The sequence below is a fragment of the Salvia hispanica genome, chromosome 1, assembly GCF_029641045.1.
Source record: "Salvia hispanica isolate PSC_SH4W2 chromosome 1, Shi_PSC_v1, whole genome shotgun sequence".
Taxonomy (NCBI): domain Eukaryota; kingdom Viridiplantae; phylum Streptophyta; class Magnoliopsida; order Lamiales; family Lamiaceae; genus Salvia; species Salvia hispanica.
In genome coordinates, this window is record NC_142692.1 from 62,144,896 (window position 1) to 62,215,218 (window position 70,323).

The window sequence follows — 70,323 nt, forward strand, 5'->3', positions numbered from 1 at the left end:
ATACCTGGATCTGTACACTTTGACGGCATCCTCCTCTTTTGTATCACGGCGGATACATTTTCTCCTATAACAATCTTCCCATCAGGTTTGGTTTTTCCTGCTATGAATTCCTTGATGAACTTGCTGAAGGTGGGTATTTTCAGAGCCTGCAAAAAGGGTAGGTTAATCTCCAGCTTACTAAATATTTCCACAAGGTCCTCAGTATCATCTTTCTTTTTCTTGGCTTCTCCTCGATATGGGAATGGTTTGGGTCGCTTTACTGCATTCGTGGAACTCCCTGCTGGGGCTGCACCTGTCTCCCTGCTTCCCTCTTTAAGTTCCAACTCAGGTTCTGGATCAAGGAAAAATGGGTCACTTAGTCGAGGCATAGATCCCCTTAAATCTCCCTCCTGGAGGTCATCCTGTATAGGAATTTCTCTGAGTCCAGGATCATCTCCTCGAGACTTCTGATTCCCCTTTTCTCCGTTCATCTGTGAGGGTGTCTCCTCGTTTATCACTTGCTTCGGTCCTTCATAGCCTTTCCCCGATCTCAAGGTAATTTGACTAATATTTGCTCGGTCTGGTGGTTTGACAGTGGCAGGCAATTTCCCTTCATTTCCCCGCATTTCGTTCAGCGACGTGGCCAACTGGGACATCTGCTTTGCCAACATGTCCATGGCAGACTTCTGCTCCTGCTGGGCATCTTGAATTTTGTGCACCACGTCATTATTAGCCTGCATGTTATTCTGCATGTGTTGTTGGAAATTTACCAGGTCATGCACCATGTCATCAAGATTCCGCTGTGGTCGGAAACCTTGAATTGAACTGGGATTAAATCCTTGATTTTGATTGGTTCCAACCACCTGGTTCTGGCGAAAATTTCCCTGACCTCCTTGATTATTGTTGTACTGGGTTGCTGGACCTGGGTGACTCTGTTGGAAATTTTGATTGTTTCCTGAATTGTTCCTCTGATGCGGTGGCACATAAGAATTCCCTTGGTTGCTCTGGTTCCTGTTGTTCCAGTTATGCTGATCCCCTTGGTTACGGAAATTCCAGTTGTTCAACCCCTCTTGCTGCTTCCCTGCCCAGTTAGAATTATGCTGTGGTCCTTCCTGATTCCGGCTGGGCCATGTCTGCTGGTTCTCCGCTGGACCTGGGTGTTGTGACTGTGGTTGTTGGTTCCCTTCAGCCCATCTGAAACAAGGATTGTCCCTCCATGGTGCCTCCTTAATCTTCCACTGGTTCCAGTTGGTATTTTGATTACTTTGATTCCAATTCCCCATTGCATTCACTTGAGCTTGGAAATCTCCATCGAGTGAGGGATTATTGTAAAATTGAAGCTGATGTTCCTCTTGACCTGGGTTTTTTTCCTTATCAGTCGACCCAGGGGTATTTTTCTTTTCAATGGCATTTAGCAGTGCCTTCTCCAGTCGATCTATTCTGTCTCTAACCTCTTCTCCTTCTCGTTCCTTAACTGTGTTCGCGGAGCTTCTCCTCATGATAGCACGCGGGCAGTCATACGCCTTCTTCGCGTCGATTAATCTTCCCAGAATCTCGCGTGCCTCGCTTGCCTTATTCTTGGTGAAATTCCCCCCGCTCGAGGAATTCATTAAGTCCTTGGACTCAGGATTTGCCCCTTCGTAGAATAGATAAAATGTTTCAGCCTCCGTCATCCTGTGATTTGGGCAAGCGTCAAGCAGGCCTTTAAACCGAGACCAATATTGGCTTAAAGATTCATCGTAGTCCTGCTTACACTCTTGAATTTCTTTTTTCAAAGCGTTTGTCTTATTGGACGGAAAGAAATAGTCCAGGAACTCCAATTTGAAATCCCTCCATGTGGTGATCGAGTCAGGTGGAAGCCTCAGCAACCAAGTGTTTGCCTCTCCTTTCAATGCAAATGGAATCGCTCGCAGGCGATAGTCCTCCTCGGTAGTTTCGTTAGGCCTTTTCTGGATGCTACATAGCTTACTAAACTCGTTCAAAAACTCATAAGGACACTCATTCCTCCGTCCAGAGAATGTAGGTAAAACGCCCAGCACATTCGTCTTGATCTCAATAGACCGCTGACGTTGATTTGACACTATGGCATGAGCTGGCTCTCCGTCGAGATGTGCAGTTAGCGAACCAATCTCTGGGTCTAGGTCCACTAAGTTTGCCATTACAGACTCCTCTTCCTCCCTTTCCGAATGCTCAGTTTCTGACGACGACCGTGAATCCTCTTTCCCCGATGAATTCCACTCTTCTTCACTCCCTGATTCAAACGGAAATGGATCTACAGTTGACAACCCCGATCTGGTAGTTATGGCGGATGTTGATTCCTTAACTTGCCACTTCAACTGCACGTTCCTTGACCAAGATGGGTTGCTCCAGATTCCTGACCTTGAGCCCTTGCTCATAAACTGCCAAAAGCGAAATTCAAAAGATTAAAACTATTTACACCAAATCTCTAAACACATAAACAAACTACGCCATCCATCCCCGGCAACGGCGCCATTTGAAGAGTTGATTTTCTTGCTTGCTGTATCCTATCAATTTCTAATTACACACTTCCTAGATCCAGTAAATCAACTAGATCACAAGGTCTAGAGACTCACAAGACTGGAAGTCTGGTCGTTGGTACGCAAGCAAACCTTCAAAACCCTCAACCACAGATACTAAACTAGCACAGGGAAGTAGGGATCGATCCCACAGAGATGGACTCGTAAAATACATGCGTAGAGAATTGGAAACTATTTTTGGGTTGGCTGCTGCCACGCATATTTTGGGTTGAGGAATTTAACTAAGTGAATTTGGAAATAAAGTATGCTATGCTAACTGCTAGATCTAGGCAAAAAATGAATTATGTATAAGAACTAAATCAAATCAACTACTAGATCTGGGACTTCTACGAACATCTCTAGACCAAGGAGATTAAAACAAGTGGGGACCAAACTCTGAAAAAGGTAAGTACGGACAGAATCGAATCTGCAGCCTAACTAACTAAAGCATCAACTGAAAATGACTTCATCTTCTTCAACGAACACAAATAAATGCAGAGATCGAGAAAAACAAACTCAGATGTAGATTGGAAACATAATTTTAACGGTAAACGAAACAACGACGGAAATCACACTACTAGACGAAGCAAACCAAGCAGAACAAAATCCCCATAATCTCATGCACAAATTTCACCTCCCCTGTTCAGATCCACACTTCGGATGCTAAATCCACTCCGGATCCAAGCATCCGAACAAAAATCCAACCGAACACAACTTCAATACCACGATTCTCGAATCTCCTAAAATATTCAGCAATAAATTCAAGAGAACATCTCAAATAAACAAACCAAAATAGCAAGCGTCATAATAATCAACACGAAATCCAACTTCATCAAGGCAAATCAAACGTAAACAGAACGGTTAAACTAATCCAGCAACAAAAACAGCAAGCTCGACTTCCAAAAGTGAAGTTCGAGACGGAACAGAGTAGTAAACAGAAATTAAGAGAACAATTGTTTCTTCGCCCTCAAGGGACGGTGATGCACTGATACGAGACTCCTGAAAACGAAAACCACCCCAAATTTCCCATATCCCTAGTGTGTGTGCTAAGAGCGTGACTGTGTGTGGAGTGTAACCGATCTGCCATTCTTGTTGCGCACTCCTTTATTTATAAGCTTCGAGGTGGGGCCCAGCGAGGTATTGATTGACTTGATTGCCCTCAGCTTTTGGCTTCCTTCCTCTAGCTTTTCCTCGTGATTCCGTTCCTGCTCCTCGCTAGATATCCTCCTCCAGCATCTCCTGGATCTAGCGCTACACACACACCTGGCTTAACAAAACTTGTTAGATCCAGCAGAAATGTGATGTTTTTCACTACATAACCAATGCATGAAATTAGCCTTATCACCCAGCCCAAAAATTTTATTACTACGTCCGATTTTTAAAACTAATACTTCATTCATCCGCAATATAGTAGTCACAATTTTAAATAAAATGTGAGTAAAAAGAGTTATTGGGAGGTGTAACCTTATTACCATTTATGGTAAAAGTGAACCGGGACTCTTATTCGCGGACGGACTAAAATAGAAAAACGGACTCCTATTCGCAAACGGAGAGAGTATCTTTTAAAAATGATATAAATTTTAATATATAAATAATAAGTACTAAAAGTAAGATAGAAAGCAATAATTAATGAAATATAGTCACTAATGAGGAATGTATCAAACTTCATTAGAGAAAAAAAAAATTATAATAGAAATATTCTAATTCTAAGATACTGGACCAAAATAAAAATAATTAATAAGATAATAAAATGATGATTGTCTCTACTTATCTGCACTTTCATAAACATCTTTTTAAGGAATTCAACCTCCATATTTACAAACAACTAGTAGTACATATTTCTATATCTATCAATACAATTCATAGTGATTTTTTCCCAAGGAGACAAAAATAAAAACTAGAAATGGTTGCAAATAATTTTCAACAGCATTCCCAAATACACTGTTCTGATGACAAACAAACAACAAACAACAAACAACAAACAACAAAATTACCTAGATTCCCTTAATCAATAATGTTACACTGTAACAAATGCCACAAGAATATGCTAATGTTAGTCCATGACAGTTCACAGACATAGGTCTATCTATATACAAGGCTTCTAGCATAAAGAATAGGTTCAACTCCAGACCTATAAATTTGGTGAAATTAATAATCAGAATGGGCTGACACTGCGGGCTAATCGCAGCATGAACTCGGGTACAAGCCGCCTCTTTGGAGGTGCTGTGGTATCCCTTGCCAAAGCTTCGGGGTCTCCGGAATGAATCATGGCCACCAAATCTTCAAACATATCATCTCTGCCACCTCTCATAGGATCCTGATTTTTTTGCACAATAATCAATCCAACATGAACAAAAACCCCGATTAATAAATAGAGTAGATAGAAAATTTCACAGGCATAGGCTGCATTTTTTGTTTTCTCAGTAAACTTGTTAGCCTCATCATACCTGAAGGAACACATCTGTGTGCGTCTTGCCTTCGTACAAGATCGACTCAGCTTGCACTCCCAAGCCTCGGAGGGTCTCAGCGAAGCTTGTGCTGTTAAAATCAGCCAGCAAGTGGAGAAAATTGAGCAAAATCTTACTTGAGAGGGAAAGTTATCTTTTTTAAAGCGATGAAAGTACTTAATTTAGACAGTGAACTATAATCACGGAATTGATGATCAGACCTGGAAACGGAGGGGATGGAATAGTCTGCAGTTCCATGGAAAAGGATTGTAGGAGGTAACAGAGAAACAGCATTTCTGTTGTTAGGATCCTGAGCCATTACTTCTGGAGAATATTTTTTTAGTGATTCCTCCCCCTCCATTATGCTGAGGGAAAGAGAGAGGGAGAGAGTGAAAGAGTAAGATATTTTCTGTTAGATATTGATCACTCAGAGCAGAAAATGTGCAACTGTCCATACCTCAGGAAAATTGAGCGGTACAAACCTCGATTATGGAAATGATCTACAAGGTTCAACAAATTGTACCTGTCCATGAATGTTTAAGGAAGTTAAATTTTGTTAGACCATATCATACTTAGTCTTCGTAATAAGACGAATGTTAACAATAATCCAAGAAGTTCTCTAGCAATAAGCAATCTTCTGGAATGACAGTTTGTGTGCATGCTCACCCTCCAGATAAACCGAAATAGGCTTTGATCTGAGACACGCTCCATGAAGTCTTTTCGCCACTGGCCTCTTTGATTGCCTGCTCTAGTAGAGCACAAGCAGCAATGTGTGCACCGGCTGACTGTCCCATTACATATACTCTAACAAATAAATAAAACAACAATAGGATATTATGAGATATGTAAATGCAAAAGCTTATTAAAGAAAAATTAAGCAACAAAATAAGCAAAATACCTGTTAGGGTCCCCTCCATATTCAGCAATATTGTTGCATATAAATGAGATACCTTGAGCAGCATCTTTAACCATATCACCAATAGTTGCCTGAGGAAAGTTCCTGCAACACTCAGATTGAACTACTTTTGGTTTTTTCTCCTATAAAGATTGGCATTTTATTGCATGTCATTCGCAGTTCGAAGTTGCTGGAACTACTTCATGAATTCTGACAAATTGTAAAGCTTATTTCTCAAGTTTGCCAAAAATTAATGACACTTCCTAACAATCTACAACTGTCCAACTAAATTATATATCAAATAGTGATGGAACATATATTGATGCTACCTGTAATCTATGCAAGCAACCATAATATCTCTGTCTGATAACTGTTGTCCTAGAAGAGAACCCCACGCTTTATAGCTGCATCAACATTTACAGTTGTCAATAATTGTTCGTAAGAGGTCAAAAGATATCATGCTTGTACCTTTATGCTGCCTCTTTATGTGAGTATTTAAAAATTCTTTTTCTTTCAGAATTTTTTAGTTTAGAAATGTAAAATATTGCTCAAAAGAGTACTAGAACTAAACATTAATATGTTCTCGAAAGGAAATAAGCATAAAAAGCATACCCAATAATCCAGGCTCCACCAGTTACAAATGCAATGACTGGCTTTGGTCCATCACTATTTTTCGGTAAATACAGATCAAGCCTACACCAAACAAATTTAGTCATGTACGAAACTCAGAACAACATCAATAAGCTTCCTACCACTGATCTTAGTGAAAGCTCACCTATTTCTGCGAAGGTCGCCATAAAATATACCTCTACGTACTCTATCAGAGACGAAGTAATAATATCCCACTGCAGTAGATCAATAAGGCCATGTTTAAACAACATCCATGCTCTATAGAATGCCAAAGTCGAGGAAATCAGAGCATACTATAAACACGATTTTAGATAGTCTACATGGAATATATGTTGACACACAAACCTTGAAGAAATCCAGGAAAAAGAAGGAAAGAATAACAGCCAAGGGCAAGAAATCTGGTGATCAATCTGAAGCCTACCCTGAGAAAAACAAAATCTCAGAATTTGTTTGGAAGCTAAGCTCAAAATTATCCGTGATTGATTGAAAGAGAAGAAAAGGATACATCTATTTTTGGAAATTAGTATATAATCCCTAATTCCTTATACCTTTCCAATAATTACAGCATTCAAATCTTCATTTCAAGCACAACAATTCAAATTATGAAGCGGCAATCAACAGAAAATCGATGCTCAAAATCTACAATTCGCAACCTCAAAAACCTAATCAAATCAATATAATTACCCAATATATCGCAGCAACTGAAATCCAATTCGAGTAACCAGATATGTATCAGAGGCATCTCTCCCGGCGTCCTGGCGGAGAGAGCGGCAGCCGCCGCCCCCTTCCAGAGTCAAAAGGGAGTTATCACTGGCGGCGCGGCGGCGTCTCTTCTGGTGCTGATAGGAATTGGAAGTCGCCGCCTCCGTATAGCTGGAAGTCCTCGGAATGAGGGGGCTCCCTTCGTCCTTCTTCTTCTCCTCCTCCGGCGGCATCAAAATCCTCGACACCGCCGCCCCCAAATCGAGTTCCGATCCGATCAGCATTGCCGCGGAGGCTGCCAAAGACGACGCCGTGTCCGGTGCAGCCTTGATCATCCGAGAATATGGCGGCGCGCCGTTCGGGATTGATACGGGAAGCAGATGTGGCTTCATGATTATGCGTATATACGTATATCTATACGTAGAAAACAGGTTTGAGAAATTATACAGTTGGGATTGGCGAATCCCAACTAATTGTTTGAGGTTTGGGTAGTGATCATTGATCGGAAATGAATCGCAAATGCAGAGGTTACAGTTGTGAAGAGAAGAGATGAATGGATCGTAGTAGGAGTACAATTTTGAATTTCTGGGGAGGAATGGGGCGGGACCCACTGTTGTGGCTTCACGTGGCTTGTTTTGATAGGCTATGTTCGGTATCTTCGATGGAGTTATCAGATTTTTGTCCTTTCTAAATTTTTCTATATTCTTCTTTCGCTTATAAAACGCATTCCCCTTTTGTTGTTGACTACTTGTTGTCGTTTTGGATAATTTATGTTAGAGCATCCACATTGATGCCTAATCTCACACCCGAAGATCGGATTCAGGCATTATCGGGCATTTATTCGGGTATTATCGGACATCCATTGCACACGTCGGACGCGTCCGAGGACGACCGAACGTTCAGTCGCGACCGATCTCTCGTTCGATCCATCCGTCATGAGATTGGGCAACGCCCGAGCCGGATCTCGGAATTTTTTTTAAAAAAAAATTCGATTTTTGTATAATATAATCCTTCACACTAAATGAGCAAGTTTTGCATTACTTGAGTAAACCTTTTATAGATATGTTTTTTAACTCCAATTTTCATTATGACTTTGATGTGGGATAAATGGTACTCCCTCCGTTCCCTCATAGTTGAGGCGGAACTTTTCGGTACGGAGTTTAAGAAATGAATGTTGAGTGTGTTAAATAAATAGATAAAAAAGTAAGAAAGAGAAAAAGGTAGAGAGAATAAAGTAAAAAATGAATAAATTAGATAGAATAAAGTAAGAGAGGGTAAAGTAAGAAAGAGGAAAAAGTTACTATAAATGGAAATGACTCAACTATGAGGGAACTTCCTGAAATGGAAAAATGACTCAACTATGAAGGAACAGAGGGAGTAGTTTTATAGATAGATTTTCAACTCCAAATTTCTTTGTAATTTCGATGTGGGACAATTAGTTTTACACTTAAAAGAGAGTTTTTTGTTGCTTTATGTAAAAATTTGTTTAATTTCAATACATAATCTATGTTTAGCCTAATGGTAAATATATCTTGGAAAATTATAGAAGTTGTGTGTTCAAGCCCCAAACTCAACATATTTTTATTTATTTATTTTGACCTTTATTATACTTTTCTCATTTTATTCGATTAATGTAAGTGTTTATTTTGACCTTTATTATACTTTTCTCTTTTTATTTGATTAATGTAAGTTTTTTATTTAAATTTATTGTGTTCTATAATAGTGTATTTATATTTTGCTATTTTTTATTTGATTAAAATTAAATATGAAATTTATAAAAAAAAAATTTAAAATTAAGTAATGCATTATTTTCATTTAATTTAATATTTAATTTTTCTATTTGTAATATGTCAAAACATAAAAAAAATAATATTACATTTGAAATGAAAAATGCATAAGAGATAGGGCATCCACTAAGATTCCACCATTGCAGAAAGATAGAGCATGCTGATGTGGCAACCACTAGGGCTTTTACTAGAACATCCATTATGGATGCTCTTATGATCATTAGAAATACGAAAAAAAAAAAAACACAAACCGAAGTATTAGTAAAGAAACCAACTAGTATAAGTCAAATTGAGAAAAAAAATTCTGTTTACAAAACAAATTAGGTATCGGCTAGTGATTTTTGCCTTTAGGTAGATGTACTGTTCTCAAAAATAAAATGATTTCTTTCCAGCATATAGAAAATTAAAACTCCTAGGCATTAGATGCATGAATGACTAAAGATAAATTTTAAGAAAGATAATCCAATAATGTATTGAAATATGTGATGGTAGTTAGGCCAATTAAAATGCCAAAAGATTTCAGCCTTAATTTGCAAATCTGATTGAGTAGAATTATATGGACTTGTAATCAAGTATATGTAATGGTAGTTAGGCCAATTAAAATGCCAAAAGATTTCAGCCTTAATTTGCAAATTTGATCGAGTAGAATTAGTCGGATTTCGCCAAAGGCAGATTCGGTACACATGTGGTCAAATAAAAAAAATGCCAAAAGCTTTAGTAACCAAAAGGGCAATAATCATGCTATCAATTGTTATCAGCAAGTTCTATTAAAGCAACACAGAAACAATTTCAAAACAGCAGAGTCTGAATAGAGGTTAGATATGGTAAAATGTTGAAGAAAAAAATTGTTTAAAGAATATATTCAAGTTAGGACAAAAACAGATTTTTTTAATTCACAAAACAATATCCTTTTTATGTGTGCAAACAATCTATTATTTGAGGCAAGAATGAGACCTATTCACCTCCAAGATATAATGAGTCGAGGAAAACTAATTAGTGTCGACTCGACTCGAGTAAGTCAAAACTCAATACTCCGTTATAAATTATAGAGTACTATGACTATATTTATTGCCTATGCCTAATACACAGTATTTTTTTATATGTGCGACCATAACCACATGTTAAAGACCTCTACAAATCAGTAATCGCAATACAATAGTATTACTTTATCTGCCTAGCACATGGTCCTTTTTAAAGATATATTAATAATTAGAGTGAGTTAGTGTGTGAATCGATTAAACCATAAACACTAGTATATTAGTAATTTCCACATGCAGCCATGTTTGAATGCACACTTGTTTGGATTTAGAAATAATTGGGCCAAGACAATTTTTAAGTGGGCCACTTTTAGTATAGCATTGCGCTTAGCCAAATTACTATTATTCAGGCCAGAAGTCTGTTACTACATCATAATCAATTTACTCAGCTTTGCCAAAATAAAAGTAGCTGTCCTCTAAGTCTCTTGATTAGTTATGTCTTGTGAAAACCTTGTTGTCAAATTACATTTCATTTTTATGCTTGATGCATACCACCAAGAGGTTCACCATGAGACAATTTTTGACCAAATACCAAGATTTATTTAGCAATTTATCCTAAAATATAGTACTCTTATGTGACATTTATACATATTGAATTTATTGTTTGATTGGATGGTTTAAAATTCTCTACCAAACTGTAATTTCTAATATAGTTAACTTTCTGTATTATGAGTGAAAGGGTATATTATATGCTTGTGTAGTATATATACAACAAAACTGTTGTTTTATCAAGAGCTTTGCCGTATGAAGCAAACAAAATATACGACCATTGTAGATATCTATCAAATCATAGCATTTTATGTTTGTAAAATACTGATTTGAGTTAAACCAACGACAATCTAATTTGAAAAGTTACATAATTTCCAAGAATCTTAATAGAATAGTTAAAGAAGTATATGCTCTAATTGGATCCAAAATCCAAGGAATTAGGCATGATAAAAGAATAAAGATGCTCCTAATCCATTTTAAGATGAGTTGCTTCTGGTATTAAAGTGGGATATTCTCAAATGAAATAAACATTTGCGATTAATAATAACATAGGTAATAGATTTGCATATATGGAACCTCAATCTAGAATCCTATGCTCTTTATCAGATCAGAATTATAGCAATTATATTAAAAGCTTGATGAATACACAATCTTCATTTTGACATTATCATGACTTCAAAAGAGTATATAACATGGCATCGTGGGACAAAAATTCGAATAAATAGTTAATAACCAAACTTCAGGCGAATATACATATTAGTGGATTTTAGGATAATTGGGAATTGTTTTATGAAATGTAGGAAAAGGGGTGTATTCAAATTAATGTGTAAAAATATGTGAAAAAGGAAAATTAATCTCATCCATTGATTAGGTGTGATCTGATGGTTGATATGGAAGCCACGTGGAATTTAAAAATTAATAAAATAATCGAAAAGGGTAAAAATGGTAAAGCACAATTATACATGATTTCGATACATGATGTAGTTATATTTGTACATTATGTTCTATTAGTACATGATGTTAATGTATGAAAATTGTATTTTAATGTACAGGTCTCAAGCTTTAATGTACAACATACCCATGATAATGTACCAGGGTATGAATTCGTGGATGGAAGCTATACTATATAACATCTACGAAATTCACAAATGCATACTCCGACGGAAAGTGATGTACGAAATATCAGTGATAGTGCATGATATACCCATGATAATGTACGATATACCAATGATAATGTACCGATGTATGAATTCGCAGATGGAAGCTATACTATATAGCATCCACAAATTCACAAATGCATACCCCGACGGCGAGTGATGTACGAAATACCAGTGATAATACACGATATAACCATGATAATGCACTATATACCCATGATAATGTACCGGGGTATGAATTCACGGTCACGATATACCCATGATAATGTACCGGGGTATGAATTCACGGATGGAAGCTATACTATATAGCATCCACAAATTCATAAATTCATACCCCGACGGAAAGTGATGTACGAAATACCAGTGATAATGTACGATATACCAATGATAATGTACAATATACCCATGATAATGTACCAGGGTATGAATTCGCGGATGGAAGTTATACTATATAGCATCTACAAATTCACAAATCCATACCCCGTCGGAGAGTGATGTATGAAATACCAGTGATAATGCACGATATACCAATGATAATGTACGATATACCCATGATAATGTAGCATCGTATTACACATCGGGCCCAAAGTTAACATCATTCACCAAGGGTTTAGTAGTCCATGGGGCTAGGGTGTAGTACCATCATATTAACATAACGTTCACTAACCGGTGGAAGTTAGATCCAGTCCCCTAGGGTTAACTCATTCATAGGGCTAGGGTATAGTATCCACAAGATTACCCTAGTGAACGTTGTGTTACTGAGTCGGTACTACACCCTAACCTCATGGATTACTAAACCCTTGGGGAATGGATATAACTTTCGTCACTTAGTAAAAAAATTATAATCTACATTACGTAGAAGGGGCATATACATTAAAACACATTAATGTACATTATTAACACATTAATATACAAATTAAGTTAATGTACTAACCCATATAAATGATGTAACAATAATATACCCAAATTGCCCTTTAATGTACGAAATTGGTATAATAATGTACGGCGATGCTTTTAATCAAAGCCATTAGATTAATAGATCCAAGGGCTTATATTAATCCTATGTTTTATACTAGGGGGTGATAAGGAGGGTAATGCACCCCTGTAGGAAAATGTATAAGGGGATAACTAATAAGCCAAATTAAGTTCTTCTTTTTCAAAATTTTTGTTATTCTATTTATGGGAATATTCGATTTCGTTTTATTACTATTGATAGTCTTTAAAAATAACTTTGACGAAATTGTTGAATTCAAGGGTTGGAGCTGTTAATTTCATATCAAATCTTCAATAAAATCAGAGCAAGGTTGCCTTTTTACTTTGTGTAAGCACCTTTACTTAGGAATCGAAATTGCGTCAGACTATCTAAGAATTGCCAAACCGCCCAAAAAAATTTGGAAAATTATAATATGAATTTTCAACAAAAGTTGAAAGAAAATGTGTTGTAGCTGTAATATAATAGAAATCTGATATTACAGTTAAACTAATACAAATCGAATGTATCAAATGATATGATGACATGATTCGATTCGATGCCCTCGTGATAAAATAATCCAATCTGTTTAAGTAAAACATGGCAAAATTTGAAGATGGGAAAATGAATCTATGCACTGAGCTAGAAAAATGTTCTTTCGCTAGAATTTCAAGAATTGTGCTGGTTTTATACCCATGTCAAATGTTCTATTTTTCCTTTGAAAATACTAATTCAACTAAAGTATGATATAATTCCCCAAAAAGCGTGGTTCGATTATATTGGAAACTTCCTTAACAGCATCCACTAAAGCAACCGTAATCATTTTATTATTTTTATATTAAAAAACATATATTCCTAATTCCCTATTTGAAACTACAACTTGTGTTGGTCCATTTCATCATGCCAACAAGTACAACATGAATGATTTTATGAAATTTCATGCAAAAACAAGGAGCTTTGTTACATAATCAAAATATAATTATGGAAAGGAATTGAACAATACAACTTACAACTTTCACCACCAATAATCACTAGTTGTAATAGCATGAGCATCTCACTCAATATACTATTCACAACTGATTTTGGACTTAACACAAAAAATATACTACACTCTACCAACAACCACCATTTCTTGTTGCTCCTAACTTAATTTTAAGTATCAAAATTTGAACTTTTCAAAGTTGGGAGAATTCGAATTACTACACCTTTTTTGTCCTCAAATCTAGTGGATTTTCTGGCTGCTCTAATTATAGCCAGCTCTTTATATGATTAGCGAAACCACCTCTTGATTTTCATGACCAGAAAGCACAAAAAACGAACTTTCTCAACAAACCAACTCATCCCATGCAAAAATGGACTAAAACACACACACACATTTTCACACAATCTTTGCAACAACCTTTTCAAAGCAGGCACAACAGCAGCATGCTGTTCGAGCGCTGCAACACCTTATCACAAGACGATTCTCCGGTGAGATCAGACCATTCGTTATACCCTTCCAAGTGGGACGAGCATAGGATAAAAACACGTGTATCGGATAGAAACAGAATGTGCTGTCTCCATGGCCATGAATAAAGATTCCTTTTTTTCCTCTCCATATATAATGGGATCTCAGACCCTTCCACTACTTCACTCACTAGTTGAAACAGCATAGGCCTGCATTGTCCAAAAATGGTGAAGTTCTCAAAGCAGTTTGAGGGGCAGTTGGTTCCTGAATGGAAAGAAGCCTTTGTGGATTACTGGCATCTAAAGAAGGCTGTCAAGAAAATACAAATTTTCTATAACCAAAACACCAACAGCAAGAAACACAACACTTCCTTTTCTAATCTCATCATATCTTCTTTGAGAAGGCATACTTTTCTTGACAGCAAGCAGAGAGAGCCAAGGGTCATTCAAGTACTTTTCCTGTGCCTTCTTGATCTCAGAGTTGATATTTTGATTCATTTCGAAGCTTTTTATCTGATAAATCACTGTGTTTTTAGGTACACCGCAAGCTTGCAGGCTCGGCTAGTAAGACAGACGTGTACGAGACTGAGCTGCTGGAGCAGGTTGCTGACACGGATGCTGCAGTCGACTTCTTTGCTTGTTTGGATCTCCAACTCAACAAAGTGAACCAGTTTTACAGAGCAAAGGAGAAGGAGTTTCTCGAGAGGGGTGAGTCGTTGTTGAAGCAAATGGAGATTCTCACTGAGCTTAAGGCCGCTGTGAAGAAGCACCAACGGGCTAAAGGGCCTTCCGCTCAGGACTTGAAGGAGGAGGAGTCAATTTCAGGCACTATATCATGTGGTATGCACCAGATTTTCCTCTGCCTTTTGCATTATATATGCATATAATTGCATTTTCTCATTCATTAGTTCTAGTGATTTAGTCATGATTGTAAACAATATCTTGATTTTTGTTTCTATCTGTTTGGTAATAGATGATGAGTGCATGAAGTATGCTGCAACTACCGAGCCGGGGTTGGAGAATATAACCGGTGAGTTTGACAAAGATGATGTGAAATCTTCTGAATCTCCCAAGTCTGGTGAACTTGAAAGATCAATGAGAATGAAGCAAGGGGACGGGAAACTCAAGTCCGTCTCCAACTGCGTGATCAACTGCCAAGGGAAGAACTTGAGAATCTGCATTCCTGTTACGAATCCAGCCCGTACATTCTCAGCTATCAGCTACTTGTTGTGGGATGATTTGGTGAACCAGTCGTCAAAGAAAAGTGGTCCGGAGAGAAACAAGCTGCATATCAACAAGAAAAAGCTTCATCATGCAGAAAAGATGATTAGGGGCGCCTTCGTTGAGCTCTACAAAGGATTAGGCTACCTCAAAACTTATAGGTGTGTTTTTAATCCTCTGCAAGTTTCTACCTTGCTATAACTTATAGCTTCTTATGCTCTTAGAAACTGAATTATGTTCCTTAAATTGATTCAGGAACTTGAACATGCTAGCATTTGTGAAGATTTTGAAGAAATTCGACAAAGTAAGTAATACGCGGCCAATCTTCATCTTTTTTATCTCTTATTTGTTGGGATGCTCTCATCTTGACAGAAGACAGTTCCATGTTGCTTTCTCAGGTGACAAACAAACAAGTCCTTCCCATTTACTTAAGAGTGGTGGAGGGCTCCTTCTTCAACAGTTCAGACAAGGTGATCCACACGCCTAAAAAGTTGCATTCTTTTTTTTTTTGTAGGAGTGTGTAAAATAATGAAGGAGAGCAATAGTCTAGCAATAATAAACATTGTAATTGGAGGATGATTGGATGTGGGGTCTGTGGCTTTTCTTCTGTAGGTTGCAATTGCATAGATTTCCAATCATGGATCATAGATTTTCTTGTCTCAGACTATAGAAATTTCATTACTGTTACAGGCACTGAAATTAGCAGATGAGGTTGAGGAGCTTTTTGTCAAGCATTTTGCTGAAGAGGATAAAAGGAAGGCCATGAAATATCTTAGGCCGACTCAGCGTACAGAATCGCACACTGTCACGTTTTTTATTGGTGATTTTCCTACAATGGATCAAGCTTCCAAAATTTGTGTCCCATAAATAAATAATATTTCAAAATAAAGTTCAAAATAAAGGAGAGACTGATCCCTTGTTTTTGTCTTATCAACGGTCAGGATTGTTCGCTGGGGGCTTCGTAGCACTCTTTGTAGGATATGTTATCATGGCTCATATTACAGGAATGTATAGATCTAAGTCAGACACGGTGTACATGGAAACAGTCTATCCCGTGCTCAGGCAAGTGCACGCCTCGTTTCTGCAGATTGCATCTCAGGTTTGAGACCATTATGTCTGACAAGCAATTTTTTGGTTCCAATTTTGCAGCATATTCGGTATGCTGTTTCTGCACCTCTTCCTGTTCGGATGCAACATTTTTGTATGGAGAAAGACGCGTATAAACTACAGCTTCATCTTCGAACTCTGCCCCACAAAGGAGCTCAAGTACAGAGATGTGTTCCTGATTTGCACCTCATCGATGGCCGCTGTAGTTGGAGTCTTGTTTGTCCATTTATCACTCGTGGCAAAGGGATACTCCTACGCTCAAGTCCAAGCCATCCCCGGCCTTCTCCTGCTGGTAGATTTCGACTGCATAACAACATCCTAAAACAAAAATAAGATCATTTTTCTAGCATGAGTGTTTAAGTTGTTAACTAATCACTTCTCTTGCAGGCTTTCATTATAGTCCTGATCTGTCCGTTCAACGTGATATACAAGTCAAGTCGCTACCGTTTGCTCTCTGTGATAAGAAACATCGCGTTATCGCCTCTTTATAAGGTCTTGATGCTAGATTTCTTCATGGCTGATCAACTTTGTAGCCAGGTAAACAGTTTAGCTCATTCAGCAATGCAGATGAGTTAATCTTGAAATTTTCGACAGCTAATTCGTCTGTTTTCTTCTTGTGGATCAGGTCCCGACACTCAGAAACATTGAGTACATAGCATGTTACTACATAACCGGGAGCTACAAAACTCAAGACTACAACTACTGCACTAGCACAACATACTACAAAGACTTGGCTTATGCAGTTTCTTTCCTGCCTTATTACTGTAGAGCCCTGCAGGTCTTATGATCATTCTTATCAGTTGAATAATTGAATCTTTTCGAAATTCTTACTAACGCCTAAACGACGTGCAGTGTGCCCGACGTTGGTTTGATGAGGGGCACAAGAGCCATCTTGTCAACCTAGGCAAATATGTGTCTGCAATGCTGGCTGCAGGAGCCAAAATGGCGTACGAGAAGGAGAAGACAGCCGGATGGCTCTGCCTCGTTGTGATCATGTCCAGCGCTGCAACCGTGTATCAGCTGTACTGGGACTTTGTCAAGGACTGGGGCCTCCTCCAGTTCAACTCCAAGAATCCGTGGCTGAGAGATGAGCTCGTGCTTCGCCACAAGTTCATTTACTATTTCTCTTTGGTTAGTACACAATCATCTACTGTTATCTTCAAAATGGGATGTAAAGTTTCCTAATGAATTTCCAAATTGCCATGATTGAGAAGGATATCTTGAGTGGTGCAGGGGTTGAACCTAGTGCTCAGGCTAGCTTGGCTGCAGACTGTTTTTCACTACAACTTTGAAAAGGTTGATTACAGAGTTACCATGTTGTTCTTAGCAGCACTTGAAGTTGTAAGAAGAGGGCAATGGAACTTTTACAGGTGAAAAAGAAGATTCAAGATTTTGATGGTGAATGAGTTGACATCTTGTTAGAGACTAAATTTTTATTTTTTGACATTTTGGTTTGTTGATTAGGTTGGAGAATGAGCATCTGAATAATGCAGGCAAATTTAGAGCTGTGAAGATAGTGCCACTGCCTTTTCATGAGGTGGATGATCAAGATTGAGGTAGAAGAAATTATGGTAGATACAATGATAGTGCCCTTTTGTACAAGTTGATGCTGAAGCAGTCAACATTTTTTCTATACAAATAAATACTGTACATACTTGTGTATATATAAAAAAAGTACTTCCCATTGATCATTACTGGATACTTTGTTTAAAGTGAAAGCAATCACGCTCAATGAAGCTCACGAATAAAGAATTCAGATCAATGTAGTTAATATGCATTAATTTTATAAATAGTAGTGCTAGTAAACTATATTGTTTGTATCAAACTGGTCAAGAAAAATTAGATTTATGTAAATTTATATAATTTTTTATTATTTACATAATTTAAATTTTGTTCAATTTTAATTAGTAATTTTTTATTTCCTTTAACAAATTAAATGTCAAATACTAATATATACTCCCTTCGTCTCATTCAAGATGATCATCTTTGTCTTTTTGTTTGTCTCAATCAAGATGATCACTTTCCAATTTTGGAAATAACCTCATCTCTCCTCATTAAAATATTCAATTACTTTTTTTTACCATAAATGATAAGTAGACCACACATTTCACCAACTAATTCTACTAACATTTTATTATAAAATTAATATATATAAGTGGGACTCATAATCCACTAACTAATTCAACCCATTTTTATTTATATTTGTTAAAACACGTGCCCACACTAAATGTGACACTTAACGTGGAACCAAGGTAGTATTTCTCACAACGATTCAAATAAGATGTTTGCACCAAGAACTTATTTTATGTGAACAAACATAAAACGTTTATGATATTTTAAATTACTTTTTAAGTTTGTGACAAATTTGATAAAACTCCACATCTTAGAGCATCCGCAATGGTGCGGATGTCCGGCGGACAATCATAATAAAAATCATAAAACGTTTATTATATTGGTGCGTATATATAGATTTTTAAAAAATCGTATGTATAGAGTTTGCAACGAGCCATATATATAGAGTTTGAAAAAAAAATAAAAAATCGGGACGTCCGTCGTGGCACCGCAATGACGGACGACCCGACGGACGTCGCCGGAAAGCCGCGGATGTGAGGTATCCGCGGCGGACATCCGCATCCGCCTCTCCCTCACCTAATGGCGGACGTCCCGCGCTGACGTCCGGCACGCGGTCCAACATCTGAAGGGACATCCTCCAATGCGGATGCTCTTAAGTCATGTTAATTTAGTGGTGCTATGTAGGATAAAAGAAACCACTTATATTAGTGGGATATGATGATTGACATGTTGTGAAAATAAAAAACAGAATACTCCCTTGGTCACATGAATAATGATCCATTTTCTTTTTTTGGAACGCATGAGATTTTATATAAATTTATTTTGTGTGTTAAATAGAGAATAAAATAAATTTATTTTGTGTGTTAAATAGAGAATAAAATAAAATAAAAAGTAACAAAGTAAACATATGTATGTATAAATTTTGTTACTAAAATTATTAGATTTGGTACTCCCTCCGTCCCCCATTAAGAGTCACACTTTTCTATTTTGGTCCGTTCCCAATTAAGAGTCACACTTCATTTTTACCATAAATAGTAAGTAGGTCTCACATTTCACTAACTCAATTCACTCACATTTTATTATAAAACCAATATAAAAAAATAGTCTCACATTCTACTAACTTTTTCAACCAACTTTTCTTTACATTTCTTAAAACTCGTGTCCGGTCAAAGAGTGACTCCTAATAGGGGACGGAGGGAGTAATAAAATAGCAAAACATATTGATTTTCAGTTAAACATAGCAGTCATGAAACGAAGAACTCTGTGGACAGAGGAACAACGAAACTGCAGCTTCTGTTCATCTTCTTCTGCTGTTGAAGATGGGAGCTGTTAGAAGCTTCAAATATCTCGTATTTGATAACTATCTGCCATTTATTGCAAAGCCCCCTACAATTTCTCTTCCATATTCCCAATTATTCAGACCTAATTTTGGCGCCAAATATGAAAATTTTACACTTCCCAGATCGTCTTCGGTCGCCGTTCGTAGTGTTAGGTATGCAGTATCGCTCTACGCTAATCCGTTTTTACTCTTTCATCAGGTTTCTACTTTCAATCCGAAATGGTCAAGCTTTTTATCATACAAATGTTTCTTATTTGCTTCATTTATAATATAGTAGCTGTTCTGATTTTATATTTTGTTCGACGATTAATTTTAGGAGGTCTAGGGTTTCTTATCGAGGAAATAAGGGGGCGGAGCATTGTTTTAGGGCGCCGACCATTTCATGTTCGATGGTAGATGGTAATGGGGAATACAAAGAAATGGAGTGCAATCCTCTTCAATGGATAGCCTGCAGGTATGGTTTTCCGTTTTACATTGTCTCTAGGGATTGCAATTAAGAGCTGGATTATCACTACGTAAATTAGCACTTGTAAACGAGCATTCTTTTTGATAGAGTAGCAATGGTTTCTTTCAAGAATCTCTCATGCTTTTGCATATGTAATTAATTAATCTTATTCAACATAGTATATGATTTTGTATTTGAAGGGTTACATTATCCAACAAGTTCAAATATTGCTCAATTCAGTTAAAATACTTGGTCGATTAGCCTATATTAATTTTACATGTCCAAGCTAATTCTCAAGTAAATGCCCCCAGTCTATTATTTCTGAAAACTATTTCGATGAAGCATCTGGATCAAGCCGTGCTCCTTATGCTCTTGCTCACAGGAGGGTGTTATTGACTTGAAGCTCCCAAGAAGACGTTTGTTAGTAAGTTTTATGTGTGATGGCTGTGGTGTGCGGTCGCAGAGGTTAATCAACAGACTAGCTTATGAACGTGGGCTTGTTTATGTGCAGGTAATCAATGGATTTGTTAGTATTATAAAGCATGACTAGTGCTTGTATCCCTAGTCAATTTGAATTTGATTAGTTAGCACTGGTCTTCCCCATGGTCATTTCAGCCAAGGCCTGTATCTTCAACTAGTTCACCACACAGTAGAAAACCCATACCTTTTTGAGCTAACAAAATAAGAATAATATTTCAAGTAGATTAGTAAACTTTCAACAACTTATGACACTACAAAATTTATTGAGACTTTTTATTGTTGGTTAAGGACTTCTCTGCTCGAAGAAGCGATTGGGTAATAATCCCCAATGAAAACAAGGGATGCCCATCTTATACAACTATATAATAATCCCCAATGAATCGACAGGAAGATATTCAATATTAATTCTATCCAGCAAGCTGCAGTACTCAAGAATTTGTCTGACACAATCAAATAAATATTTTGTCACTGTGCAGATATTCCTCCAAGTCTTAGGTTATCCTGTTTCTAGTTTCGTTTTCTTTCAGATTTATTATTATTAATGCTGAAAATTTTCTAGCCTGATATAGATTGAATATTTTATCGAACAGTGTTCAGGATGTTCTCAGTTCCACAAGCTTGTCGACAATCTTGGACTTGTTATCTAGTATAACCTGCAGGAGGAAATTGATTTAGATGCTACAAGTCTGGAAGGCTTTTGATTTGTCGGCATTTCAATTTTTGAGGGAAAAGAATCTGCTGTGATCTGATGACAAATTTAACAAATTTAAAATTTATAAAATGATAGTAAAACATTTTGGAGATAAAGAATGAATATCATATAGGTAAAACTGCTCTGATGCTCTGATCCTCTTCTGTATGCCAATATGCCTTTCTCCAATGCCAAAATGGTCCCACAGTGTATCTACAAGAGTCTGCTTCTTGCATAAATTTAGAAGAAAAATCCGCTGACAACCAACAGCGTAGCCAGGGCCGATCCGGCGGTCACCTGCATTCTGGTTCTTCCAAGCTGATGAAGTGAGATGCCGCCATTCTGTAATTGAACGACGAGCAGTAAGAAGCTATACAGTTGTAAGACATTTGGACAGTATCAGGATGAATTCAGTTTAATTACCAAATTTAAGGTAGGTGAGGGTGCCGGTGCTGCGTCCTCTGTGTCTGTGGAGGTTGGTGGTGCCGGAGGGCTTTTAACAACAACCACCGGTGCCGGTGCTGGTGCATGATGATGCCTGTGTCTGTGCCTTCTTTTCTTGTGCTTGGCCGGTGCTGGTGCGGGCGAAGGTACCTCCACTGGTGCTGGGACCGGTGGTGGTAAAGCCGGTGGAGGTGTCGGTGGCGCCACAGGTGGTGCAACTGGTACAGGTGCTACCGGTGCTGGTGCTGGTGGTTTTACTACAGGGGCCGGTGCTGGCTGCTGCGTTGGCGTGGGGGGTGGTTGTGGTGGAGGTAAGGCTGGTGGTAAAGCCGGCGGTAGGGTTGGACTTGCAACGGGTGGGCTTACTGGAGGTTGTGGTGGTGGAGTTTTCGGGCTTGAAGCGGGTGGTGGAGTGGTTGGGGCAACTGACGGTGTGGCTACAGCTGCAGGTGGTGGTGATGCTGGGGCGGCTGGTGTAGTAGGTGGTGGAGACGTCGTCGATGGGGTATTAGAAGGTGAAGCTGCGGGTGCTTGCGCGTTGGCAGCGATGAATAAAATGCAGAAGGTAGAAACACAAGCCCATAAAAATGTTGCCATTTTAGAGAGGAATGAGAGATACTTGCAGTTGCACATACATTTATATCTCACTTTTTGGAAGTAGGAGTAGTTTGGTGATATGTCATTTTGATGAATGCCAAAAAGAAAGCCTAAAGCTTGAAAAATAAATTAAAAATAAAGCTTGTGATTTTGATGAATGCAATAGCTTCTCTTATTCATTGCCATCTGCTGTCAGGGGAAGGTTACACCTAATTTGCTTCAAAATTATGCCTCAGTGTTGAAATTATTGTTTTATTTCTTCAGCACTTTGTACTATTGGTCATGTGTTGCTATCACAATGATGTAATTTGTGTATCAAAATTCAAAACCATTCATGCCCCCCTACTGCCATTGATCTAATTGTAGTACTATTACACATTGATCGCGTTACCATGTTTTTTAATCATTCAGAAACTAAAGTGACTTGGGAGATTGCTTTGAAGTAAAGGCAAATGCATTTATGATTTCAATAAACAACCAAGGTAATTTAGGGTAAGACGTGTAGACATAGTAAAGGAGATGTTTTTTTACTTTGGTCGTTTGTTCCAACATATTTGTGTCAAGCTAATTTTCTTCTAGATCACTTTTATTGACCCTAGAATATGCAAAGTGAAGTAAATGGTATTATTTCTAAAAATGAAGTATGTTGATGGAAGAAGAGAGAAAATAGAAATGTGCGAAAAAGTGAAAACCAAGATTGAAACATGTCCATGCCCCATGTGAGGTAATGAGACTGATATTCATTTATTAGCACTGAAAAGCTTTTGATAAATATAATTGGTAACGGTAGTAGAGAAAGTAAGGTTTAGAGAAGTCATCAAGACAAGCGGATGGCCACGGTTCTAGAACCGACGGTTACGATTTAGAACTGCCGGTCCCGATTTTGGAAATTGCTGAACCGGAATCGAACTGCTAGGGTGTTTTGCGGTTAAGTTTTCGGTTTCAAAACCGTCGATTTCGTTTTCCAACCAACGGTTCTTTACGGCTCTGAACCGCTGGTTTTCGGTGAATTTTTTGCAGTTCCAGCTCGATTTCACGGTTCTTCTGCAGTTCCGGTTTGGGAACCGTCCGAAACTGGTAGTTCCGGAATTTTGAAATTTGAACCAACACCCAGTTCCAAAGTGACGGTTTCAATTCCATTTAAATTTCACGGTTCTAGTTCAGAACCTTAACCATATGTTACGATTTCACGATTAACCGCCTGAACGGCTTCTTTAACTGCAATAAAGAATTCGGGACACGATGAGGACTTGTCAACGGTATTAAAATGGCCGAGAACCAAACTGTCAGTTTCATGCGCAATCTGATTAGGGCAAACCACCCGATTTTGGTATGACGTCTGAATCGATTAATGTTCAAGGCTTTGAGAGATTAATTATATGAGGTGGATGCAATAATGACAGACAGAAAATTCAACAATTCACGAATCGCAATTAGCTTCACAAATTAAGATGAATTAGTTCATCATACACCATAATCGCCCCAATCTAGAATGCCACATCCACTTCGCCCAATTTAAAAAAAATTAAGATGAGTAAACCCTAGGAGGAGGAAGATGATTCAGGCTCGGCGAGAAACTCGACAGCAGATTTGGCCATAATGGTGACGAATTCGTGCAAGCTGAGGACGCCGTCGCCGTTGGTGTCGGCCTCCTGCATCATGTCGCTGAGCTCGCGGTAGGTGAGGGCGTGCCCCATCTTAGCCATCTGTCCGGCGAGCTCGGCGGCGGTGATGTAGCCGCTGCCGTCGCGATCGAAGGAGCGGAAGAGCTCGATGAGCTGGTCCTGGTTGAGAAGCACCTCCTCGTTGATGTCGGGGAGGATTGCGGCGACGAGCTCGTCGAATTCGATGGAGCCGTTGCGGTTGGCGTCCATGTTGGCGAGGAGGGAGTGGATCTGGTCGCCGGAGGGCTTGAGGCCGAGCGAGCGGAGGAGGGCGGCCATCTCCAGCTGCGTGAGGCTGCCGTCGTGGTCCATGTCGAACCGGGCGAAGATGTCCCTCAGCTGGTTTAGCTGATTGGATTCCATCTTAGCCGTTCTCAGGCTGCGGATTGCTGACATTTACCATTGTCAAATTGGAAGAAGCCCTAATTTCTGCGTGCGGCTCTGCTTGCTTTAGGGGGTGTTTGAGGCTAAAGTCGGTTTCAATTGTTTGATTAGAGACACAAAATGCGTTGGTGGAGATGAAAGGCGAAGATGATCAAACTCATTGTTATGTGCGTATTTATCATTTTTTATTTTTCAAACTGTTATTGATTTAATTACAATTTGTCGTGAGTCGAGACTAACCATTCTTGCTAACTTTCTTTTATGAGAGGCTAAGAGATCTAATTTTCTTATATTTTGTGGATAATATGTGAAATGTGAAATGTGAAATGTGAAATAAAGATTAAAAGATTGGAGAGGTAGCTAAGAAACAAAAAGTCATTGTTCCAGACATATTATCGTATTGTACTTGTGTCTTATGTTACTGTGAATGGTTGAGCATATTCTATAAAACTCCTTTAGTCCGGTAATAGATGTCCTATTTTTTGCGGCTCGGATTTTACTTATTTGTTTGATTTTATAAAAGAAAGTGGTATAAAAATTTAATGGAAGGTGGGTCATATACTTTTATATTGATTTAACAATAAAATGTGAATCAAATGAATTAGTAAAATACTTGGAACCCTTGTCAAAAATTATAAAAGAAGAAATTAAATGGAACATTTATTAGACTGACAAGAAAAAGGAAAAAATGAAACCTTTAATGAGTAATATATCCGAATCACAGAATTTTACTCTAAAAGACCATATACATATTAGTATAGATTACTCGCTAGACTGTATCTAAGGTTTAATTCATCACCTTTTGATGATGGATGAATAAGATAATACAAAACCTTTTGATGATAGGTGAATAAAATATACGTTACCTTTTTTATTATGATGAGATGAATAAGATATACGTTACCTTTATGATGATGCGATGAATAAGAACATCCACAGTGCTAAATAAGCTATAGCAATAGGCTAGTCTATTTCTCTTACTGTCACATCATCCGACACTAAAATTCTTCCTGCCACATCATCAGGACAAGTAACTAAATAAGCAATAGGCTAGCCACGTCATTAGCACTATTAAAATAAACAACTAATAAATTTATGGAATTAAACACAAAATGCGGAATTAAACATACGACACATATACGGAAAAATTCATTAATTTCATTAAAATAAAAAAAAATACATTAATTAAAAAAAATACCATAATAAAAAAAATTCATTAAACCAAAATAACTATCGTCGTACAATCCTCCGCGCCCACAACTCTTCAATTAAATCCTTTTGGAGTTGTATATGCGTATGCACTTGGCGCATGTCGGCATGTGCCTGGAGGCGGCCGGCTTCATCGTGAGGTACCCCCCTTCGTACCTTGGGGGTGGCCACGCCGCGGCTTCATCGTCGTTGGCCCAATTAGTCAGTTGTACACCTTCATCTTTGACTATCATGTTGTGCATGATAATACAGGCTTACATTATAGAAGCAATGCAGCCGACATCCCACAAAAGCATTGGACCCTTAATTGCCGCCCATCAAGCCTGGAGCACACCAAATGCGCGCTCCACGTCCTTGCGCGCCGACTCCTGTCGTTCCGCAAAGTAGGTCATCCTGTCCTCATTTGCGCATCTGATCGTCTTCACAAAGACGGGCCACCTAGGGTATATCCCATCCGCCAAGTAGTAGCCCATATCATGCCGGTTGCCGTTGGCGACAAAAATGATGGTCGGACCGACCCCTGGCACTGCTCGTTGAAAAGGGGCGACGGGTTGAGGACATTTAGGTCGTTGTTCGACCCGGCTACCCCAAAATACGCGTGCCAAATCCACAGCCGGTAATCAGCTACGTCCTCGAGGATCATCGTGGGATTCTTTCCCTTGTAGCCGGTGGTGTAGAACCCCTTCCAGGCAGCGGGACAGTTCTTCCACTCCCAGTGCATACAATCTATGCTGCCTAACATCCCCGGAAACCCATGCTTCTCCCCGTGCATCTGCAACAGATCTTGACAGTCTTGGGGGTTAGGGCTTCGAAGACATTGGTCCCCGAATATTTAAACGACGCCCTCACAGAAAGTCTTCATACACTTTAGGGCACTCGTCTCACCTATGTGGAGGTACTCGTCCCACATGTCTGCCGCGCCTCCGTAGGCCAACTGCATGATTGCCGCAGTGCACTTTTGAATAGGGGTGTGGCCGGGTCTGCCAGCCGCATCGTGCCTGAAGCGAAAACACAGATATCGACGCTCCAAAGCGTCAACGATAAGCATAAACAGCTCTCTGCGCATCCTAAAACGCCGCCTGAACATGTTGGCGTTAAACCGCGGACGCTCTGCGAAGTAGTCGTCATATAGCCGCTGATGTGCAGCTGCGTGATCCTGAGGAATCACTGCTCGGCGGTGGACCACGGGTGGAGGTCGAGGTACCGCCAGCTGCATAGCCCTTTGTAGCAGCCGGTCTATCTCACCCTCCGTATAGGCCTCCAATGCTTCGTCCATTTGCCGTTCGTACTCCTCATCACTACTACCACCCGCATTACTCATTTCGCGTTGTTGTTCTTGTTCAGAAATTAAGAGAGAGAGAAAACTCGTTAAAACAAGCGGTGCGAATGAAAATGACGTGAAAATCGCGTTTATATAGTGTTTCGAAAATTTAATACAAAAAAAAAAATTTGCGCTGGCCGATCGCTCGCCAATCGCCAGCCTACAATGATGGCGAGCGCATCGGCCAGTGCCCGAGAATCGGCCAGCGCTCGCCGATATTCTCGCCGATTGCAATAGTTCAGCGAGTGGACTGGCTAGCGCCGGGTATCGGCTAGCCGGTCGCTCGCTTATTACCGTGGATGCTCTTATATCAACGTTATTAGTTGATCATTATTACACTTGGGGGAAATTAAGTATCTTATAAACATTTTTGAGTTTCATCTAAGCTCAGCGGCGGATCTAGGTGGGGTCGCGCGGGGTCGGCCGACCCCACCGTATGCGCCGGAGAGTGGCCGGAAAATGGCCTCCATCAGTTGTTGACCCCACCGCCTTCACGTATCTGCCCCATCCTCTATATCCAGAACCCGGCGGCGCTTATGCTCAGAAAGAGTTTTTCATTAGTTTTCTGTGAAATGGGCTCGTAAACTGGGCCTTCCTCCTTTTTTTTATTATTTTTTATATTTTTTAATTGTTGATTAACTTAGTGGTAGCTTTATTTTAAGTTTCAACATTAATATAAGTTTCAACATTAATTCAAGTCTTTTAAATTGAATCTTTTACAGTTTCATGTAATAAGATTATTACTAGTATTTTATTTTTTCAATTTATAGTATATTAATCAATAATTGTTATATTCTCTATTTTTTCTCTTATTAACATTTTTTATTGAATTCATTATTTTACTTATCTTAACCTTAATGTGACTAATTAAAAGTGTTATAGTTACCAAGGATAAATTGTTGGATATATCATGATTTTTATACTTTTAAAAAAATATATCCAAATTATTGTAAATAAAGTTTAATGAAACAATTTTTAGTTGTTTGCAGAATATATTTTTTGATGTCAAGTATCTTGCAAAATATGGAGTATACATAACCGATATACTCCCTCCTTTCTAACAAAATAATTATATTTGGAATGACACTGTAATTAATGCGCAATTGGTAAAGTAAGAGCCAAAAAAACTAATTATAGTATTGTTATTGAAGAATGAGACCCACCTTGTTAGAGAGAAAGAGAGAAAGAAGTTACTAAAAATAGAAGGAATATTTTTTATGGAATGGGGAAATTATAAATTTTAATATTTTTTTATTAAATTATAATTATTTAAATATTACTATATTTTTTGTCTTGTCCGAGCCGACCCCACGGTTATCGATTCCTGGATCCGCCATTGCCTAAGCTTCACAGTAGAAGAAACAAATGGGTCCTCGAATTTTTTAAAGAAAAACGCATATTCACAGAAAATTATATTTCCAAAAATTGCTTTATAATTATTAGGGAACGCCAAATTCAAAAGCAATGTAGATAACAAGAAAAAAAGACATAAAAATTCGACTTATTATTGATGATCAACACAAAGAGTAGTAATAATGCATTATCAGCAAGGGAAGAACAGGATATCTGCTTTGCAAAAATCCCATTTCTACTCGTCTTCCCCGGTGTTGCTCCTTGTCCACAACTGCTTTGGATGACCACAAAACGACCAGAGATGCTAAACAAACTCCACCACTAGTCCATCGAGATGCATCAAGAAACAAGCTGCGTTTATTTGCTCATCTTAAATTTCTCCTAGAAATTATTTCGGCTGCCGTCTTTTCCCGATTTCTGTTTGAAATTTTTCTACATAGACCATAGACAAATACGCGTTACTAACAAGAAAATTATAGCCAAGCTCAGAATAGAATAGTTCACCGGACTTACCGGCAGTTGACAGAAAGAACTCATCCAAGATCTTCCCATGCTCTGCTAGAAAAAAAACACTTACCATCAGATCATTGAAGAGACATGCTAAAAACTGATAATATGCCTAATCTTTTTAATAGAATAAAATCATGAATAGCAGATCATAAAGTGCAAGAAGTATAAGCCCTGGATATTGTTTCCTGATGAGCGAGAAATACATGTCAACTCATTCACCTTCTCGTACTCCAACGCTTGTAGAATCATTTCAACCTGATGAAATGTTAGGCTAGTCAGATACGTAAACTCAGATAAATAACTAATAAAAAAGATGGGAATTGAGCGAATACAAATACACGAAGCAGGGACATGCTAAATTTCTTGAAAGCTGATAGCATTGGTGAACGTGTTCACAACATTTGTAGAAAATATCACATGTCAGGCAGGAGGCATAATAATAAGAACTAGTAAAGCGTAGAAGCAACAAAAAAAAGATCAAAATGTTAAATGCGAGCTGATAAAAAAAATGCTGAAAGGCGATAAGATGCGTTTGAGATATTTCAAGATCTGGATGAGACTGAAATATTACAATTTTATTAGAATCGAACAAACAAGCAGTATTACATACTTTGTCAAAATCTTTCACGAGGTTGGCCTCTAGAGAGGAGTTGGTTTCATACTCTTGCCATAGTTCTTGTATTTCTTCAGCTGCCAAAAAAGGTTCATGATATGACATCAGATACAAGAGAAACATGGACTATAGTCTATAAGTATATATAGCTATAGAGCTTAGTCAAACCTCTCATCCCACCACCAAGAACCTTGCACATTTCATCTAGTGCCTCTTGCTCCATTCTACTCTTTCATGCTTTGACACACCATCGGATGGGGTTATATCTCCAACAATGGCTACAAAGCGAAGTCAACACGTACTTAAACATATCGAGTGATGTGACTGGCGAATTGATGAAAAAAGTAATCGTAAAAGATAAATGAACTCAAAACCCAAAACAGGAAGGAGGACTCAATAACGAGGCATAGGTTCTCACGAACTTAAACAAGCTAATATCAAGAAAGTTCCAGATGGTTGGAGAAAGTTCCGTTGGAGAAAAGATAAATGAACTGATACCCAGATGTTTTTGAAAATTAATTAAAATTTAGCAACACGCTAAGAAAGTTCCATTGGATCAAGAATATACTTTGTGCAATGTCATGAACAATCGCTATTTTGATACGTTGATAAGAAACAATGTGAATCATATTTCAGAATAAATATTGAACGGCATAACACTTGCGGCATTTTAGAAGCAAAATCTATTAATGTACAACCTTTCTCTGTTAATCCCAGGAGCATCATCAGCAATCAAAGCCATCAACGACATACGATACATATGATCAGCTATTGATTCAGGGCCCTTTATTCCATGATTCAGCCATCCTTTCCGTTTTGCAGACTAAGGTAAGGGAAGGAATTACAGCTTATGTTACTTCAAGTTCAAGAAGAGGAAAAAGAAAACACCCATTTTTACTAGTCTTACTTTATGTACATAATCATGCCATGGTTGTAACACGAGTCTACTCTTAACATGAAATATGCAGACACAAATGGCATGGATTCTCTCTAAGTAGCAATTCAATCAAAACATACTGTAACATTTTACACATTTGATTATTTTTTTTTTTTGCACCTACTAAAAACCTCATAATTCAGCAGGAAAAGATTAATACAGTACTTAAATTACAAACTCAACCTTTTTTCCAAAAATCATAGGGGTGGAAACTTTAATAAACAAACTAAGCAAAACCAAAATGCCAAGGCAAACACACATACGAGATCACTAGTGCAAATAGCAAGAACAAATTCAGGCAAACCTTCAAGCGATGACACAATGTGAGAAAATCAATTGCGGCGGAAGGAGATGGAGGAGACTCATGCAAGTCAAGCCCAGGAGCAGTTTTATCCATTTTGACAGAATCGAGATTTGGGTTATTGCCTATTGGAATTAACTGCGACGAGTCTTGGGCTCGGCGATTTGATTAAAAAGGTGCTCTTATTGATAATTCATTAATTTATGGGGAAAATCCTAATTTTTGAGTACCAGCATTTGAAATGGAATATGGAGTTGCATTTGCTTTAGCTGCCGCTGCAGACGCCTTTGTTGCTAATGTGTTTAATCTGGTTTAAAAAAAGTCAGGAACTAGTTTTCCACCCACGCTATGCGCGGTTCCATATATATATGTTCTTTAATTCCATATAAAATAGGTGAAAAATAAAGTAAGCGAGAAATTTTTTTTGCTAAAAAGAAAAATACTTTATTTATAGTGGGACATCCCAAAAAAGGAATATGACTTGCTTATCTTGAGACGGAGGGAGTATATTACTTCGAAACACATAAATTATAATGCCTCATAGTAGGAATACATCATTGAAAGTGAGACAATATAATGGCATCTTTTACCAAGATATTGCATCTTGTATTCAATTTATATCAACAGAATTTAAATTACGATACACAACTTTATACTAAATTTAAATCACCCATCTTTTAAAACATCATTTTGCACCAATTTATAAACCTCTCAAATTTTATAGAGTTAAATATATGAAAACAGATTTACAACTATTAATGATTATCAGACAACTATTATAGCAACATATACATATTAAGCCCAGGCTATGATAGAAAAAAAACTTAGCATATATACCGAAATGTATATGGTAAAAGTGGTGTCGTTGAGAAATTATCAGTCATTGTGTAGCTCCTCCACCTCCTGCTTGATTCAGCTCCTCCTCCACCTCCTGCTTGATTACCCTCCACCTCCTGCTCAGATTCTGCCTCATGATATCCACGGTATACTCATTCCCATCATTCACAAACTGCAAACCTTTAGCAAATTGAGAGAGAAAGCCGAGAGGGAAAGAGGTAGAAGAAACTGATGTCTTTTGTTTCAATCTCACACAAGCTACTCAATTCCATTCTAGTTTCAAACATACGCAACAATTTGTTAACAGAAACGAATTTGCCAAGTCCAAGGAACTACTCCTTTCGGCCTACAGTTTGCACCCCAAATTCAAAGTTGGGTTGAAAGGTATACTCCCTCTCAATTTCAAGTCTCAATCAGCAATTCATGCAATTCATACGTAGCATATCATCATCCACCACTCTCCCACAAGTAATTTAATCAATCAATCAAACAAAGCAATCAAACTCCAACAATTGAACACCCATCACAGAGTAATTGAAAACTGAAAACGAAATAACATAGCTTTGTAAAAGACCTTATCTTTGGGGGTATTTCGGGACTGTTCGGAGTTGTTTCGGGGGCTGCCGGATACCGGCGAGGTTGTTTCGAGCTCAGTCGGGGCTGCTGGATACCGATTCGGGGCTATCCGAACAGCAAGCGTACGACGGAGGGGTGTGCAGAGGCGGCGCATCAGAACAGCGGCGGCGTTGCTCTCCCAGCGACGCTGACGGAGTTCGCGAGGCACGGAGGAGGCCGAAGCCGCCGCCTGTGCATTGGCGGCGGTGGCAGAGCGGGCGGCGGCAGGTAGAGAGTGGGAGGAGTTTCTCTCACATCAAAATAGAATTTGGTTGTGAATGGTGTGGGTTATTTTGTTGTTGGGCTAACATTTTATTTATTTGGGCTAAAGGAGTGAAATAATCAATTCGAGCCCAACTCCCTTTTAATAGTTGGGGCTGCAGTAAATATATCAAGGAGGCCCAATTCCCTAATTAATTACTTTGGGTTTAAAATAAAATAGTTTAATAAGCAAAAAATACCCAATTTCTGTTAGAGTTATGCGAGGGTAAATTTCGAAGTAAACTATGGAGTTTCAATTTAGTCGAAGCCCGGGAATAATGAAAGAGGGAGCATTAAATATTACTCCCTCCGTCTCAGATAATTCGGGTCACTTTGACCGGGCACGGATTTTAAGAATTGTAATGAAAAGTGAGTTGAAAAAGTTAGTGGAATGTGGGTCCTACCTTTATATATTAGTTTTATAATAAAATGTGAGTAGGAATGAGTTAGTGGAATATGAGGTCCACTACCGAAAATGGTAAAAGTGAAGTGAGACAAATTATGTGGGACGAACCGAAATGAAAAACTGAGACGAATTATCTGGGATGGAGGGAGTATATGAGTATTAGAAATTTCTTAAAGAATAGTGTAAAAGAAAATAGATTAATTAGGATGCATGCATTCAAAGTATATATTTTTCCTTGAGTCTGATTAAGTACATATTTTTATTTTCAAAAAGAAAGTTATCTTCGCGAACAAGTTATGGTCGGAGTAAGGAAATTCAAGTTTAAACGCACAAGGTGAACTTTTCTATCCTATGCGGGTAAAAAAAAAAAAATGAAAATATGATTATGTTTGTTGTTTATGCAAATGATGTTGTCTTGCCATAAATGATTTATTTTATGTGTATGGAGCCTATCTGTTTGGTTGGAACGTAAGAATCGAATTCGGGTCTGAGTGAGGGTGGTGTCCCTACTTGGATTAGTGTACACAAGTGACCGTGGAAGGTGGCCACCTTCCACGACACAAAGATGATATAGTGGAGGCCGTTGGGAGGTGGCCACTTCCCCGGTTGGAGTGACCGTGGAAGAACACCATCTCCACAACACCTTGTGTTCAGAAATGGCAAAAGTACAGAAAGAACTTAGACTGATCAGTCGAACTTTAGCTCACAAAGAATTTAGTAAGCTCGGGCCTTTTAAGAGAAAACCCTCGAGTGTTACTGTGATGGCATGACAATATTTCATTTTATGTATGTATATTTCGGCAATGTGTTCACTGAGTATTTTTATACTCAGCCCTGCATATTTCTAAATGTGCAGATTGAGCAGTGACGGTGGAGAATGCTGAGCAGAGTTGATGATTTCCTTTTTATTTTAAGTAGAGACTCTCGGAGGTGCATGTCTCCATACATGTGACCGTGTTCTTCCCGCTGTGTAGTAAAGTTCTACACAACATCGACTGTTCGTTTATACTCTGATAAATATCTGTTTATGATTAAGGTTTTAATTCAAAATCCTGGTGACCAAGAGTTATTTTGAGTTTGTCTTCCTTGGTTTTTAAGTGAAAATGTAATTATTGTTATCCCCTTTTATTCCCCTCTTCTTATCTCCCACCCTTAGTCACGGGTTCCCGGCTTTGCTATCCTTAGCAAAAGTGCGGTCGTAATAGAGTGGTATCAACTCTGTCACGACCGCACTTTTACTATTACTATCCCCTTCTCTCATGCAACCGTCAGACACTTTTCTTATTTCTTTCCTAACATAACCTGTGATTTTTGTGAAATTGATTATTCTCTTAGCAATTTCCAATCACAATCTATAAAATCAGTAGTGACAAGCATGTAATTAATATTCTGAATAGATGTACATGTGTCAGTAATAATGCTTACCCTTTATCCATTAAAACACATTCTCATCTAAAAATAAAAAGCATAAACCATACCTGCAACTTTCTTTTGATTAAGAATTCAAAATTTTGGTTCTATATCACTTAGAAGCGCAACAAATCCTTTTCATCTCTAGGAACATATTCTGTTATCTTCAAGTCACTTTATTTTATTAAAAGAGTGACCAACTAATTGAGTTTCTTGCCCCATAGTCTCGTTTATCAATACGGTTTTTCCTTTGCCATGACCCATTCACAATATATAATGGACATAATTCGCACTTCTTCTCCAAGTGATATTTTAATCCTCTAGTATACCCAGAAAGAGTTTGTATATCAACTTTGCGATTGATGCATATCCCAATTTGCCTTTCCCTTACTCGTTTTCTCCATTTCTTTTTGGAACTGCTTGTTATGTTGAATCTACTATTGATCGTTTTTCGCTAGTACATTCAAATAGTCGAAGTGTCTTGTAGCTTTAGTAATACAAAAGTAGGTGGAAGCGAATGAGAAGATTTTGATTCCATTCTAAAAAAAATAACAAAGTGAATATTCTAATAAGTGCAGGGACGGATGTACATGCATCCTACAAGGGGCAAATGCCCCACCTCGAAAAAATTCATTAGTGTTATTTTGATCATTATTTTAAATTTTTTTTAAATACCATTATAAATGCCCCTTCTAAAATCCTTAAAATGTCTTTGTATGGAATTTTGCCCCACCTATACAGAATTTCTGGATCCGTCCCTGAATAAGTGGGTATAAGCCTTGTTGTAAAATAAACAAAAGTTAAAAGGAAATGATCACATACATTTATTTAAAAGAGGAGCAGCAGGAGGTGCGATCGGCCAACGACGGGCGCTGCTAGAACGTGACAGAGAGCCTACTCAGTGGACAACGACGACCCCTCTCCATGAGCAGCAGCTTGTTAGCCTATGCACCTTTAGACCGAACCATCAACATACAAAGGTCATGAGCTGTGCTCAAGAGCTTGAATCTAGTGACCATGAGAATGCAGTAGCATCAAGTACAGACGTGGCAAGCATCCAAGGTATGAAGAGCTGGAAAGATGTATTGCTTGGACCACCAAAGAAACCAGATCAAAGAAGATAGAGCCAACACATTAATGTGGTCCATGGCAGTTAGCATATAGTGTGTTGTCAATATTCTAGATGATTCTGCTGCTAGTATATAAGCACACACAGTTGGAAACGTATGCTCCAACTCAATCAATATACATTTCACATTTCCAGAAATATGTCTCATGTTCTTTTTCTTGTTTCTGCTGCATTTCCATTACAGCTTGAGAGGTGGCGGTGCGACACGGAGGCGGTGACTGTTGCCAAATAAGAATGAGAGATTAGTATCAGTATTGGAACAGGAAGAAAAAAGACGATGATGGTGCGACCTTGCTGCTAGGTGGAGATGTCGGCGGCTATGGTGTGAGCCGTGGCGGCGGTGTCTGCTGGACAGAGACGCAAATCTTGACATGACATGCCGAGAGCAAAACTTTTCAACTTTCCACCACGCCAACCAAAAAACTTAAGGTAAGGGAAGGATTTACAGCTTATGTTACTCCAAGAAGAGGAAAAAGAAGAATGAAGGGTTTTGCACGCTGATGAAAGATGATCGAGTGATTCCAGGTGCCCAAGCCAAGGAAGTTGGCCAAGCTGCGACATGAGCTCAACCTAGCAAACGATTCCGGCTGCAAACTAAAAGGGTGGACTTCTTGAAGGCTTTGCTCTCTCTATGGCATGTGCAATTCACATGATGCGGACTCCTTACCCTTGGTTGATTGCTATAAAAGGCGACTTTTGCTTTTAGAAAAAGACTTTCAACCTTAGTTTTAGCTAGTTTTAGTTTCTTTAGTTTATGCTTTCGAACTTTTACTGTGCTTTCTTAGTTAAATTTACAAGATTTCTTACTTGCTTTCTAGTTAAATCTACAAGTCTTCTCTACAATTTCAAGCGCTTGTTCTCCAGTTTCAACGTTCTCAGGCTTTCGTTCAACTTATGTGATTTCTGCTCATGCTACGCGTGTTTATGATGTTTCGTGGTGCATGATTTATGATGATTTCTAGTTAGAATCTTAAATGCTTTCATGTGACGACTCTTTTCAGCCTTAAATGTTCCAAAGTGTGGTAGTTTCAGCTTCTGTTGCAATGCATCTATATTTTCTTGCGCTAGATAGCTTAGATTAGTGTTAATCACTTCTGTGTAGTTGAGGTGACCACCATTTGGATCCTAACTTCGTGTTTAGGGAGAAGTTTACCACAACACACACTTTGGTTTTTAATTGATCGAGAGTTCTAAATTAAGAGTAGGAATCAGGAGGAGTTAGTAAGTTAATATGCTATAATAAGGTGTGTATAAATTACACTTTTAATTTTACATATGTTATGTGGTTGACTGCTATCTTGATTTGAAGTGAATATTTGGATTATATGATGTAAATATGATGTAGTTTTATTGTGAAATATAACATGGATATATGATTGGTGCAAGAGATATGTTTTATAATATTGTATTTGAATTATTTGGTGGAATATGAATATGTGATCAGTGCAACCAAATATTAGTTTATATATAGCATCGGAATTATTTTGCATCATTTGAAATAAAGAGGATATGTGACGGTCTTACCCTAGATTTGATATACAATTACAATAGACCTATGAGCAAAGAAGGGTCTTCATGGAAAGGTCAACAAAATGAAAGGGACCTACGGGTTGTGTATAATGGTAATCACATGCAAATACCAGGCTTAATCCGTCACAAAATAATAATAATAATAATAATAATAATAATAATAATAATAATAATAATAATAAAAGAGAGGCATATGCATATGGAAATGAAAATATTTATGATCCTATGGTTTTTGGATATATGTGTCAGATAAAGAATATGTTTGATACGTGATTACTTTAATTTTTGTCATATTTATTTATCACAAATGAATACGTCAGAGGGGTTGGGGTATGAGAGTTATACTCCATCCGTTCGCGAATATGAGTCTTATTCTTTCTAGCATGAATTTTAAGAAATGTTAAGAAAAATGAGTGGAAAAAAGTTAGTCGTATATAAGTTTCATTTGTATATATTAGTTTTAAATAAAGATAAGTGGAATGAATTAGGGAATGTGAGTATTACTAGTATTTATTAATAATAAAAATGAACCAGGACTCTTATTCGTGGACATAGAGACTATCAATTATAGCATAAAAAAGTACTTACACTTTTCTTTTTTTATTGTCCATTAAAATTATTTTCTACTTACTCATAGTAAGTGTATCTTCTAATGTTTTTTTTTTTTCTTTCTAACGGTGGATTTTATTTTCTATTAATAATATTTTAATATATTTTTTCGCTATCTTTGTCACACTTAATTTTGAATGAAAAGGTCTATACTATCATTCTCATACTTAATTTTGAATTAAAAAGTCTTTACTATCAAGACTATTTTTTACAGAGGGATAGTAATTCGATATTTTACGTAATTCAAATTGTTTGAATATTCGTTTTTTGAATTGAGAGAAATATTTAAAATTTGATTGGGTTCAATTATTTGATAATTTGGTGACCTCTATTGAAAGGAAGTAGATCTTTCGGAGGAAGTAAGAAAGTTTAATGTATTTATTGGTTTGTATTTATTTACAGATATTATTGAAGGAGTAAAAAACATTCATGATATGCAGAGTCATGTGATAAAGCTCGTTTCATGCATTGGTTTTGGATGATATTACATGCTTTTTGGGGAGATAATGCGCAAATTTGGGATTAAGTGTGCAGGTATATGCTGGGTCAAGTAGATGGTGCAAACTGACCGAGCAGATCCAGATTGAGCAGAAATAGAGCAAAAGTGCTGAAAAAGTCGCCTAACTGGTCAAGGAGACGGAATGGCGGAATGGAGCAAAAGTGTTGAAAAAGTCACCTAACTGGTCAAGGAGACAGAATGGCGGAATGGAGCAAAAATGTAGAAAAAGTCGCCTAACTGGTCAAGGAGACAGAATGACGTGCTGACATGAAGATCCTCAATTACTGCAAGGGTAAAATGGTCAAATCAGATGAGAAGATGCCTTAGGGTTGATGTTGAAGCTGCTCTATAAATAGAAGCTTTCCATAATGAAGAAGTAGCTATCGTAGTTTAGGTAGGAAGCTCTCATAGGCGCTTAACACCAAGTTTAGATAGTTAACTACTTTCTTAGCTTAGTCAATGGTTTTGATGGGGGGAATTGACGACTCCGACGTTGGATCCTTGCTTTCTTTACCGCGTTGTAGTTAGATCTCGAGTTTCATCGGAGGAATCGACGACTCCGCCTTTGGATCTCGACTTATTTCCAGTTTTATGAAGCTTTGGTGTTTATTTTCATGTTGGCGATGCTTTTACTCATGTTTCTTGGATGCTTTTCGCAATTGGTGGTTTAGATGTTTAGATCCATATTGTTTACATGATTTCCAGTAGTTTAGAGGTTGAGATCTAGTTGTTCACGTGCTCGATTTCTGAGATCTGTTAGTTTAGGTGATGCATGCAAGGTTAATCTGTGTTTATTCCGCTTTCTGCTTGACCCAGGAGAGTAGATCTGGTAGTTCTAGCTTGAATTTCGTGTTTACGTCTTGTTTTGACGCATGCTCTGTTTTATTTCGTCAATGGTGTTGAAGCTCTGTTCCATGCTATGTTTTTACTTGGTTGTTTGGAGAAGATGAAGTAGAAGTTAGTTAGAAAATCATATATGTTTTTTGCTTTTTGCTTTTTGCTTTTAACAGCTTTTCTGCCAACCCCAACCAGTTTAGGAAAAATGGTCCCCACTTGTTTTTGCATCTTTGTCTGCCTATTTTGTGAAAGTTTCATGTATTCTAGGTAGTTTAACTTCAGTTTACAAGTTGCCTTGAGTTTGGTTGTCATGTAGGTGACCGTACTTCTCCTGTCTCCTAGGTCAGTTAGATAGAGTCCAGTTTAATTCCACCAGGTCAAGTAGATTAGAGTCTTAACCCACTCAATGAATGCGTGGTAGCTAGGGGTGTGCATTCGGGTTTTGCTTCGGTTTTTCGCCCAAACCGAACCGAACCGAACCTGAAAAACCGAATTTAGGCTAAAATTGACAAACCGAATCGAAAACCGAAAATCGAAAAACCGAAAACCGAACCAAACCGAAAAAACCAATTTTTTTTTAAAAAAAACGATAAACCGAAAAAATAGTATATATTAATATATACTCCCTCCGTCCCATGTTTTAAGAAAAAAGTGTTTGATTGTGTAATAAATGAATATGTAGTGGATGTTGGGACCCACTTTTAATTGAGTGTCCAATAAATAAATATTGTGGTGGATGTTGGGACCCACTTTTAACACTTTGTAGGTATATTTTATTAATTTATCTCAACCGGGACTCCTAAAGCGGGACGCCCAAAATTGATCAACCGGGACTCCTAAAGCAAGACAGAGGGAGTATAATTAATTTTATTTTATATATACTAATAGAATATAAATATATAATATAAAATATAAAATTAATAGAATATATATAATATTTATTATATAAAAATATATTAAAAGAATATATATTATATATATGATATCTCGGGGAGTGTTATATTCTTAACTCAATACTTTTTTTTTAAGTAGGACCCTCATCCCCTATATATCATCCAAACGAAATGTTTACATTGGGACTATCCCAAAAGGATCGTCTTGCAAAAAACAACAACAAAAACCAAACTATTACAAAAGAAAACCACAAAAGAAGATTCTCAAAATCGAAAATTTGGGAGACCCAACTGATCCAGTCTGCACAACGCCTTCACTCTAGCTGGGCACGAGTCTTTTGTGTAGAAGCTCGTCACCCCTGATTGTATACCAATCTCCGCAAGGAAGTCCGCTGCTTTGTTTCATTCTCTAAAAATATGAGAGACCTTCCAGTTAACTTCCTCTAGTTCTCTCCTGATCTTGGCAAGCTCAGCGCAGACCGAAGCTGCTCCCAGCTGGTGTGTAGCTAGCCATCTCGCCACCACCTCCGCATCAACCTCTATCCAAATCTGGTTGCCGTGTTGTTTGGCCAACAGAATACCCAGCAGCACAGCTGATACCTCTGCCTCCAGCCCCGAGCTTCCCTCCAAACCTGCCGAGAAAGCAGCCATAATCTCCCCATCATGATCCATCACCACGCCCCCTCCCCCAGCACACTGCGATGATTTCAAGAATGCACCATCAACATTGAGTTTAATCCACAACTGTTCCGGTGGTCTCCATTGCACCCTCTCGACTTTCTTTTTATGAACCTTGCGAGTAAAATCATGCATTACATCCAGTTTCGGGCTGCAGTCCCTCCACTGCTCAGGTCCTATCCTCTTAGACAAAATTAAGTTTCTTACCTGAGTAGAGATCCTCTTGATTATATTCTCTGTGTCAAAGGCCTTGTCGCGGTGAACCTTCTCTTTCCTCTCTGACCAGATGTGCCAAAGTATCAGCCCAGGTAAAACAACGCACAGGTGCTGATTTGATTGAATGCCCATGTGTCTCTGCCACCACCTTAACCTTAGGTCCAAGTTCACCCCGGCCTCCTCAAACCTCGGTACATGAGGGAACCAGCTTGCAAAGTGTAGCCAGACTCTCCTAGTTGCTTCCCCATTAACAAAGAGATGTAATCTAGACTCAACCTGTGGTTTGAAACAACACCTACACATTGAAGCTAAGTGAACCCCCCTCCATTGCATCTTTGTGTCCACAGGGACTCTATTGGCCATTAGACACCAGAGGAATATAGAGACCGACGGATTAATGGGATTGCCCCAAATCAGCACATGAATCAGCCGCTTCTCCGATCTGTTTCGAATCAGATTCCATGCAGAAGCTAAAGTAAAGCTCCCATTCTCAGTAAGCTTCCATCTACCCATATCTCTCATCCTTATATCAAATGGAACCTGTAGGATCTTCTCAATTATCACCTCCGGCAGACCCACCTCCTCCGCTAACAGATATAGCTTCATCACATCCCATTGCTCTCCCATCCATAGATCATTGACTTTAAGCATAGGCAGAGCTGCTCCTGGAGTACAAAGATTAGCTAGAGGATAGTTAGTTACCCAAGAGTCATACCAGAAGCTAATCTCTCCATCTCCAATCACCCATCTAACCTGCTCACGGCATATATTTCCAACTTTAAACATCCGTCTCCATATCGGGCTAAAACGGTTAGATCGATATGCCACCATAGGGAAGGAGTTCGAACAGTATTTCTGGTACATGTAGCAAGCCCAGAGCGAGTCATGTTCCCGGAATCGCCACCACATCTTGATACTAAATGCCTCAATCAAGTCAGCCAAGCTTCGGATACCCAAACCTCCCTCTTCCGTAGGAAGACACACCCTCCGCCATTTAATCCAGTATGTCTTCCTTGTCGAATTACAAGATCCCCATAGAAATCTAGCCATCACTTGCTCAATTTGTCTCAAGGCACCCTTAGTAGGATCAAGAACCTGAAAGATATGAATAGGTAGAGCCCCTAAAACACTCTTTAAGAGCGTCAGCCTTCCTCCGAATGATAAATGCATGTGGCCCCAGCTATGAATTCTTGCAGAGATCTTGTCCCGAAGGAATAAGAATAGACTGGTTTTCTTTGGTCCGCAGTAGATAGGGACTCCCAGGTAGGAGAACGGCAAACTCCCTTGTTGAAATCCACTTGTCTCTGAGATATCTTGAGCCCAGGAAAGGTGTTTTTTATCAAGGTAAAAGCAACTCTTACCCACATTTACTCTCTGACCCGAAACCTCCATGTAATGTCCGAGACATTCTGTTAAGTTTAAGATTGCCGATCTCTGGGCTTGTGAGAAGATAATAATGTCGTCTGCATAAGCCAAGTGTGATATTCCCATAGTATATCTAGCTGTGCGGTATAGCATCTCTTTTCGCCCTAAGATGAGTCTATCAAGCAATCTCGATAGATAATCCGCTGCTATTATGAAGAGAGAGGGAGAGATAGGATCCCCTTGTCTAAGGCCCCGAGATGATTTAAAGAAACCAGCAGGGCATCCATTAATCAACACTGAGAACCAGCAAGGTGAGATACAATTCTCAATAAGACACACCCATTTATCTGAGAACCCCATATGTCGAAGCACTTTAAGTAGAAATGGCCACTGCACCTGATCATAAGCCTTTTCCATGTCCAATTTTAAGACCATGTTAGGAGAGACCACCCCCTTCCAGAGTTCATGAAATAACTCTTTCACCAACAAGACATTATCACTCAACAATCTTCCTCTAATAAATCTACTTTGGTTTGGAACAGTTATTAAAGGAAGAAGAGGGGCTAACCTTGAAGACATGAGCTTAGTAATGATCTTGTTCATAACATTGCAAAGACTTATAGGCCTAAAATCTAGAGGGGTTTTTCTTCTTTGGAACAAGGACAATCAAAGTAGCCGCAATACCCCTTGGCATTTGAGAGCCTTCAAAGAAATCCTGCACTGCCTCGACCACATCCTCTCCAATGATGGGCCAGCAGGCTTGAAAGAATAAAGCTGAGTAACCATCCGGGCCAGCCGCACTCTCTGCTCTAATACCAAAACAGATTGTCGGACCTCCTCTGCTGTTGGAGCCTCCACTAACTGTTCCATATTGACATGATTTGGAAGTGTCGCAAGAATATCCAGGTCAGGCTCCCCCAGTGGTTCTACATCTTCCGAGAGTAGGTTCTTGAAGAAGGATTCAGCCAAATTTCTGATATCCACCTCCTCAGTTAGTGTCTGCTCCCCTTCCTCAATCATATGTATTCTCGACTTCACCCTTTTTTGCTTCACCCAACCATGAAAGAACTTAGTATTTCGCTCTCCCTCTGCCACCCATTTCAGAGCAGTCTTCTGTCGCCAGAAGTCGTCCTCCATTTTGATTTTTAAAAGCAGATCAGCCAAAGATCTATTCATTTCAGACCGAAGGGCCGGGGATGGGTTCTGCTCATAATTCTCCATCGCTTTTTTAGCCTCCATTTCAGCTTTCTTAATGCTCTCAAAGATATTGCCAAACACTACCCTATTCCAAATTTTCAAGCTTCTCTTCAGCCGGCTCAACTTTATCTGTACATTAATCATTCCCTTTGTCCCTGTGTCCTCTCTCCAGCATCTATCCACTTCATGCAAGAATAAATGGTGCCTCACCCACATGTTTTGGAAGCGAAAGGAAGGTCTGCCTCTTAGCCCCAGGGACTTACAACATATAAGCAGCGGGCAATGATCGGATTGAACTCTAGGCAGATTTGAAACTCTTGTGGCTTCAAACAAATTCGCCCACCCTTGACTTATAAGCACCCTGTCTAACCTTTCCATAATAACTCCTCTTGCCCATGTAAATTTTGGACCGTCCGCCCCCACATCTAAGAGTTGGCAGTCACTGATAGTTTCTGCGAAATCCATCATTTCTCTAGCTTTCCTACCATGCCTCCTTACACTTCCCTGCTTCTCCTCTTCCGAAACATATATATTGAAATCACCTCCCACTAGCCAAGGAAGACCCTCCAACTTTTCTGCAAGCTCTCTTAATTTGTTCCACATCCCTTTCCTTCCCTCTCTAGTACATTTCCCATACGCCACAGAAAAAAAAGAAAGGTGTGGGCAGCATTGGTGTGGAGAAGCGAGCATGAAGGACCTGCTCCGTATCATCCCATTCATCCACCTCAATTCCTTCAGCCACAAAAACCCAAATCTGGCCGTTACAGTTAGTTCCTTTAAATTGTAAACCAAAAATCCTACTGAAAAGTTCAGGCTTTGGTTTAACCAAAGGTTCGATAATGGCCAGCACCAAAATCCTGATATCTCTAACCAATCTCTTGATAACACTCTGAGTGTTCACATTAGCCACACCCCTGGCATTCCAAATAAGGAAGTTAGATGACATATCAAACTAAGGCAATAGAGTCTGAGGAGCTGATCCTCCCCTTCTTCGCAATGTTATTTGCATCCTCCCCTGTCGACACAATCAGAGCCGTCTCCCGTTTGTCTGCTCCGCAGCCTTGTTGGGATAAAGATACGTCCTGTAACTCCTCCTCCCCTTTCCAATCCTTTTCATCCTCATACACTTCAGTATCATAGTCTCCATTTGGAAGGAGTTTCATATACCGTGGTTTAGACTTTAGTTCCTTTGCAAAATCAGCTAGAGAACCTTCTGATGAGTCCATAGAGATCGAACCTAGCAGAGAAAATCTGTTGGCAGAGGGGCCACCGCTCTCACCTCCTCCTTCTCCACCGGCCAGCCCAGAATCCCCAACACCCCCCTCCCTTGCTTCCCTCGCTTCTTCCCCTGCACCTGGAACCCCTCCCCCCTAGGATCAAGGCCACTCCCAGACACCACCCCCAAATCCTTCTCAACATTAGCCCCAAAAGAGTCCACCAGTCCCTCCACCCCAACCCCTGAATCTAGAAACATAGACCCTGACTCCTGCTCCTTGTCCTTTTCCACCCCCAAAGACACCCCCTCCTGCCCTTCTCCACCCCCAGGGACATTCAACTCCTCACCACGATCCCTGTCTCCAGCCCCTTTCAATCCAGCATGGAAGTTCTTTGTGTTCTGACTCTTATAGTCTCTTCTCATTGGCCTTATTCTCTCACCACTAGCATAACAAACATCACTAGAATGCCCAACGTGTTTACATTCTTGACAGTATAGAGGGATACGATCCCATCTTACACTCTGCCTTATTTCCCTCCCTTGAAGGTTTAGGACAATCTCCTGCACTGGTGTCTGTGATATGTCTATTTCAATACATATTCTAGCAAAGAACAATCTGGTTCGAGAAATCGTCGCATGATCCACCTGAAAAGGTTCTCCAAGCAGACCTCCAATAGCAAAAAGAGCAGATTTCTCGAACAAGTGGATAGACAAACCTATCAAATTACACCATACAGCCGTGATAGGAGATTCAAAGAAGGGATCAAAATCCGGTGTCCACTTGAACACTCGCATGGGATGGCGATCAATAAACCACACTGCCATACCGTTAGGGCCACACAACAATTTTGCATAATCCTCAATCAAGCTAAATTGTATCAAAACATGCTTAGCATTTATATATTTCCATGTGAACTCTCCTCCAAACTTCATACCCATAAATGCCTTTTGAATGTGTAGAGAAGAAGGGATTGAGTGTGAGAATTTACCCACAATGGCATAACCCATCTTTTCTGCCAAGTAGGACGTTTCTTCACTCGAGAAATGGATTGAAGGAAGCCCCGAACTTTCGCCATGAACCCCCATCTTCCTTATCTTGTCCGGCTCAAAGCTGACTGGCTGGTTGCCCCACGTCTTAGCACCATCTGCCACTGAAGTCTTATAGGTCTTTCCCCCTTGCCATTTGTTTCCATCCACCTTAACTCCCTCTTTGTTCTTTTCCAGCTTTCCTTTAATCGGAGGTTCATCAGATCTCGGTAATTCCTTTCCCCCTGCTCCTCTAGCTCTCCCCTTTTCCTTTGCAGCCCTCAGGTTGTCCAAGCTCAGAGGAGGGAACTCATCGTCATCTCCCATTCCCATGTCAAAGTTACCCACCTGGTTAGGATTTTCATTCCCCGTTAGATGATTCTGGTCTAGCATTAGACAATCCTTTCCAGGATCATCAAAAGTTTCCTTCGACACCAGTTGTTCCCCTATGAACTTCATTTCCTGCAGCGGCTGTGAAGATATTAGGTCCAGGCCAAGGTCAGCATTATCTCCAGATGGAATCTGTTCTTTCTGCTTCGGCAAAACCTCCTCAGACTTCCCTTCGTGGAGAGATTCATGAGGCTGAAAAACAAGGTTGCTATCACCCCTTACAATCTCCCCAATGACACCAGAGCCCTCCAGGAAACCTTCTTCTACTCCATCTCCAGCACTCAACTCCCCTGCACCAGAACTCAACAAAGAAATATCTCCAGCACTCCCTTCCACCCCCACATCACCCATAGACCCATCTCCGCACACGGAATCTTCACAGATATCAGCCAACAACCTCGAACCCTTTCCCCCAAACCTCTTCTTCCTTGAACCCACCTTAGAATCAGGCTCAGCGAGCTCCTTCTTCCCAGATTGCCTCAGCGCCCTACCCCGTAAACCCCCCTTTCTCATCTCCGCCATTCTCATAAGCGGCGATTTTAGAATTGCTTTCGCCAGACGGCCTCGCGAAGACGGAGACCGAAGTGACCTTTTCCTCACCGATCGCCTACAATCGGGCGAACCAGCATCTCCAACGCCATCCAGAGCTATCAAAGTCGATTCAGAAGCCTCCCCAACCACCAGACCCTCCAACGACGACACCTCTGTCATAATCCAAGACAACCCCAGAAGAACCGAATTGACCAGGAACGACGCCCCCAAACACCAGGAATTGAGGACCCCCACCACCGAGAAAATAGCAATCAGAGACCCCCACCTCCAATAGAACAGTAATCGGAAACAGAAACACCAAAAAAACTAAACAATTGCAGAAGAAAATCAGTGTGTGAGAATCGCTCCTTCACTATGTGTGAATCGCACATAGTGTAGGTAAAATAGAGAGCATTTTTTCCTTATATGAACTTGCTGGCTTGTACCTTTTCTTAACTCAATACTTAATTGCTAACTACAACTAAAAATAATAGCCATTAGATATTCAAATTAAGGGCCTAGATCATTAGCCCCAGAATGTCAATACGATCAACAAAAAACATCATTAAGGGTATTAAGGTCAATTTACAACAAATTAGTTGTAACTAACTTTTGAAAAATAGTTCATAACTTTAAATCGCATATAACTTTCTCGATTTTAATTATTTTTTCACACAACATATATCAAATTAAAAATAATTTCATAAGGATTCTAACGATATCTCACTTGCATATGTTCCGATGTCAAAATTTGAAAAAAAATTCAAAAATTTTCAATTTTTTTGTACTACAACAAATGTCAACATGATATATAAAATATGTTAATATAATACATGTAGAATGTCAATATAAGCTTTGTGTTAACATTCTCAAAGTATTGTGGTAGATATTTTCGAAACACTGTATTGACATTTTTATCCGAAACCCTAATTTGGTAGTTTTTTTTATCTTTTTTGATTTAATTAATAAAAATGAAAATTACACGTGACAAATTGTAGACCACAAGTTTTCTAAAATCCTATGGTCTTAAATTAGTTGTAGTTAGCAATTAAATGATGAGTTAGCAATGTTAGAGTTTGTATACTAGAAATCACCTTTCGAGTGATGAGTTAGCAATTGATTGTTAGTTTATTTTCCAATTAATACAACAAATTATTTTTGTCGTAATGTTGTTATGTTTTACATTTAATGGATGTTTATTGCATATTTAAATGTATAATCAACGTAACAAAGTCTAAGTCTTTGTTTTAGTTGACCGGTTGTGGGAGTCGTCCACTGTAAGGTAACACGGTCAGTTCTGAACAAAGAAAATAAGAATTTCACAACCTAGATGGGCCTAGACTACCTATCGTGAAAGGATGCAATGTCAGTCCGATTATTTCTAAGTCTTAATGAAATAAGATGATGTTGGTGTGGTATAGCATTGAATTGGATCTAACAGCAAGACGAGTCTTTATGCTATCTACTGAAAGACGAGGTCTTGATAATTTGTTTCTTAATCAATGTACGTTAGCATTGAGCATACGGTATTGATTGAGCACTACTTTGACTTGCCAATAGGTGCGGGTTTTTCGTAACCCAAGAATCATGGCATATTGGGTAGTGTAGATTAATATCTAGAGGTGCTATGATTGCTATTATATTGAATCATGCGCGAGCTGAGTCTCGTTTGATAACGTTCACAAGAGGAGCTCGAAACGAGGACTTTATTATTCGGAACCTAGCTAGTTGGAGTTTGATTACTCTATGAATAATAAATAAGTGTTTCTTGCTGAGTCCAATCTTGGAGTAAATATGTTAATTAATCAAGTTCATAGCAGACACTAATTAATTAATGAATGTTTCTATCTTAAACGCGGGAAATAAATAATAATAAATATTGGAACCCGAATTACTTGTAATATCGGATTTGGATGGGGAGTGCAATATTACTTCTGTAGTGGTTGTTCGTAATATTCCAATATAAGCTTGTATTAAATTGTGGATTCAATTTAATTAGAGAAAAGCTAATTCGGGGAGCCCGTATCCAAAGCATTCCATAGATCCCTAACTGGGCCCAATATGTGACTTAATATAAATAGGAGAATAAAGGAGACAGAATACACACAATTATTGAGACTAAAAATTCGTCCCCTTCAGTGTATAGGAGAGGACGAAATTTTCTTCCTTCAGCTCCCTCCGTGAGCAATTTCTCTGTCCTCCATTATTCGAGTCCTTGTACTTTGGTGAGATCAGCCCACACTGATATCAACGTACTGTCCGAGAACTAGTCAGAAGATCTGTGGTCTAGTAATCAAGATCTTCACGTGGAGAAGGCGCGAGCCATCTTCGATTCTTTGGAGAATCAGAATGGTGAATTGGCGAACTCCGTAGGAACATGTTTTAGGATTTCAATTATGCTAAAACGTGTATGAATTCAAGTTGTGAGCATGATACATGTGATAATTGCGCGTATAGAATTTATCTAAATAATCTACTAAATAGATCAGGATTATTATGTAATCGATTTATGTATGCTTCCGCTGCCAACCCCTTCAGTTGGTATCAGAGCCAGTCTTTGGCTCTGATTATTTGGATTTAAATTTTGTGAAATTCATGTATGCATGTTTTAATTGATTGCGACCCCGAGACGGAAACTGCAGGCGGTCGGCGGCGGTGGGAGAAGGGCGGCAAAGCGGCTGCTCGTCCGAGGCGGCTCCTCCACCGCGAAACCCTAAACCCTAAGCGAAAGGACTCTCCAGCGACAACGCTCCAGCCGGTTGCCAAGTGCAGCGCGCCGCCGTGCGCAACCCTGGGCGAGACAGTGGGAGCGAGGAGTCGTCGGAGAAGAGGTTGGGCGCCGTTCGTGGTCGAGAGCAGGGGCGCTGGTAGAGCGCTGCTTACCGGGGAAGGGCGATGCCCGTTCGGCTGACGCGATGGCTGCGGCGTCAGGAATCTCGCCGATAACTGCTATGCGCGGCGGTGAGAGTTTCGACGATGAACTCGTCGGAATTTGTTCGTCGTTCATCGTTCGTGCGAACCTCGTGCGATGAGATATCGATGAAGGAATTTTTAATGATTATTTAATTATATAATTAATAGATATCATTAAAAATAATATTATTTAATGGAAATAAAACATTAAGGAAAGATTTCACTAGATTTTAGGAATATTTTAATTATTTGATTATATCTATGGAATTAAAAATTATTATTATATTCCTAGATGATATAATCTAGTTTAATTATATAGTTTCCTAATTAATTATATATCAAGTATCCTAATTAGGATAGATATAGGAACTCATTAAATAATATAATTCTCTTCCTAATCTTGAACATGGAATAATATGAATTTAATTATTTGTGTCTTATTAAGATTTAAATAATTAATTTATTTTAGATATATCTTATAGTGGACACTAATAAGAATTAAATTCTAGAATTATTAATTTCCTAAAGTAAGATTATAAAAGATAATAAAAGATTTAATTATCCAGTTAATTAAACACCAACAGAATTTAATTAAGCATTTATCTGCCTTAAGGCTAAGGATAATTAAGAAAAACCATAATCGAAATATCTAAGCGATAATTATGAACTTAAAGTTTGTATATGGTCTCCATCGATTGGTCTGCAATTTGTGAAGCTTATTTCGAATATTATCGCCACCAATTATGTGGGACAATAATCCTAAGAAATTAGTAAGTTTATGAGGGTGGACTTCTCACATATAGATAGTGAGAACTAGAATGTGATTTCTAATATTATCGTCACCCATTATGTGGGGACAATAATCTTAAGAAATTACGAGATTCCGGGGTTCATGCAGAATTTATGAGATAGCTTGATCTTGTTAGCGGCACATGAGCATTGTTATGGGAGTGTGTCGTAGAAATAAGACTCTGTAATGATAAATCTGGTGGTCGTGATTAGGCAACATTAGGCGGCCATGCCATTATGTGGTCTCTGGACTATTCATCGGTGTTGTGACCAGTAATATGTAAAATTTTAATGTGTATTGATCTCTAATGGAGGGTACAAAATTTTAATTTTGCAGTTGTAAGTTTTTGAAAAGTTTTATGGTTAATCTAATCAAACTTCTTACATAAGTTTATGCCAAATAGTAAATCTTCTGTTTTGCAGTGCAATTAAATCGTCAAAATGTCGTTCAATCCTCTCTCTTCAATACTTAAAGAAAACAAACTCGAGGGCCAAAATTACATAGAATGGAAACAAAATTTGGACATCGTTCTCACAACTAAAGAGTACAAGTTTGTGCTCACTACTCCACGCCCCCCAGTACCGGCGGCTAACGCTGCGGTGGGAGTTCAGAATGCACATAGTCGGTGGCATAAGGCAAATGAGATGGCTAAGTGCTATATGTTGGCTTCTATGTCATCAGTACTCAAGCATTAGCATGCTTCCATGGAAACTACCGCCGAGATAATGCAAAATCTGACTAATCATTTTGGTACTCAGAATCAAGCGGCTAAGTCTCAAGCCTTTCGAAGTATCATGGCGAAGACAATGAAGAAAGGCTCATCTGTGCGAGACCATGTCCTCGAGATGATGAGCCACCTCAATCAAATTGAGGTTTTGGGATGGACGATTGATCCCGAGTCCCAAGTTACTATTATCCTTCAGAGTCTTCCCCCTAGCTTCCAGCAGTTCAAGCTCAATTTTAAGATGAACAAGAGGGACTACCTTGGCTGAGTTGTTGATTGAGCTTCAGTCGGCGGGGGACCTTATAGTTCAAGCTAAGGCGGCATGTTGAGTATAGCGTCTAATTCCTCTGGCTCTAAGCCTAGAGAATGAAAGAAAAAGGCGACAAACTCTAGTGTGGCCAAGAGTGCTAAGGGAAACAAGAAGAAGAAGAAGAAGAAGAAGAAGAAGAAGAAGAAGAAGAAGAAGAAGAAGAAGAAGAAGAAGAAGAAGAAGAAGAAGAAGAAGAAGACTAGTAAGAAGTCTTCTAGGTGTTTCAAGTGTGGAGAGAAGGGGCATTGGAAGCCAGAATGTCCTAAAAGGGGCAAGGCTACAGGTATGCACCAAGCTCTAGTGGTTGAGTCATGTTTGGCTTCGACGTCTACTCATACTTGGGTTATTGACACTGGAGCTTGAAGGGGCTGGCAGCGGAAGCGCTCACATAAAACAATTACATAATAATTCTGATCTATTTAGCGGATTATTTAGACAAAATCTATTCGCGTAATTATCACATGTATCATGCTCATAACTCAAATAAAACATGCTTTAAATTAATTGAAACCTAAAACATGCTTTTCTAGGGTTTAGCCATTATACCTTGATGATTCTCGAAAGAATCGAAGATGGTTAGCGCCTTCTCCACGTGAAGATCTTTAGTACAAAACCACAGATCTTCTGTCTGGTTCCCGGACTGTAAACTGATATCAGGGTGGGCTGATCTCACCAGTGTACTAGGACTTAAATAAAGAAGACAGAAATCCTTTCCCACGGAGGAGAAAAAAAATCGTCCCTCTTCTATGTAGAGAGGGGGACGAAAATTTTGGAAGAAAATAAGTGTATTTTCTGTCTCCTTTATTCTCCTATTTATAATAAGTCACATATTGGGCCCAAACAGGGATCTATGGAAGGCTTTGGTATGAGCTCCTCCAATTAGCTTTTTACTAATAAAATTAAACCCAATTTAATATAAGCTTATAATTGGAATATTACGAGCAGCCACTATAGAATTAATATTGCACTCCCCATCCAAATCCGAAATTATAAGTACTTCGGGTTTCCATTACTTGATATTTATTTCCCGCGCTTAAGATAGAAACATCCATTAATTAATTATTGTCTGCTATGGACTTAATTAATTAATATCTTATTCATTCCAAGAGAGGACTCAGCAAGAAAATCTTATTTATTATTCATAGAGTAATTAAACTCCAACTAGCTAGGTTCCGAATAATAAAACCTTATTACAAGCTTCTCTTGAGGATGTTATCAAACGAGACTCACCTCGCGCACGATTCAACATAATAGCAATCCTAGCACCGCTAGATATTAATCACCACTACCCAATATGCCAGGCTTATTGGTTGCGAAAAACCCGCACCATTTGGTAAGTCAAAGTAGTGCATAATCAATACCGTATGCTCAATGCTAACGTACATTGATTAAGAAATAACAATTTACAAGACCTCGTCTTTCAGTAGATAGCATAAAGACTGTCTCGCTGTTAGATCCATTCAGTGCTATACCACACCAACGTCATCTTATTTCAGTAAGGCTTAGAAATAATCGGACTGACATTGCAACCTTTCACGATAGGTAGTCTAAGCCTATCTAGGTTGTGAAATTCTTCTTTTTCTTTGTTTAGAACTGACCGTGTTACCTTAAAGTGAACGACGCCCACAACCGGTCTACTAAAACAAAGACTTAGACTTTGTTAAGTTACTTATACATTTAAACATGTAATAAACATCCATTAAATGTAAAACATAACAACATTATGACAAAAATAATCTGTTTATTCCTTTGAAAAATAAAATAAGAGTTTTAACAATATTCAATCACTCGAAAGGTGATTTCTAGTATACAAACTCTAACAGAGCTACTGATCACATTTGTTTTGATCCTGGCTTAATGTAGGTGACAAGGCGGCTATGTGATAGTGAGATCGAGGTCCAGCTGGGCGATGCTACTAAAGTGGCGGCCGTAGCAGTGGCAGACGTTTATTTGCGTTTTAGCAGTGATAGATTTTTTATTTTGAAGAATGTTTTGTTGATACCTTCTTTTAGAAGAAATTTAATTTCAGTTTCTAAATTGGTTTATGATGGGTATTCGATTTCTTTTAATGACAATTGCGTTGTTAAGAAAGATGGCTCTTATATCTGTCGTGGTATCATGGAAAACAATCTGTGCACAATCACATCTACACAGTTTAATCGCAAATCTGAACTCAATACAACATCAAAAATTTCAAAGAAAAGAAAAGAACATTCTAGTTCAATGAATGATATGTACTTATGGCACCTAAGACTTGGTCATGCGAATGAAAGGAGGATCCATTCTCTTATGGATCAAGACCTATTAAAGGGTCTAGAGAAGAAACCTTTTCATACGTGTGAATCATGCCTTGAAGGAAAGATGACCAAGAGGCCTTTTAAGGCCAAGGGCAATAGGGCCAAGGAAGTACTAGAGCTCATTCATACTGATGTATGTGGACCAATGTCGACCGAGGCACGGGGCGGTTTTCGATACTTCATTACCTTTATTGATGACTTCTCGAAAATTGGATACGTCTATTTGATGCGTCACAAGTCTGAATCTTTTGATAAGTTCAAAGAGTTTAAGGCTTATGTGGAGACGTATCATGGAAAGAGTATCAAAAGCCTGTGATCTGATTGCGGAGGCGAGTACCTCAGTGCAAAGTTTTTGGACTATTTGTCAGTGGCGGGAATTGAATCCCGGTTGACCGCACCAGGCACGCCCCAACAGAATGGCGTGGCTGAAAGAAGGAATAGGACCTTGTTAAACATGGTCCGGTCGATGATGAGTTTTGCACGGCTACCTATTTCATTTTGGGGACATGCCTTGCTATCTGCGAGTCATATTTTGGACAACTTACCGTCAAAATCCGTACCTACTACTCCTTATGAGTTGTGGACTGGGCGCAAGCCTAATCTAGCACATCTCAAGATTTGGGGTTGCCCGGCTCATGTATTGGAAAAGGATCCAACTAAGCTGGGATCTAGGACGGAGGTTTGTGTGTTCATAGGGTACCCTAGAGGATCGAAAGCTTATGAATTCTTTAGTCTTCGAGATAAGAAAGTCATTGTGAGCCCTCATGTGACATTCTTAGAGGAAGACTATGTAATGAATCATAAACCCAGCAGTGAAGTGGCTAACTTCTGTCACAAGTTCCATTAACCAAGAACAAGTACCTAGTGTACAAACAATTCCCAAAGTTACAACTTCTACACCAAGTGTTGTAGTGTCGCTTCGCAGTGGGAGGGTCTCTCACGAGCCCGATAGATACATTGGTCTCCGGGAATCTATGGATCACTCCTCAAATGGCAATGTGTTAGATCCCTGGAATTTTGCAGAGGCACAGGCGGATGCCGATCATACCGAAAAAACCAAACCGAATTTCAAAATTTCAGTTTGGTTCAGTTCGAATATTCGATTTTCGGATTTTTTGCTCACCCCTAGTGGCAGGTGGCAGCAGCCGACCCCTTTTCCGATTGTATCATAGAAATAATCTCGAGTAGGTCCATAGCCTCCGTGGTTCGACCCCGCTCTTGCCACTTATACCTAGTAATATTTGTTGCATTAGTCGGCAAATTATAAATCTTGTTGAAAGGAGGGACACGTGCATAAAACCCTCTCTTCATCATGCCACGACCATCCATCTCCGTTCCTACGTATTCACTCTTATCTTTTCTTTCATCAGACTACAACTCCGTCAGTGGAATGCCATCACCTCACATCTCTCATACTCCCTCCGTCTCATCTTAAGTGACTGAAGTGCTTTTTCGGCACGTGTTTGGGAAAATTGATACTATTAAATAGTTTAAATGAAGAGAAATTGAAGTAAATAAGATAATAATGTAGATATGACTTTCTTCTATATTATTCTCTCTTTTACTATACTTTCTCTCTACTTTAACCATTTATTATCATCTTCGCAAAATAACGGCCAAAAAGAAATCAATCACTTGAGCTGGGACGGAGGGAGTATTAATTAATTAAAAATAAGAAGAGATTCTAAAATTTATTAATTAAAAATTTGAAAAAAATAAAAAAATATAAATCCTAAAAGTATAAAAATTAAAAGTCCTAAAAACATCCTGAACATTTCGCGCCCACGCTCGGGCGAGCTCTCTGGCAGTTAGCCTGTTGCGCGTAGTACTTCGTGGTCACCCGGTCCCAAAACATCTGGAACTTCTAGTTGTTGTCAATAAAGAAGTCCTTAGAAACGTCGATGAAGACATTCACCAAAGCCAACGACTCCTCGGGGATATTGATGAGGCTCGTTTCATGCAAGTGTTCTGTGGTAAAACTGTACCATATCCATAAACTAACGTCTATTTTTGAGCCAGGTGTGTGTGAAATCCACCATTTTCATAAGATAGAGCAAATCAGTTGGGCGGAAGCACGAATCAAGAAAAGAAGGCAAAAACTGCGGCATTGAGTTGATCAAGTCAGAAATCAAACGGAGCCAGCAGGAGTTCTGCATTGGAAGATAGAGCGAGAGACCCCACCTACAAAATGTAAAGGGCAGCATTGACATTTCAGAGAGGATGGTACCCTAGGATCAACCAGTAGTGTAGGGAAGGGGGTCTCACAAGCTTTCTTCGTTAGATTATCTTTAGGAATTCAGTTCTCTTCTAGGGCTGAAATCAGAGCTCTCGCACTTCATCTTCTTGATTTTGTCAAACGCACACACTTGGTCTTAGATTAGTTCAGTTTCAGCTGGTAGTTCGGTATTGGTTTTTAGTTTTATCTTTATTTTCTATATCCCACTCCGAAAAGGGGTGATGAAACAATTCCCTAGTTTCCTTGTTTGTTTTCTGTTTACTTTTGATGTTATCAACATTCTGATGTTTTGATTTAATTAAATTTGAAGTTATGCTTTCATCTCCAGTTGTCGTGTTCTGTTTTGTGCATCATGTTTCGGATCTTCCTTCAGTTTCCTTTTTATTTTGCATGTCTTAGCTTAAAAATGTCTCGTTCTGTTTTGATCTGCTCAGATCTGATGTTTTATGTTTGAAAGTGTCTAGTATGTTTAGATCTAGTGGTTTCTGTTTCGTTTCATGCATGATTATGGGTTAGTTTTCTTTTTACGTAGCTGTAGCTTAGATCTTAGGAGTAGATTTAATTTATGAGTTGTTCTGATGTTTCGTCTTCCTTAGATTTTCATATCTGTTATCTACTCTATTTTCCATGTTGATTTGTTGAAGAAGATGAAGTTGTTAGAAAGTTTTTAATTTACAGTACTTTTTGCAAGGGATTGACAGTCCCCGTTTATTCTGTTTGTCCATTTATGGAAAGTTTAGTTAAGTTGATCAAATAGTTTAGTTTCGTCCTGCAAGTTGATCGGTTTAGTTTAGTTTCTTTTTTCCCAAGTCAAGTAGTTTAACTTAACCCACCCCCTAGAAGCGTGGCAGCAGTCATTCCCAAGCCATGTCATACAAACAAATCTCAAAACGCCTCATCTCTGTGGGATCGATCCTTACTTCCCTGTACTAGTTAATAGTATTAGTGGGTTAAGGTTTTGAGAACGCATCTTTTGAGTTCTTTCTTTCTCCTCGCTCGAGTCGGAGTATGTCGAGTTGATCAGCCTGAGCTTTTATCGGATCCACTCATCCGCATTCTGCAGGTAACAGGCATATATTGGCTGGCCAGATCAATTTGACGATCCAACTTGAACAAGCCAGAACGATATAACAAAAAAAGAGAAAAAAGACATGGAAAGATGCAGCTCATCAGATATACTTCCTCGGTCTGGCTTACATTACAATTCACAACATTCTTCGGTCAAATTGCTCTTTACCCCAAACCGATTCATTGCATTACTACTATGTTTGAATTCATAACCTGTCATTTCAAATCATTCATGCTAATGTCTTTATGTACAGAGAGGATCCGATAATGCAATTTTGGATATAGACTAATCAATTGATGAAAACAATAAATCCCTAAAACTATGAAAATTAATAACTCAATATCATAATCTAAAAATAGTTTATGTAACAATATAACAACAAAATTTAACTTGATTATCTCGTACACATGTCTTTTAATGATATGCTACATACCTTATGTGAGCATCATTCTCGTTTGACGCACGTTTAGTGTTGTTCGTTTCGATTTATATATTTAGTTTGATTCTAATACATTAAAAAATGTTATTGAAATTTTTAATTCCACAAAATTCATAAAAGTCAAAGCTCGATTTACTCGTTTACTCTATAATTTCAAATAAATTAATTAAAAAATAAATCAAGCTTTGATTTTTATGAATTTTGTGAAATTAAAAATTTCAAGAAATTTTTAAAGTATTAGAATCAAACTAAATATACAAAGCAAAACGAACAACCATAAACGTGCATTAAACGAGAGAGTGATGCTCACATAAAGAGCTCACATAAGATATGTAGCCTATCATTCATCAACATAAACAAGGGAATATTCTTATTTATACAGATACTCTTTCTAACATGTTTTTTCTTAAGTAAGCAAATATAAATACAATAAAATCTAATTTATTAAGAAATAAATATACACTAAAGTATACTTGTACTAGATTATAAAATTATCAAAAGTAAAATTATTAAGTGCCCATTGTATTGTTACATAAGCTATTTATGAAATAAGTATCTCATATTTATCTCATTGTACTTTAAAATATTTAGAAATGATTAGTATTATATAATTAATCATAATTAATACTATCTCCGTCCCCCAAATATTGACTCATTTTGACCCGGCACAGGTTTTAAGAAATGTAATGGAAAGTGAGTTGAAAAAGTTGGTGGAACGTGGGTCCTATTTTTAAAGTATTAGTTTTATAATAAAACGTGAGTATGAATGAGTTAGTGGAATATGGGGTCAACTACCAAAAATGATAAAAAGTGAAGTGTCTCAAACTTTTAGGGACATGCCGAAATGATAAACTGTGTCAAAATTTTAAGAACGGAAGTAGTATTTGATATTAAAAATTGATGCTAAAAATTAAAATACAGTATACTTGGATTATTTAATAGTAATTCCTACTAACTATATATATAAAAAGCGAATTTTGGCCATTATTTTAAATACTTATAAGTTTTAGGCAAATTTTGAATATTTATTAATATGACATAGGAATATTATGTAATTCTTCTTTTTAGTAAATAATAGAGTAGTATTTTCGGTTATAAATTGGACGTGTAGTATGCCATATGATTAAATATTCGAGCCCATTAATTATTGCACGGCAATATGTGTAGTAACAATCATCTATCATTATATCAATTTTAATTAATTTAAAATAAAAATTAATATTTCACTAAATGATTGGTCAATTGAAATGTAGTGTTAGCCGTTTAGAAACAGTCACTAACTAAATTATCAGTTGATATTTGTTTTAATTGTTATTATTAACTAGATAAATGAGGTCATTTCTTTTTATCTATATGCTCTTTAGTTGTGGAATTATCTTTTTAGTATGATCTTGTGTTTTTTGCTACATTTCTCAATGACAAATTGTTTAGAGAATGGGATACAGGGATCGTAAACGAAGATCGATGATGTGGTGGAATTCTATGTAGCATCATTTTACCGCCGACATACTGATCATGCTCAATTTGCATTTCTTGGTTAATCTTTTTTAGTATTTTATTATTATTAGGCTGGTTAATTGTAGATTATATTTATTCTATATTGAGATTAAAAGTGTAGTATGCAAATGGTTGTAAACTACACATGTTAATCTCAGTTATCTCAGTTGCAAGAATATTTATAGAGACAAGATTAACATGTAATGTTTTCTTTGCGGGTGTTCAAACGAAATATTACAAAGAGTAATCCATTGGCAAAGCCCGTAATACTTATTAACATATTCAACTCAATAGCAATATTGTTGGTTTTCTACCTGAAATGGTTAGTGTTGGCATAAACATGGTGGGATTTAGTTATGGATTTCTTACTAAGGAGGTTGAACACTATACAACTTGCTAGACGAGACTAGCTATCCATAATTTTGACAACAAAATATATGCATAATAATATATTTTCAATATTGTATAAACATATTATTTTATTTTCTATACAGAAATCAGATACGACATTGTATATATTTGATATCCTTATTGTTATTTTTTTTCTTTATAATTGTATTTTTCGTTCATTTTCATTTTTTTTAATTATGTTTTTCGTTTCTTTTCATTTTCTTAACTATATTTTTCGTTACTTTTACCATATTCATTTAACAATTCTGATAAAATATAATATCTATTTTTAATATTATATGAACTTATTGATAATTTTTCTTTTTAATTATATTTTCGTGTCTTCCATCTGCTTTTATTTATTACTACTACTATGTTTATATTTTTTAGATGATGTTACCATAATTTTGTTCTTTTATATTTTAATCATTATAATACTTTTAATAGTAATGATTAGATTTTTATAGTCTATTTATGTTAGTACTTTATAATTGATTCATGTTATAAAATTTACGCTGAAACTATAACCGCCCAATTTCTAGGATGAGTCATATGAAAATATTACTGTTATTGGTAAAAGTGAATGTAGTTTGTTTTAAACTTGCATATTGGTTATTGGATTTAGAGCATCTCCATTCATGCTTTGGCAATAGCATGGAAGTGAGTCCGAACTGATTTTTATTTATTTTTTACTCTCTGCTCTTCCGCAAGCATGTTCAAGGGTCCCACTATTCAATTATATAATTTAAATAATTCAATAAAAACATATCCACAATATTCAAATACGTTAAAAATACCCGATACTATTACATATTACTAAAAAATTAAAAATTACAACATAATTAAAATCCTAAAAATTAAAAATTACATAATTAAAATCCTTTTGGAGTAAAAATAATGAAAAAATAAATTAAAAGTGTGAAAAAAATGGATATATTTTATTAGGAAGTAGGAAAACATTTTTTTTATTAAATCTGAATTTTTCAAATTTTTTTGAATTTTTTAAATAATAATAATAATAATAATAATAATAATAAAATGATAAACCAACGGCCCATCGGAGCATGCCACGTCGGCTGCTCGTGCTCTTGTCGTTGGCACGGATGTGCTCTATGCATAGAGCAGGGCCGTGCCAACGGCCAGAGCACAGCGGCAGACAGCAGGGTGCCGCGCCGTCGGCACGAACGACGTTCTTCCTCAAGAGCACCGCTCTTATGTTGAAAATAATTTTGTTCATTTTTAAAGTTATGATAGTATTTGATTATAGTTTTAGGTGAGATGAATGACTTTAAACAAGGAAAACGAGTTATTTTACATTTTTGAGTTCTATTGGAGAGTGACGAGTAGTGAAGAATGAAAGGTGTTAGTTTGTAATGACGAGATTGATAGTTCTTTTAATATTAAAGTTAATGCACTGTATAATGAATTTTTTTTTTTAATTATGAGTAATACCCTTTTGTTTAATTCTATATTGTAATAGATTTTATCTTCTACTCCATGATTTAACATTTGAACATTATATTTATTATGTTTCAATGTTAATTTGTACATATGTACAATTTTCATATAATTAAAATTTTGTTTGTTATTTTGTTCATTGCTAATATCAATTCTAATATTATTTAATTAATTAAAATTTAATATTAATATTTTAAAATATTTTATTCTGTGCATAGCACACATACACTGATACAGTGATACTAGTAATTATAAAATTAAACTTTCGGCAATACATGAAACAAAAACTAATGGTAACACAAATAAGAAAGTGCAATATAAAAGTGTCTTAAACGTCGAGACATTAATGTAAAATTATTAATCACTATGTCCTAATATATTAAAGGCCTTAAGTGTCAAAAGTATAAATTATTTACTCTTACTTTTACAAGAAATCGAACTTAATTTCATAAAATATGAGAAAAAAAAAGTCAATGACTCATCATTTCGCAACCTCTTGGGATTGTACTCCATGTTACTAGGATCGAGAATTCGAGATCGAGATCGCGAACGCAAACTTCATACTATAATATTCTTTTGTTAATTAAAATAGTTTTGATATTTTAATTACAATTTATAGTTACAGTATAAATATACTATTATAATATTTATTACTAAAAAATATGAATACGTAAGAGCTACTAGAAATGGGTCACTGCTCCTTTAAAAGACCTCCCTAATGTGAACCGGAGCGGATCACCTCATTCAAATAATACACCATTTCATACTACACTAATAAAATAATGACATGTAGATATTTTTTTAATTAACAAAATAAAAGACTAAAAGATTAATTATCATCATACATATCCTCATACACCAACATTTTAGTTAATCAATCAAAGCTGAACTGAAATCGGGTGATCAAAATGCTACTAAGATTCAGATACAGCAACCAGTTCATGAATCGGGCTACGTTATATCCAACCAATATGATCAGAATCACCCCCGAAATGCATCATCCCCAACAGTTTGTTCTCTCCCCTATATTCTCCCACCTTGTCTTGTTTACTGTCATCATTATTCAACTTTCTCAGATTAAAACCATAGCAACACACAGCGTCAACAAAGCTATACTTGGAAATTATAAGAGTGAACTTCAAAAATGGTCCCTAGACTATGGGTTTATCTCGAAAATGGTCCCTGGATTTTAAAAATATCACCAGCAGTCCCTGGACTAAGGGTTAATATCAAATATGGTCCTTTTGCACTGTTTTGAGACGAAAATGCCCTTTTGAGGGGTTTTGGGGGATTTGGGCAATTTGGTCTTTTTACACTTTTAACATTTTAAATCTGATATTATTTCAGTTATGTACTAAATCTGATATTATTTCAAAATTATCATTCTTCTTCCCTTTTGTCATCTTTCACTTTGTTTCTTTATTTCAATATTAGATTTAATTTTACAAAATTAAATTTTAAATTTCAGTTTTTAAATATCACTAAATTTTTTAATTATAAAAATTAATAGTTATAATCAAAATTTGATAGTGTCTAATATTTAATCAATAAAATATGACAACGCCTTAGTTTTAATCAATATTTAATAGCTTTAATCATAAATAGATCATATAACACGATTTATTCTGAAATAAATATGCATCTAATGCAAGACTAATATAATTTTCGTTAATTAATTTGAAAACAATCAAATTGACTAGAAAATTTCAACAAAAATAATCCTATATAAAATTTTTAGTCAACTTTATAATATTCAATCACAAGCAATTATAACAACTGAACGAAGGCTAAATAGAATAGCTTTTATTTTTCCATCGTGATTAATATTATTTTTCTGTACTTCTTCAATTCAGCTGAATATTATATTAAATAACAAAAATTAATAGTTTTAATCAATATTTATAGTGTCCATGAATTAATAGTTTTAATTAAAAAAATTTATTGATATTTAAAATTTAAAATTTAAAATTTAATTTTATAAATTAAATCTAAATAAAGAAACTAAGTGAAGGATGACAAAAGGGAAGAAGAATAATAATTTTGAAATAATATCAGAGTTAGTACATGACTGAAATAATATCAGATTTAAAATGTTAAAAGTGTAAAAAGACCAAATTGCCCAAACCCTCCAAAACCCCTCAAAAGGGCATTTTCGTCTCGAAACAGTGCAAAATGACTGTTTTTGATATTAACCCTTAGTCCATGGACTACTGGTGATATTTTTAAAGTCCAGGGACTATTTTCGAGATAAACCCATAGTCCAGGGACCATTTTTGAAGTTCACTCAAATTATAAAATGTCATTATTCGGCTAGTAGATTTCATCTAATCCGATCATCATGCCATCAGGTGCGAAGAAGCGAAAATCTAAAATGTTGGTGTATAAGGATATGTATGATGATAACTAATCTTTTAGTCCTTTATTTTGTTAATTTAAAAAATATCCACATGTCATTATTTTATTAGTGTAATATGAAATGGTGTATTATTTGAATAAGGTGATCCGCTCCGCATTTCAAGAAGGTTATCCAATTTTATATAGACTAGATAGAATCATCACCAAGTCGATTTGAGACAAGATTTATAGTTTTAATACGCCCACGCACATGTGGATCGGAATGACACATCAGACTTCCAACACGTGGATAGGCAAGACAAGAGATAAGAGAACCATCATTTATGTGGGCCGAAATGAACATCGGTTTTTCACTCGTGAGGTAGATAAAGGAAAAAGAGAAAATCATCATCGACTTGCGCCCACTCTGATACCATATTAGAAATAGGTCATTCAACCCCTTAAAATGTCTTATAAAGAGGGACGATTATCTACTCCGAGATAAGATTATCATCAAGTCGATATATGACAAGATTTATAGTTTTAACAGAAACATTGATATAAAATACTTCCTCCGTTCCATAAAAGATGTCTCATTTTTCTTTTAAGTTTGTCTCACTAAAGATGTTACATTTTCATTTATGAAAAAAGTTTTCTCTAACATTAACATAAATATTATATTTTATCTCATCACTTAATACACAAAATAAAACTGTCTAAAATTCTGTGTTGTCCAACAAGTATGATAACTTTTGTGGGATGGAGGGAGCAAGTATTCTCGTGTACAGAGGAAACTTGATTCAGAATCATGGAACTTTTTAAGTTTTTAGCTCGTATTCATCTTGTTTTATTAAACTAGAAAATGACTAATTAAAAACAATATTTTGACTTGGGAAATACTACTCCCTCCGTCCCGGCTAAGATGACACATTGCTTAGCCGGCACGGGATTTTAGGAGTTATTGATTAAAGTGTTTAATTGAAGAGAGAGAAGGTGGGTGAAGGTATTAAAGTAGAGAGATGAAGATAGATGAATATTTTAATAGGAATGAGAAAAAGTGGTTGAGTGTATTAATTGGAGAGAGAATATTACCAAAAAAGGAAATGTGTCATCTTAGTTGGGACAAACTAAAAAGGAAAACGTGTCATATTAAGCGGGACGGAGGGAGTAAATCTTTATCATATCAATTGAAATACCCCACTCTCAGTCCCACATCAGCAATTCCCACCACTAGTTGTTGTTGTTTTGTCTTTTTATGTACGACTTTTGATTATGATACTACAACAATAGTAGTTTTGTTTTTTTATGGTCTCCCTGCGATTTATAATTATGATATAAAGATCTTATTTTAAATTTTAACAGTATGATAAAAATATGATTATGTAAAAGAACATTGATATAGAGTATTGCATAGTGGAAACATTGATATAAAGTATTATTTTAAACATTGATTTTAAATTTATATACACATTTACAAAGGAAGGAACATCTTTTTAGATCCACCAACTTTGCCAAAGTATCATTTTAGGTCCATGAATTTTGAAAATATCATTTTAGGTCCGTCAACTATAAGTTAATATCATTTGAGGTATTTTGAACTTTTTTCGGACGAAAATACCCTTAAGGCCTTCAAAGGGAAATTTGAACAATTATTTCGCCACTCATCTTGCGTCAGAGACCTAGAATTTTGACGGCAAATTTTTATATTTGAATTCAATTTGGATGGTAATTGATCACCATTCTGAAATTCATATAAATAATTCTCCGAATGACAATCCAAATTAATAGCTATCTAATTTCAAAACAAATAAATCAAATATAATTCGCAAATCACCTATTGTAAGTTCTTAAAATGCAGTTAAGATTGAAAAAATAAAATAAAGTATCAAGTCCCAATTCACTATCCCTAAATAATTGGTCATCTAAAATTAAAAAATTAGCACATATTTTTTATGGCAAATTTTAATTATATTTAAAATCAGTTTTTATGGTAATTGAATTAAATAGTACTAGTAAAAATAATTGTTGGACTCTAGGTCTTTGACGCAAGATGAATGGCGAATAAATTGTCCAAATTGCCCTTGAAGGCCTTGAGCGCATTTTCGTCCGGGAAAAGTTCAAAATACCTCAAATGATATTAACTTGTAGTTGACGAACCTAAAATGATATTTTCGAAGTTTACGGACCTAAAATGATACTTTAGTAAAGTTGGTGGACCTAAAAAGATGTTCCCTCTTTACAAAATACTTCATCCGTCCCCAAAGAATATGCACTTTGGGTTCGACACGGGTTTTAATGTAAAATTGGTAAAGTAGTAGAGAGATAGAGAGAAAAAGTAATTAAAGTGTTGTTAGTGGAGAATGAGTCGCATTTCATTAGAGAGAAAAAGACTTTTTAAAATTAAAAAGTGCATATTCTTGTGAGACAAACTAAAAAGGAAAGAGCATATATTTTTTCGGGACACATTGAGTATAAGTGTAAAGTTTTGAACGAGAAGCATAGCAAGTTTACGATGCACTGAAATTAATTCAAGTTGAGTCAAATAATAAAAGAATTTCGATTCAAACACTCAATCTCGAATTTGATGGAACTTTTAATTTTTTAGCTCATTGTCGTCTTAATATCGTTCAACTAGAAAATGACTAATATTTTTAAAAAAATCACTTTAAAAAATTGAAATGAAATCTTTACCATAGTCAATAGAAATACCCCACACTCAGCCCCAAATCAGCAATTCCCACCACTAGTTTTTTGGTCTTGTCAGTTTTTTTTAAATAAAAACACCTAATAATAATTATTATTATATAAAGGAGGACATCAAGTTGTGGATGAAAACCTAATGAAAATGATGGAAGACAATCCAATGTGTGCACCTTATTATCGCCGTACATAAACATTCATAGGTAAACGTGAATAATTACTTAATAGTATAAGGTTTCGCCTAGTAAGTCCAACCAACATAAATTTTAGGATTCAATCATATTTTTAAACCACATACTCGGATCAACCTTAATAATTGAGATACAGTATATAATCTAGTTGTTTGGACAACCTTAATAATTTGGAATCGATCAATTGTTTTCTAAATATGTTTCACTAGAAGTAGAATTCATAAGAATCTTCATGTATTGGGGTGGGGGTTTGAGGCCTACTGGAATCTATTATCTATTCTTGTGTTCGCCACTAAATAAATGAGATAAATATAGAAATGTGACCTGACTAAATAACATAATTAGTTTTTATCAATAGTTATTGACAAAGAGTCAATTAATAGTAGGATAAATAATTTTCAGCTGCCAGTTTGATATACTCAATCTTTAAATAGTTGGAGTGGTATCTTATCTCTTGTCGAGTCGGAATATAGTAGGACACGCTAAAAAAACTTACTTAGGGATATAAAAATTGAGACACAATCACTTGTGTCGGAAAATTTTAAAAAGTAACAATAATTTAGGACGCAAAAGAATACGTCCCTAAATTAAGCACAAATTAACTTAATCTTTTATTTTTTTAGGACGCTTCCGTTTGCGTCCTCTAATTTTAGTTGGGACACCAACAATAAAGATATTTTTTGAAGCGTTGGTGGTATATTTAGAAACACAAATTAGCGTCCTTAGTTGTATTTAGAAAATATCCTTAACGATTTTTTTTAGTGACGTGTATATATAATTAAATATATATTTATAAATTTTTTTAAAATATTAGTGCAACTAAAAAATGATATCAACATAAGTTTTGAGCCTTAATAACATTAAATGTCAACAAATCTATAAGATTACAAATAAGTTCATAGAGTAAAAGGAATCAGTTTAAAATTTGAAATTACAACATCCCTAATCTTTCAAGACATGAAACAACATTTTCTTATCCTTTTTAAAAGTGTATATAAAATAAATTACGTTGAAAAACAAGAATATAACTTTTCTTTAAAAAAGGTACTACTATAATACTTGCTCCGTCCATGAAAAATAGACCATATTGTGAAATGACACGGGTTTTAATGTTGAATTGGTAAAGTAAGAGAAGGGAAAAAAGTAAAACCAAAGTAGTGTTAGTGGAATGTGGGGTCCATATTATTAGTAGTGTTTAATTGTGTTAGGTAGCAAATGTGGGGTCCTTTTTTAAACTTGGTCTAATTTTTGTAGACGGATGGAGTATTAATTTATACGAATGAATTAATTTGGACTCTATTGAATTACAATTAAACCGGTCCTTACAAAATTTACATTATACACTATCTTGTCAACTGTTCAAACACAAAAACATGCAATAACTTACATAACATGTGAGAGAAAAAATAATTAAACGCAAAACACATGCACTAACAATCTTCCTGATAGAAGTCAATGCATGGAAAAATCTGATATTCAAAATGTCTATATAAAGACTTGAATATAGTATATTTTAACAATGAAATCTCAAATTTTCATCAGCATACCTATAGATCTTCACTTCACCACTTGTTGAAAAAATGCCTCAATATATGAACCTCATTAAAACCATACTCAACCAAATATTTCTCATCATTTCCAGCCTGAAATGGGCTTTGGATTTTCTCATTTTTCACTCATTCTTCCAGTCTTCCGCACTAGGGGACGTTCAGTTGTACCATACGAACCACGACATAGTTGGCGAATGTGCCGTCTGTTTGAGCGAAATCGAGGAGGCGGAAGAGGTTAGGGAGCTCAAATGCAGCCATATCTTCCACATGGCTTGTTTTGAGAGATGGGCTGCCTATGGCCGTCGAACTTGTCCACTTTGCAGAAACCCGCAACTCGACAACGATGAAAGAATGATTTATCAACAAGTTTTGGTGTTCAACTTCTGTGAAATTAGGGCTGGAAATAATGAAACATGGTGGCTACGTTGAAATTACTAGAGGATTTTAATTACCATATATCTACTTATTGTGTTGTTGCAATGAAGAATAAATTTGTGGGATTGTTATGTGTATAGCATGTACAAGTCAAACACAGTCCATTTTAGTAAGTTGTTCTAATGTAGTCGAGTGACACAACTTTGGTTTGAGCATTGTAAAAATATCTTTATCATCGTATGTATTATGTAATATATTTGGAATATTTGAAAATTGTAAGGCAATCCAAAACTACCCCCCCTCTTAAAAATATTATACTACTGGACTAATCATCAATATGAAATGGACGATTACTATATTTTTATATATAATTATATATGCTATGTTAAACACTATATTATGCATAGGATCAAAGTTTTTACAGTTAAAAATTAAACTGCGTGAATTTTAATGCTCAAGTAATGTTTTATGAAGCATAATATATTGCAACCCCTTTTGAGATGTTCAGAAAATTAAGAGTGTCAACAACTTAGTTTATCTCAATATTTGTATGGACATATATCATCCATGAGTTGTTCATTAATCACACCATACGATCACAATGTACTACATTTTGGACTGACTTAGAAAAGCAATTGGAGTTGCATAATGTAATATGCGCATATTCAAGGTACACATACAAACTAGCTAATTAATGAAGTATAGCTAATAAATTTATAAATCATTTGAAATATATATAATTATAACGATGCAAAAAATTTGAGATACTTTAGAATTACTCAACTATAACTGAAATGGCACAGTTCAAAAAATCTACAACATTAGTATATATACACATACTTTTTAAAATATCTTCATTTTTAACCCCAACTACTCCCACTCACTCTACATAGGCTTTCATAATTCACACGATTTTAACTTCCTTTAATTATACATTTTTACTTTAATATCATTTTTTAAATTAAATAGTAATCTTGTAAATTTCTCTAAAACTCCCCCAAAACTCCCCTTTTATATATTTTATATATTACTTCTATAAGACTATAACTACCAAAAAATTAATTCCCTGATTTATAAAAAAAAAAATATTAAAGATCTGGCATATAACATAATCTAGAAGATATGCCGTGATACTTTAAGAATTGACAGTACTTACTCTCTCGTCCCACAATAATAGTCACTCTTATTGTGGGCACGGATTTTAAGAAATGTAAAGAATAGTGGAAAAAAGTTAGTGGAATATGTGATCCACTTTTTTTATATTGGTATTATAATAAAAAGTGAGTGAAGTGAGTTAGTGGAATGTGAAACCTACTTACCATTTATGACAAAAATGAAGTGTGACTCTGATTCTAGGATGGATCAAAATAGGAAAGTGTGACTCTTATTGTGGAATGAAGAGAGTATTACCTTTTAGACTGAACTACATAAATGGTACCTGATCTTTCACTTTCGCATGTCAATGGTACACGATCTTTATTTTATATCATTTTTGGTATCTATAAATCACATTTTTGGTACCTGATGCAATTTTCTTCCCAAAATGCCCTTCAAACAAATATATTTTTTCATTTATGTCACAAAGGGTATTTTGGGCATATATAAAATTAGTACCAAAAGTGATATTATAATATCTTCTTTCATTCTCCTCATTTTTTATATTATTATTATTAATCAATATTAATATTATTATTTTGATGTTAGAAATTAATAATTAATTCATTTCTAATATCATTCAAATATACTTAAATATAATTATTATAATAATATTATTGTTATGATACTAAAAACTGATAGTAATTAATAAATAATTATAATATAATTATATAAATTATGAATCACATAATATTATATAATAATAATAAGTATTATTATTATTATTATTATTATTATTATTTTACATTAAATTAGTAACTAATCAATATAGTCTTAATAAAAATTTAACATTGTGAATTGTAATGATAAAAAAAGTTGAATATTTTTAGTTAGGTGTTTCAACCTTAAAATAAGTATAAAATAATTTAATAAAAAAATTTCAATTAATTTAATTACTTTAAATGCTTAATTTAATTACTTTAAATACATAATTTAATTAGGTATTTTATTTTTTTATTTATATTATGAATGCAATTAGATGCACGTATAAAACACTAAAAAGAAAGAAGAAAAAAGAAGAAAAAAGAAAAAAGAAAGGAAGATAAAATACTAAAAAGAAAGAAGAAAATGAGAAAAAAGAAAGAAGAAGAAACTAAATAATAAGAAAAAGAGAAATAAGAAAGGAAAGAAAAAATAATCACATATTTGGTACTATTTGATTGAAATTTTCAAAAATATCCTCCATGAAAAAAAAATCACATATTTAGTACCTAGGGTTATTTTTGTCACTAAGTACTAAAAACGATATAAAATAAAGATCAGGTACCATTTATGTAGTTCAATCTACTTTTTATAAGTAACATAATTTTTTTTATCTAAACTCTATATTAATACTCCATATGCAACCTATTGGCCTCTTCTTTAAATGAATCTCGTGAAGTGTACTATCTAGCTAGGGCTTCCATGACGATTAAGATTTTAGGAATCCATGGTTACCAACAAAATAATAGGAGTACTTCATTTGTCTTTAAACAAAAATTAAAA

At 36.7% G+C, this 70,323-nt stretch overlaps 6 protein-coding genes, 1 long non-coding RNA gene and 1 pseudogene across 20 annotated transcripts; 3 read left to right on the plus strand and 5 right to left on the minus strand.

Annotated features, from left to right (window-relative positions):
- Positions 1-4,407: 4,407 nt before the first annotated feature.
- On the minus strand, positions 4,408-7,779 carry LOC125219189 (putative isoprenylcysteine alpha-carbonyl methylesterase ICMEL1). 2 transcript variants are annotated; one of them, XM_048121096.2, is made up of 11 exons: positions 7,173-7,779; positions 6,834-6,910; positions 6,634-6,703; positions 6,471-6,551; positions 6,188-6,262; positions 5,862-5,963; positions 5,630-5,767; positions 5,421-5,486; positions 5,185-5,328; positions 4,964-5,054; positions 4,408-4,833 (listed from the first exon to the last, which is right to left on the minus strand). In XM_048121096.2, exons 1-11 carry the CDS (start codon positions 7,580-7,582, stop codon positions 4,672-4,674), a joined length of 1,416 nt encoding a protein of 471 aa, XP_047977053.1. In that variant the 5' UTR covers positions 7,583-7,779; the 3' UTR covers positions 4,408-4,671. The 2 variants fall into 2 exon arrangements, with proteins under 2 accessions (XP_047977053.1, XP_088924797.1); XM_089068671.1 differs by having other exon boundaries at positions 6,834-6,905; positions 7,173-7,372.
- Positions 7,780-14,280: 6,501 nt separating this feature from the next.
- Positions 14,281-18,098, plus strand: LOC125223836 (phosphate transporter PHO1 homolog 1-like). The gene is made up of 13 exons (XM_048127132.1): positions 14,281-14,526; positions 14,613-14,916; positions 15,050-15,458; positions 15,553-15,601; positions 15,696-15,767; positions 15,988-16,117; positions 16,239-16,359; positions 16,447-16,696; positions 16,792-16,941; positions 17,030-17,182; positions 17,257-17,535; positions 17,638-17,774; positions 17,869-18,098. Exons 1-13 carry the CDS (start codon positions 14,302-14,304, stop codon positions 17,957-17,959), a joined length of 2,370 nt encoding a protein of 789 aa, XP_047983089.1. The 5' UTR covers positions 14,281-14,301; the 3' UTR covers positions 17,960-18,098.
- A 1,622-nt stretch (positions 18,099-19,720) lies between these two features.
- LOC125222503 (uncharacterized) lies at positions 19,721-22,631 on the plus strand. Of its 4 annotated transcripts, none has more exons than XM_089068683.1 (4): positions 19,721-20,015; positions 20,133-20,270; positions 20,604-20,772; positions 21,332-22,631. In XM_089068683.1, exons 1-4 carry the CDS (start codon positions 19,918-19,920, stop codon positions 21,386-21,388), a joined length of 462 nt encoding a protein of 153 aa, XP_088924809.1. In that variant the 5' UTR covers positions 19,721-19,917; the 3' UTR covers positions 21,389-22,631. The 4 variants fall into 4 exon arrangements, 3 of the variants coding, with proteins under 3 accessions (XP_088924809.1, XP_047981112.1, XP_088924811.1); XM_048125155.2 differs by having other exon boundaries at positions 19,721-19,969; XM_089068685.1 differs by lacking the exon at positions 21,332-22,631 and adding an exon at positions 20,773-21,028 and having other exon boundaries at positions 19,721-19,969; positions 20,604-20,685.
- On the minus strand, positions 21,488-22,509 carry LOC125222502 (uncharacterized). Its single transcript, XM_048125154.1, has 2 exons — positions 21,856-22,509; positions 21,488-21,774 (listed from the first exon to the last, which is right to left on the minus strand). Exons 1-2 carry the CDS (start codon positions 22,507-22,509, stop codon positions 21,673-21,675), a joined length of 756 nt encoding a protein of 251 aa, XP_047981111.1. The 3' UTR covers positions 21,488-21,672.
- Positions 22,632-23,867: 1,236 nt separating the features above from the next.
- Positions 23,868-24,778, minus strand: LOC125222504 (putative calcium-binding protein CML16 pseudogene; annotated as a pseudogene).
- Positions 24,779-28,505: 3,727 nt separating this feature from the next.
- LOC125222046 (uncharacterized) lies at positions 28,506-32,517 on the minus strand. Of its 10 annotated transcripts, XR_016137200.1 has the most exons (9): positions 32,177-32,515; positions 31,603-31,774; positions 30,769-31,072; positions 30,226-30,350; positions 29,696-29,805; positions 29,525-29,604; positions 29,134-29,169; positions 28,918-28,959; positions 28,506-28,836 (listed from the first exon to the last, which is right to left on the minus strand). XR_016137200.1 is itself a non-coding variant. In XM_089068743.1 (8 exons), exons 4-8 carry the CDS (start codon positions 29,748-29,750, stop codon positions 28,793-28,795), a joined length of 276 nt encoding a protein of 91 aa, XP_088924869.1. In that variant the 5' UTR covers positions 29,751-29,805; positions 30,769-31,072; positions 31,603-31,774; positions 32,177-32,517; the 3' UTR covers positions 28,506-28,792. The 10 variants fall into 10 exon arrangements, 7 of the variants coding, with proteins under 7 accessions (XP_088924869.1, XP_088924847.1, XP_047980405.1 ...); XM_089068743.1 differs by lacking the exon at positions 30,226-30,350 and having other exon boundaries at positions 28,918-28,962; positions 29,118-29,169; positions 32,177-32,517; XR_016137202.1 differs by lacking the exon at positions 30,769-31,072 and having other exon boundaries at positions 29,118-29,169; positions 29,696-30,350; positions 32,177-32,516.
- Positions 32,518-35,125: 2,608 nt separating this feature from the next.
- Positions 35,126-36,266, plus strand: LOC125222048 (uncharacterized). Its single transcript, XR_007176458.2, has 2 exons — positions 35,126-35,852; positions 35,949-36,266. It is a non-coding gene; the product is annotated as an uncharacterized LOC125222048 (long non-coding RNA).
- A 6,450-nt stretch (positions 36,267-42,716) lies between these two features.
- LOC125220267 (uncharacterized) lies at positions 42,717-43,850 on the minus strand. The gene has a single exon (XM_048122427.1). It carries the CDS (start codon positions 43,848-43,850, stop codon positions 42,717-42,719), a length of 1,134 nt encoding a protein of 377 aa, XP_047978384.1.
- Positions 43,851-70,323: the final 26,473 nt, after the last annotated feature.

Bases quoted from the DNA above. Each gene is read 5' to 3' on its own strand.
- LOC125222503 (XM_048125155.2), top strand. From the start codon at position 19,797: ATGGGAGCTGTTAGAAGCTTCAAATATCTCGTATTTGATAACTATCTG. The intron at 19,970-20,132 runs GTATGCAGTATC...GATTAATTTTAG, and splicing joins GTCGCCGTTCGTAGTGTTAG to GAGGTCTAGGGTTTCTTATC. The intron at 20,773-21,331 runs GTAATCAATGGA...TTTATCGAACAG, and splicing joins GTGGGCTTGTTTATGTGCAG to TGTTCAGGATGTTCTCAGTT.
- LOC125219189 (XM_048121096.2), bottom strand. From the start codon at position 7,582: ATGAAGCCACATCTGCTTCCCGTATCAATCCCGAACGGCGCGCCGCCA. The intron at 5,964-6,187 runs GTAGCATCAATA...TGAGTGTTGCAG, and splicing joins GTTGCTTGCATAGATTACAG to GAACTTTCCTCAGGCAACTA. The intron at 5,329-5,420 runs GTATGGACAGTT...TCTTTCCCTCAG, and splicing joins TACCGCTCAATTTTCCTGAG to CATAATGGAGGGGGAGGAAT.
- LOC125223836 (XM_048127132.1), top strand. From the start codon at position 14,302: ATGGTGAAGTTCTCAAAGCAGTTTGAGGGGCAGTTGGTTCCTGAATGG. The intron at 14,917-15,049 runs GTATGCACCAGA...GTTTGGTAATAG, and splicing joins TTCAGGCACTATATCATGTG to ATGATGAGTGCATGAAGTAT. The intron at 16,118-16,238 runs GTGATTTTCCTA...ATCAACGGTCAG, and splicing joins CACTGTCACGTTTTTTATTG to GATTGTTCGCTGGGGGCTTC.
- LOC125222046 (XM_089068743.1), bottom strand. From the start codon at position 29,750: ATGGAGCAAGAGGCACTAGATGAAATGTGCAAGGTTCTTGGTGGTGGG. The intron at 29,170-29,524 runs GTATGTAATACT...ACATTTCATCAG, and splicing joins TCGTGAAAGATTTTGACAAA to GTTGAAATGATTCTACAAGC. The intron at 28,963-29,117 runs GTATTTCTCGCT...TTTTTTTTCTAG, and splicing joins GAAGGTGAATGAGTTGACAT to CAGAGCATGGGAAGATCTTG.
- LOC125220267 (XM_048122427.1), bottom strand. From the start codon at position 43,850: ATGTGGAACAAATTAAGAGAGCTTGCAGAAAAGTTGGAGGGTCTTCCT.
- LOC125222502 (XM_048125154.1), bottom strand. From the start codon at position 22,509: ATGTGCAACTGCAAGTATCTCTCATTCCTCTCTAAAATGGCAACATTT. The intron at 21,775-21,855 runs GTAATTAAACTG...GTTCAATTACAG, and splicing joins CCTCACCTACCTTAAATTTG to AATGGCGGCATCTCACTTCA.